The sequence below is a fragment of the Nilaparvata lugens genome, chromosome 6 (genome assembly GCF_014356525.2).
Source record: "Nilaparvata lugens isolate BPH chromosome 6, ASM1435652v1, whole genome shotgun sequence".
In the NCBI taxonomy this organism is placed as follows: Eukaryota; Metazoa; Arthropoda; class Insecta; order Hemiptera; family Delphacidae; genus Nilaparvata; species Nilaparvata lugens.
Window position 1 is genome coordinate 62382041 of NC_052509.1, and position 72089 is coordinate 62454129.

At 34.7% G+C, this 72089-nt stretch overlaps 4 protein-coding genes and 1 non-coding gene across 9 annotated transcripts in view; 1 reads left to right on the forward strand and 4 right to left on the reverse strand.

The window, feature by feature from the left end:
• Positions 1-7407: 7407 nt before the first annotated feature.
• Positions 7408-19145, forward strand: LOC120352076. Of its 3 annotated transcripts, none has more exons than XM_039431651.1 (2): positions 7408-8921; positions 18453-19145. In XM_039431651.1, exon 2 carries the CDS (start codon positions 18497-18499, stop codon positions 19028-19030), a length of 534 nt encoding a protein of 177 aa, XP_039287585.1. In that variant the 5' UTR covers positions 7408-8921; positions 18453-18496; the 3' UTR covers positions 19031-19145. The 3 variants fall into 3 exon arrangements, with proteins under 3 accessions (XP_039287585.1, XP_039287584.1, XP_039287583.1); XM_039431650.1 differs by lacking the exon at positions 7408-8921 and adding an exon at positions 9725-9772; XM_039431649.1 differs by lacking the exon at positions 7408-8921 and adding an exon at positions 10344-10896.
• Positions 11943-15517, reverse strand: LOC111058586. Of its 2 annotated transcripts, XM_039431648.1 has the most exons (3): positions 15305-15517; positions 14658-15106; positions 11943-12437 (listed from the first exon to the last, which is right to left on the reverse strand). In XM_039431648.1, exons 2-3 carry the CDS (start codon positions 15090-15092, stop codon positions 12174-12176), a joined length of 699 nt encoding a protein of 232 aa, XP_039287582.1. In that variant the 5' UTR covers positions 15093-15106; positions 15305-15517; the 3' UTR covers positions 11943-12173. The 2 variants fall into 2 exon arrangements, with proteins under 2 accessions (XP_039287582.1, XP_022201818.2); XM_022346126.2 differs by having other exon boundaries at positions 14658-15517.
• A 13830-nt stretch (positions 19146-32975) lies between the features above and the next one.
• Positions 32976-33047, reverse strand: Trnad-guc. Its single transcript has one exon. It is a non-coding gene; the product is annotated as a tRNA-Asp (tRNA).
• A 20760-nt stretch (positions 33048-53807) lies between these two features.
• LOC111058584 (centrosomal protein of 78 kDa-like) lies at positions 53808-56814 on the reverse strand. Its single transcript, XM_039431637.1, has 2 exons — positions 56598-56814; positions 53808-55794 (listed from the first exon to the last, which is right to left on the reverse strand). Exon 2 carries the CDS (start codon positions 55774-55776, stop codon positions 54184-54186), a length of 1593 nt encoding a protein of 530 aa, XP_039287571.1. The 5' UTR covers positions 55777-55794; positions 56598-56814; the 3' UTR covers positions 53808-54183.
• Positions 56815-59898: 3084 nt separating this feature from the next.
• The window catches only part of LOC111059168 (beta-parvin), a 23292-nt gene continuing 11101 nt past the window's right edge, over positions 59899-72089 (reverse strand). For both annotated transcript variants that reach the window (XM_039431642.1, XM_039431643.1), the window contains exons 6-8: positions 71484-71651; positions 65241-65484; positions 59899-61447 (exon numbers count right to left, since the gene is read on the reverse strand). In XM_039431642.1, coding sequence (XP_039287576.1) covers positions 61371-61447; positions 65241-65484; positions 71484-71651 — 489 coding nt within the window. In that variant the 3' untranslated portion in view covers positions 59899-61370. The remainder of the gene's footprint in view (positions 61448-65240; positions 65485-71483; positions 71652-72089) is intronic.

The following is a 72089-nucleotide window of genomic DNA, read 5'->3' on the forward strand; positions in this document are numbered from 1 at the left end:
TTCTTGCACATCAGTCCATCTTCCTTTGTTACCTCCTTTCTCACACGTCTTATTCTTTTCGATGATCTCTTCTCCTTCTCCTCTCTATTGTTTGGTAGAGATTTAGTGGGGAGGATATTTTTAATATTCTTTCCGAAGAATGGACATTGATATGTCCAAAGCTCCGCCAATTTATGTAGATGCATAACAATATGATTATTATCTATAGTTATTATATTACAAATTGCTTTTTCATATCATATACAGTTCAATAATTATTTTCTTTGTCTATATTATGTAAATTCATCTATAATTTTGCTGTATTGTAAGCTATTCTATATAAGTGTATAAGCTAGTATATATTGTAATCTACATAAATAAAGTACTCAATCAATCAATCAATCCATCTTTCTTTATCTTCCTCTCTCCTCTTCCTCCATCAACAATTTCTTATTTCAAATTTATTGCTCTCCTCATTACTCACCTACATCTTCTCTTTCACACCTGTGTAATCTCTCTATTCTCGTCCCACTCTCCCACTGTACTACTTCTTCATCTTATTCTTATTTATCTTTCTATTTTCTCCATCTCCCTTATTTCTCTCCTTCTCCTATATTTCTCTCCAGTCAAGTATTGTTCCTGATTTATGGAAGCAATCAGTGGTCAAGCCTATACCTAAGAAAAAGAATGCATGTATTCCTGCTGATTTTAGACCTATCAATATCCTATGCTCCATCTCTAAAGCCTTTGAGCGTACTGTTCATAGGCAAGTTGTCAGGCATTTGGCTGGCTTTGAATTTTTTGCAAAACATCAATCTGGTTTTCGTCCGAATTACAGTACCTGTACTGCTCTTCTGAAGATGACAGATGATATCAGAGCTGCAATGGATGGAAGGCAGGCTACATTGCTTGTTCAATTCGACTTCTCTAAAGCATTTGATAGTGTCAATCACACCCTTTTGCTCCATAAATTGAAAAACCAGTGTCAATTTTCTGACTCTGCGGTAAGGTGGTTTTCTTCATATCTTTCTGATCGTCACCAAGCTGTTAGTGGAAATTCAAACAACTTTTCATCATGGTTACCAGTCAATGAGGGAGTTCCCCAGGGATCAGTTTTGGGACCCCTCCTCTCTCAGTATACATCAACAATGTCTCTATGATATTTTCTCATGCCAACTACCATCTCTTTGCTGATGATTTGATAATATATTCCCATTTTCCTGTGCAACACTTTCATCAATCCATAGATCACATGAATTCGGATATTGCTAGACTGGTAGAGTGGTCTGATGCACACGGGTTGAGATTGAATCCAGTGAAAACCAAATGTATGATTGTTGGTCATCCCAGATTGACGAATAACTTGGATCTGGCCAACTCTCCGGCTGTGGTCATCAGTGGTATAGAAATACCATATTCTCAGTGCCTTAAGGTTCTGGCATCTTGATTGATAGTTCTCTGAGTTGGCATGAGCAAACCACGCATGTGTGCAATAGAGTCTTTAGTGGAATGCATCAGCTTAAAAGGATCAGAAACTATTTACCGAAATCTGTTAGAGTTACATTGGTGAACGCTTTGATCCTTCCATTTCTCTTTTACTGTTCAATTGTCTACGGTGATCTATCAGATGAACTGAATGATCGATTGCAGAGATCCATGAATTTCGCTGTGAGGTTCATATATGATGCAAGAAGGGATGCACATATTACTCCTTTCTTCAACGATCTTAACTGGCTTAAATTGAAGGAACGAAGAAAATTCTTCATTCTATGTCTGACATATAAACTATTGGTTCTAAATGACGGTCCAGAGTATCTTCGTGAGGCTTTCACCTTCATGACTGATGTAAATCCACAACGTCGAACAAGAGCTCATCGCTATAAGTTACAGATACCTCTGCATCGTACAGTATTTTTTAATAAATCTTTTGTTGTTAAAGCCTCAAGAGAGTGGAATGATTTGCCTGATCATATAGTTCTTTGTGGTTCGTTTAAACTTTTCAAAAAGAAGTTGTACCAGCATCTTGGTAATTATACAGTTTGAGGGGGGATGACTTGAAACAGGGTGTGAGCTTGTCAATAATTTGATTGTGAATTGGAACATACATAGACCGTTAACATAAACTTCAGTGTGAGAATATGTTTTTGTTATTCTCAGTTATTATTAAGTTTTCTTTCATTAGTATTATTTTTTAATCTTTTATATTTCATCTATATCTGTCTGCTTGGGAAATCAAAAATTCTATATAATGTATTCATGAATTTTCATTAATTCAATAACATTTATAATCATATTTATTGAATTGGCTCAGAAGCAGCGTAAACAAGAATTGAATTGATTCATATTCATATCATTTCTTCAATTCTCTTCTTCTTCTACTTTCTCATCTCTCTTACTTTTCTCCTTATTTCATTCTCTACTCTCTCTTTTTCATAACATGATCTTTATTATCTACTTATAATTATCTTAATCTATATTATCTAATTTAATTCTATTTTAACTTCCAACAGTTGACTGTTTTTATTTGTAATACTTATATTCTTGTTCATTTGAATACTGTTGTATCTTGTTTACTTGTTTTGTATTGTACTGTTGTTTAGTGCAACGGGTCTATCGAGACCTAGCACGTCATAATAAAAATCAATCAATCAATCAATCTCCATCATCAAACATGGTTTTTCACCATAAAATTACCAATTTCCCTTCCCTTCTCTCATCCATGTTAAATTTCTCTTTCCATCTACTTTCTCCACTCTTTTCTTTTGTAACATTTTCTACTTAATTATTGTCAGCCTCTTCTTGTTTAACTCTCTTTATTACACTACATCTGTGCTCTTTCTCACTTTCCCCTTTTTCATCTTGTTTTTTTCTATATTCTCTTTCTTATCCTTCTCTATCAACATATTTTCTTTATCTGCCTTTTCATTTCTTCTCTCCTCTCTTCTACAGCTCCTTTCCATCCTTTTCATTGGTATTTTTCCTTATTTTTCTTATCCATTTTCCTATTCATTCTCACCCTTTTTAAGTCTCATTGTTTCTCCTTCTCTTTTTTTGGTAGAGAGTTAGTGGGGAGGATATTTTTAATACTCTTTCCGAAGAATGGACATTGATATGTCCAAAGCTCCGCCAATTTATGTAGATGCAAAACAAATAAATTATATCTATAGTTATTATATTACAAATTGCTTTTTCATATCATATACAGTTCAATAATTATTTTCTTAGTCTATATCATGTAAATTCATCTATAATTTTGCTGTATTGTAAGCTATTGTATATAAGTGTATAAGACAGTATATATTGTAATCTACATGAATAAAGTACTCAATCAATCAATCAATCAATCAATCAATCTCTTTCACCCTCCTCTCTCTTCTCAAGCAGTCTTCCACCACTTGTTTTCACCCTTGTTTTCATCTCTCCTTCTTCCTCTTGTCCACCTTCAAACCTCTTCCGATTCTCCTCTACCTTCTCAACTAGCATAGATTGCTCAACCTGATCGTTCCAACTTATTATTACTATAATATTCCATCCTTGTCCGCCGCGTTGCTCTGATGTAGCCGCCACTTTTATGGTTTCAGAGAAAAAACAACAATCAACTGCCAACTACGTTGCAGTGTTGCCATTTCATTCTCTTTTTGTAATCATTCTCCACCGATGATTATTGTGAAGAAGGGTTCTCAACTCTTGCCACATTGTGGTTCACTTTAAACAGTCAGCAAACCTCACTAAGAACACCAATGTTTCCCATTTAATAAATGCTGAAAGTTTGAAGAAAATCTCACCTTCGTAATAAAGAATCTTCCTATAGTAAAATTACTTTTGAACAGTCAGCATTTCTTTATGAATAACATAAAGATTTCCTATTCAACTAAAGCAGACAGTTTTAAGTGAATCTTCCGTCAGTGAGCAGAGATCATAGCTTTGGAACAACTTCTAATCTGTCAGCAATCTATATTAGACTAATATTAAAGTATAACATATAACCGATTCTGACAGAATCAAGGGAATCTCACAATAGTCTTTTTGTGTGGCGGTTTCTCATTCAAATAATAGTTACGGTGTGGTCAGTCATAGGCTCATGGGTGTTCTGTATAATGTGAGTGAGTGAGCAAGTGAGAGAGAGAGAGTGAGAGAAAGAGTGAGTGAGTAAGTAAGGGAGTGAGAGAGTGAGTGAGAGAGTGAATGAGATAGTGAGTAAGTGACAGAGACAGATAGAGAGAGAATGAGAGAGTGAGTGAGTGTGTGATTGAGAGAGTGGGAGAGTGAGATGAGTGAGTGAGTGAGTGAGTGAGTGAGTGAGTGAGTGAGTGAGTGATGTGAGTGAGTGAGTGAGTGAGTGAGTGTGTGAGAGAGTGGGAGAGTGAGTGAGTGAGTAACAGAGTGAGTGAATGAGTGAGTGAGAGAGTGGGTGAGTGAGTAACAGAGTGAGTGAGAGACTGGGTGAGTGAGTAACAGAGTGAGTGAGAGAGTGATTGATTGAGTACTTTATTTATGTAGATTACAATATATACTGGTTTTTACACTTATATACAATAGCTTACAATACAGCAAAATTATAGATGAATTTACATAATATGGACTAAGAAAATGAGTTTTGAACTGCATATGTTAAGAAAAAAGCAATAGATAATTATATTGTTATGCATCTACATAAATTGGCGGAGCTTTGGACATATCAATGTCCATTCTTTGGAAAGAATATTCAAAATTATCCTTCCCACTAACTCTCTATCAAAAAGTTGATTTCATTAATTCAACTAAGGATTTATTTATAAATGAAAATATGGTGAAAGTTTGAGAGTAAGAGTGAGAGAGAGAGAGAGAGAGAGAGAGAGTGAGTGAGTAAGTGAGAGAGAGAGATAGAGTGAGGGAGAGTGAGAGAGTGATTAAGTAAGTGAGAAAGTGAGTGAGTGAGTGTGTGTGAGAGTGAGTTAGTGAGTGAATGAGAGAGTGAGTGAGTGAGTGAGTAAGTAAGTGAGAGAGAGAGAGTGTGAGTGAGAAAGTGAGTGAGTGAGTGTGTGTGAGAGTGAGTTAGTGAGTGAGTGAGAGAGTGAGTGAGTAAGTGAGAGAGAGAGAGAGAGAGAGAGAGTGTGAGTAAGTGAGAGAGTGAACGATTTAGTGAGTGAGTGAGTGAGTGATCTCTGACTTGTTTAGAAGTCAGTGCCCCACCTTCTCTAATTATTATTCCTTGTGATATTACCTACCCGCCACTCCCCAATCCCCTTCTATGGGTACCAACTAATGTGGCCTGCTATTATTATAGTGAAATTCACTACAAACTGTCACCTCCTCTCATCTATTACATCAATGGTTCCCATTCAAACAATGCTGTCAGACTTATGTGAATATCCCTATAACATTGATGTTTTGCCGTGTATAATTTTCATTGCGAATTGGCGGCGCACTGTGTGCTGATATCTTCCTACACATGAAACTGGTTTACCACAACAAACCTGTCAATAAAAATATTTATTGATGCGATCTAGTCGTGGAATGAAAGATACTGTAGATTCATGGGTTGAAGCACAGAGGAAAGAAGCACTATGGTATGCTTATTCCGTGGTTGAAGCTATCTATCTATAGTGAGGTCCACATTATAATGGCAGTGTACGATTGACAATACTGTTGCTGCCCTTTTCTATCATACAACAAAACAGATAGCACTATCTCTCTCTCTCGCTTTGCAATGTTGTCTATTTGTCAGAATATTTTATTTTTACTTTTGACAGTGAGTGTACTAAAGTGAACAAACAATTCTCAGCCGCCGTTTTTTTCTTCATTCTATCAAAATACTTGAGTACACAAGTCATATAATTGATTTAAAATGTATTTTTGAAACAATGAAATAATTTTTAAACATTACCTTATGAGAAACACAAATTAAAATACCGGAAATGACAAGCATTTTAAAAGTTGATAACTAACCATCCTAGACTTCATCCATGCTTCAGTTAGCCTATACGTATAGGTTGGACCTACTCGTACCGGTATAAATAATATTTAAAAGTTATTTCAGAACTAATCTATTGAAATAACTTATTTTTAAAACGGATTTTTATTTTTGTATTATTTAAAAAAAATTGGAATAGAATAACTTAATTTCTGTTGTTTTGAAATTCAGATTGCTGTATGACAGCTTTTTAAATTAGCCGCCATTTCAGGTTTGTATAGAATAGTCATTGATAATCTCTATCAACTGCCATAAGTCCTATATCTGTAAAAATTTCAGGAGCTCCGCCCCATCTATACAAAGTTCGATTTTAGATTCCCAATTATCAGGCTTCAGATACAATTTAAACAAAAAATTCCAAGTGGAAAAGATTGAGCATGAAAATCTCTACAGTTAATGTCCAGTAACATTTTCACCTAAATTTGAAAATAAGCAAGAAATTCGAAAAAATGTGATTATCCATTTGCAAACTGTTGGCAACTGTTGATTCTATTAAATCATCCACTATGAAGAGATAGCAGACCTCGTGTGTCTCCAGCGTTATTGTCCTGTCACCAGCTGGCTCAGATCTTTGTTTATAAGTAGACTTGAGATACGCGTGCACACTAGCGTCAGTTGATCAAATTTAACGGCAAGGAAAGTTGTGTGAGTGCGCCACACCAGATTTTTGAGATTTGTACCTATGACAAGATCGTTTTTCCCTGACAACTGGGAAACTCTATTTGTTTGACCAGAATATAAATATGTTCTTGTATAAGTGAAATTGACTACAAATTAGTGATCCGTGGTCTAGTGGATAGAGTGCTTGCGTAGCAGCATAGAGATCCCGGGTTCAAGCCCTCTCAATACCAAAAGTTTTTTAACCAGATCACTCCCGTGTTATCGGATGGACATGTTAAATTGTCAGTCCCGGCTGAAGTATGACAGTCGTAAGGCCCATTGACGGCTTAAATTATATATTCAGGCGGTGGGACCTTCCCGCAAGGGACTCCCCACCAACAAAAAGCCATACGAATTTACTTTTTACTAAAAATTAACAGCATTTCTTATAAGACGAACTTAACGCTTCTCATCCAAGCAATGGTGACAGTTTACAATAAATGAGATCAGGAATAGTTAGCGTACGACGAGAAGGCTACTGGCTGCCACTTGAAACAATAGAAACCGGGGACCATCTCGTCGTGTGCTGCCTAGAGTAGGACTTTGCTTGCGTTGTGACAGTTTACAATAAATGAGATCAGGAATAGTTAGCGTACGACGAGAAGGCTACTCGCTGCCATTTGAAACAATAGAAACCGGGGACCATCTCGTCGTGCGTCGCTTGCGTTGTGACGCAAAGTGGAACGTGACACGTCAGAGCTGGATGGGAGGAGACGTTTCTACGCAGCACTACATGGCTTGGCTCAATAATGACGCAAACGTTTGCGTTCAGATTGCAGCACCTCACACAGCGACTTCAACGTTATTTCTCCAGGTTTGCGTTGTTCAAAGTTCAGTTGACGCAAATCTGCTGGGTGCTGCGTTTTGCGTGTTTCGGCCATCTTGGATATTTATTTGTCGGCATTTTTTTGTCAAAGTAAAACCTGGTTGTCTTGTATTTATTGTATTCTAGTCCACACCGAGAGTACTGTGGTGGTATTAATACTGTAGTGTAGTCTATATAGTAGTAAATATACAACAAGTATTATAGCAGATACAAAACTAAATCTTTCGGGTATTCTCTTCTCTATGATTATAATAGATACCATACTGTGGTGTAGTAAGTTCAGTGGTAAATGTGCGAGTACTATAAAATATTATACTATGGTGTTCTGAGTACAGTGGATGAGAACAGAATTAAAACATTATTCTATTCTATTCAATACAGAGGAAAATAGGATTCCTATTGAGTTTTGATACACAATAATTTCTAGTATTCATCGAGAGAACTGTGGTGTCCCAAGTATAAGTGAACTTCAATACAGAGGAAGATAAAACACTTGTTGAGTTTTGATGCTCAAGAATTTTCTAAATTGGACTCAAAATGGACTAAATTTTAGAAAAGTGAAACCATAACCCTATTTTGGACTTTTAAAATGTTATATAAATTTGGGAGAGAAATAGTACAAGGAGTTTTGATGCTCAAGAATTTTCAGTATTCATCGTAAAAACTGTGGTGTCCTGGGAAGAATACAGTGAAATTCAATACAGATAAATATAGAACACTTTTGTTGAGTCTTGATATACAAGAACTTTATGTAGTAGGCCTTATCACAAAGTAGAAGAAATTCTTCTTTCTCTTTCTTCTTCTCTGTGGCCCTATCCACCGGAAGAACTGTAGTGATATTAATATTGTTCAGTAGTATATTCTGGCCTGTGGCAAATAATTGTATAATACTGATTTAATTGTATATAACTTCAATACTGAAGAAGATTAAAAACTACATTTAGTTTGTGTATAATTTTAGTCTTCAACGAAATAAGTATTTTGAAGAAATTAATTTTGTACTGTAGTCTTCAATGTGGTGAATAATTATTGTAAAAATAATGGTGAACTCATCAATTCCTGAATCATAATATAGGAAAATTTTGATCTTTACAGGGTGTTATGGAATGTTTCACATCAATGGCCACTCTAAGATTATACAGTCTCCATATTTATCACTAATTGTGATCCATGAGATAAATGAGATAGGAACAGTACCAGACTGTAAATAATATCTGGAGAAGATGGGAAGCTTCTTGTGAATGAACAAGATCTGCAGCCTTTACCAAAGTGTTACTGTGTTGATATTATTGGAGTGTTGTTGAAGTTGATGTTATTATTCTGTAGGTTCTTGCAAATAATTGTATGAAATATGGTGAACTTCAATACTGAAGAAGATAAGAAACTGATAGAGCTTGTGCGTGCGCAGAAGATTCTGTGGAATATAAAACATCCAGACAGAAAGAACCAGTTTTGTGAGAGAACAGGTGTGGAGGGCTATTGGTAAATCGCTCAATAGAGAAGGTAAGTGTGAGCCTAGATAGCATACTATCATAGAGAAAGAGAGCATAATTTCTCTTTAATGCTATATTTTCCCTATGATACTAAATAGTGAGGTTTAATTCAGAATTCAAACTGTAAAAATTTGTTGAATGGGAAGAACTAAAATGCGAGATAAATTACTTTTAACATGGCTCTTTCTCGAAGACGGAGAGGTCCGATGCTCTATCCTCCACTAATCACTCCCACTACCTAGCAGCATTCTCCTTCTTTTGTGTCTGAGTGAGAGAGCTTTGTAAAGGGACGCGGCAACACTTCCCTCCATCTATTGCTGGCAATGTTCCAAGTAGTGTACTGGTCAGCAGGTATATTGGTTTGTGTATGTTACAGAGATGTTTTCATCACAAGAACATGAAGCAAAATGACATGGCGCATCCAATTGTGCGCAGGATGTCCGTCTGTGTCCACGCTACAAACTGTGGAGGGAGAAATGGGTTTCTCCTCTTCATGTTAAAAGTAGTTTATCTCGCACTTTAATATTGTTCATAGAAAATGCTGATGTTTGAAGTAAATCTCACTTTGTAGTTCTAACTACAGTTAACCTACTGTACTTACAAATTTACTTTAGACTTGGAGGAATATGCAGCGCAGAGAAGTGGAGGGAGATCAGCCAATTACAGTGGAGTCATCGGTGGAAGCGCAGTTGCCAATTTGTCAGTCGTCTGACCGCTCTCGGACAGGAAACTTTGCATGTGTAGCATGAGCACATGAACAGTCACTAGAAGTTGGTTAACGCTGGCCGCTTCAAAACGGCAACATCGCGCCTCTGTATCCCTCCCGCTGTATGCTTTCTCTGCTGCGCATGTCCATCCCAAGTAAGAAGTAATTTTGTACAGAGTATAATAAGATAGTACAGTGCGATAGTAAAGATGATCTTGATGGGTAGGGTATGTCAGTAGCGTAGCCAGATTTTTGAAATTGCGGGTTGAAAAAACACCCAGTGGTTTGTTGAGGGGGGGGTGTAATCTTGGTTTTTGGGCCTCTTTTTCGGGGATCATGGGAGGGGGAGTTTTAACCTGAAAACCCTCTCATTTGCTAGGCCATTGGAGTGTATTTTTTCATTTCTGAATAATGCATTGTTACCTTCTTTCTATATTACTCCAAAATATACAGTAACTGTAGTTTCATCAAAAAGATGATTAATAAATAATATTGTACAAATGTTCACAAGCCAACACAAACTCATAGGCCCCCGGCTGCACAACAGCCGGTTAAATTTTAACCGTGATTAATTTCACGAGAACCAATCAGAGAAGGCGTTTTTGAAAAGACGGCTTCTCTGATTGGTTCTCGTGGAATTAATCACGGTTAAAATTTAACCGGCTGTTGTGCAACCGGTACTTAATATAATAATCATGAATGTATTGGACTTGCAATCCAAGTATCAAGGATAATGATTGTGGAATTTGAAGAGGTTATGTCTTAGAAACCTCAAAACACTGCACAACTCCATACGACAATGCAATAAACAAAATTTCCCTTCCAAAATTTTATGAAATCAACAAGCTGCGAGCTTAGTTGTGAAGATTTGTGTTGTACAATAATTGTTGTACTCACGAGACGTGGAAAAGGAAAGAAAAAGGCTCTCAGGAAAGTAGAACGGTTGAAAAGAAAGATTATTGATAGGAAGAGATACACTTATGACAAATATTACTCAATGAATTAAGAATAATTGAACAAATGATTTGCACAGCTTTGAATAAATGAACAGGGAATTATTCCATGAGCTCCTCACTTTTGTTGCTCCTGAAACTAGTAGAAGGGAAACTATCATGTTTTGCGATGTTAATGATGTAAATCAACGATTGTCCTTATCTCACAAGCAGGAACAGTTTTGAAGATCTGACTTTTTTAGCTGCTGTGCCACCTCAGTCTATAAGTCTCATTTTCATGGAATCATGCATCACTCTGGTCAACTGCCTCAAGGAATATAATGCAGGTAAATACTTCCTAATTTTACAATCCTACATTTAACATTAAATATATTGTCATACATTTCTTGGGAGAAGTATAAGCGTTGTACAGAACCACAGATAGTTCTGTACTAGATATCACTGTTCTAGATATGTTCTAGATATCTCTGTTCTAGATATCACAAGTCGTTCTTGTCTGTGACAAAACGTATCTAAACTTGAATGAATTAGGAAATTAAAGTAGTTCTTACCTGTGAAAAAATGTATCTACAAGAATTTGGAAAGTACTATACTCATTACTAGAAATATGAACCTTTGTCAGCTGAGGAGGTTCCAGTATCAATAGTATAGTCATGAACTCACTGATGGAATGAAGAGTCAAATTCGAATTCGAGTTGCTATAGTGAGGTCCACGTTATAATAACAGTATTTGATCAACTTTGGTTTTGCTATCCTTGTCTATCATTCGACAAAGTCGGTGGTACTATCCTTTTCTAGGTCCACAACGATGTCAATTATGTTTTTGACAATGTAGAAATATAATTAATTAATGCAGAGAATCGGCATCGCTATTCTTCTATCTTTATCCACTGCCATTATAACGTGGACCTCACTATAGGAGAGTTCAAGCTTACTGGAATCCAAGCTAACAAGATTACTGGATTAGTGATTACTGGATTACAAGCTTACTGGATTATTAAGTCCACCGTAGGAGAGTCCACGTAGGATTATTAAGTCCACCGTAGGAGAGTCCACGTAGGATTATTAAGTCCACCGTAGGAGAGTCTACGTAGGATTATTAAGTCCACCGTAGGAGAGACCACGTAGGATTATTAAGTCCACCGTAGGAGAGTCCACATAGGATTATTAAGTCCACCGTAGGAGAGTCCACGTAGGATTATTAAGTCTACCGTAGGAGAGTCCACATAGGATTATTAAGTCCACCATAGGAGAGTCCACGTAGAATTATTAAGTCCACCGTAGGAGAGTCCACGTAGGATTATTAAGTCCACCGTAGGAGAGTCCACGTAGGATTATTAAGTCCACCGTAGGAGAGTCCACGTAGATTATTAAGTCCACCGTAGGAGAGTCCACGTAGGATTATTAAGTCCACCGTAGGAGAGTCCACGTAGGATTATTAAGTCCACCGTAGGAGAGTCCACGTAGGATTATTAAGTCCACCGTAAGAGAGTCCACGTAGGATTATTAAGTCCACCGTAGGAGAGTCCACGTAGGATTATTAAGTCCACCGTAGGAGAGTCCACTTAACGGTTAGGTTGACTGAAGGGAGGGACTGATCACTTCACACACGTGACACATTGATTTCTACAGAATTACGATGTAATGTCCCCATTTGTCCCTCGAATATAATGTCATTGATGGCCTTTTTTGCAAACAACTGCTGTTGTGGGTCCATTTTTCGAAGCTCGGCCGCCCATGCTGCTGCAATTTTGTCGATGTCATCTTGCGGTTCATGAAGATATCTTTGGGGAGTCAATTTCACCAACTCCTCAGTGGGATCTGTAGCTTTACGTTTCCTGTTGTTCCGACATGGTGGATCATCCACCTGTGAAACAGAAAAAACGAAATTAAACCATGTAGCATGACCATATGATATATAGAATTTCGAAGAAATCTTTGCCTTTCAAATTCTTTGGAATCGAAAAAGGGTATTTTCATCTAAAGCTCTCTAGAAACTGTGAATTTTCAGTTGCTTTATCAACTTTCCAAATAACTATTTTTGCAATTCGAATTGTTAGGAATCTAAAAAAGATTATTTCCATTGAAAGTTCCCTAAATCTGTCAGTTTTTGGTTGCTCTGCCGAATTTGTTTTCTTTGTTGCAGATGCCATCAACCTCAAAAGATGAATGGAAACAAATTTGAGAAGACTTCTATGATCAGAGGAGTTTCCACAGTTATCTGGGTGCACGCTGTAGCAAACAAAAGACAATTAAGAATCCTCACAATATTCTGGAGTACTCTCCTACAACTAAATCAGTATTGTGATGATGAATATGGCAGAATAAATGTAAATTTATGGAGTTCATAATGTTTGATGTAGGAATAAAGCTGGATTACCATTGGAAGTAACCGGCACAGTGGAATAGTTATTTGTGCAACTAGTGCACAAAGTGACAGTTTGCTGCACCGAAAGAAACGTTTACGCCCGAGCCGTAGGCGAGGGCGGAATGGTTTGTTGAGTGCAGCAGAGGAACTTGGCGCACGTATTTCACATTAAGTTTTTCCTACAGTTACCATTGAATATGAAAAGTGGGTAATTATGGGTAAAATTGCCTGAAATGCATCAAATGTTTTTCTGTGTAATTTTATCATTGATAAAAACCTTAATCCTAAAATCCTAAAGTCCTCGTTGTCCTTGGTTATAATATATAATGAATAATAATTAGCGCGTTGTGCTTGGTTGCACCTCTGCTCACTATAGCAGCCCAGTCACTGTTACCAACTTCATTTTGATTTTGCTGCACTGTTGCTCCATATAACCTACTAAGTATTTTGCGTTGCCATGTTGCAAATCTGGAGTGCAGAAAATTTTTCCCGCACTAGAGCGGAAAAGTGATTCTTTGCGTTCTGTAATCAGTGCAGCAATGGCCACTTTTCAACGTAACTGTAGGAAAATATAATTTACATGAGTTCTGATTGGACAATTCAGCATAGATGATCGATTATGAATAGGAAAAATATTCTCACTGTACAAGTTACTTCCACTGAAACTGATGGGAATCAGATAGCACTTAAATGGACGAATATCAAACGGAAATATTTCGAACCAAAAAAAATGCAAAATACTTAGAAAATATTGATTTCTTTTTTGGGAGATGGTCCCGTAGGAATATCATAAAATGTTATGAAACATGAAACCTTACCACCAAGCTGCACTAGATGTGAGGAACGGATTTTCAAATTTTATCAACTGAGACGTGCTGGACACATTGTCAAAAACACCTTTGTGATATTTGGTGTACTCACTCTCTTCTAAAAAGGCTCCCTGGCAACATGGCTTATTATTTACTAACAGCTTTCATAAACGCCAATCACAAGCTTATGTCACTACGAATCTCGTGGATAGCGAGTGAGGGACTTGCAGAGTGTGTTACCACGGTTGGATATAACGAGGAGGGATGTTCCAAATCAATACCACCAAAAATGCAACCAATTGTGGAATTCCAATTTTTTCAACTTCCAGGCCAGGGTTCATGTTAATGAGAATTTTTCGGCTCCACTAATTCTCCAATATTGACTCGACTCCACAATTAGCTACACCAATAATTAGATTGAAAAATTTGGGAGAGCATCATTGATGATTGAAAACACTAAAGTGCGAGATAAATTTCTTTTAACACGGCTCTTTTCTCAAAGACGGAGAGGTCCGATGCTCTATCCTCCACTAATCTCTCCCACTACCTAGCAGCATTCTCCTTCTTTTGTGTCTGTGTGAGAGAGCTTTGTAACGCTTCGCTCCCCTCCACTGGCAATGTTCCAAAGTGATATGTTTGTGTATGTTACGGAGATGTGTTCATCACAAGAACCTGGAGCAAAATGACACGGCGCATCCAATTGTGCGCAGGATGTCTGTCTGTGACTATGCTACAAACTGTGGAGGGAGAAATGGGTTTCTCCTCTTCATGTTAAAAGTAATTTATCTCGCACATTATACTAATAACTATGATAATAATTAGTTACTATTTACAGCTATTTACTATTTACAATTTGTATGATTGAATTACATAAAAAAGTAAAAATAAAAGTTTGTAAAAATATACTCACTGGTATCGTGTTGACTCTGTTTTCATAATCATCTTCACCATCCTCAGATATCTCTTTAACATCCCATGATATATCCACCGTGCTGTTTGAAATGGTAGGTGTTTTCTGAGGTAGACCTAACAGAAACTTCATTTCTTCAAAATACCACATTAAAGATTCATCTTCTTTTGTTTCCACCCCACTTTTCTCTGCATCGCGAACTCGTTTCACTTGTTTCCGGAAATTAGTTCGCAATGAATTTATTTTTTTAACCACTTCTTTTCTGTCTGCATTCGGGTGCCTTTCGCGGTACTTTTCTATCAGCACTTCGTATTGCTCCGCCTTTTTGTCACGATTAGAGTAATCTTTGCACTTCACGTTCCACAGAGCTGGAAGACCACGATACATGTCGATAAATTCAAGGATGAACTGTTTTTCGGACTTCGTTTCACACATGCTTGCTTTGAGATATAAAACACAAAATATAATACACTATAAAACCACAGATACAAGTCTGAACGCCTAGTTAAAGAGAAAACTTATACTACAATATAAGAAAAGTAGTATATACTGTAGTATCAGAACGCCTAGTTAAAGAGAAAACTTATACTACAATATAAGAGAAGAATGTTTTTCGGACTTCGTTTCACACATGCTTGCATTGAGATATAAAACACATGAAATATAATACACTATAATACCACAGATACAAGTCTGAACGCCTAGTTAAAGAGAAAACTTATACTACAATATAAGAGAAGTAGTATATACTGTAGTATCAGAGATGTCGTAAGATTATTTTATTCTAAGCTAGTATTCTTGTCTATTCTGAAACGTTGACTTTGAGATGACTTGCTCAGTCTGACCTGTTCAGACGAACGCCTGATACCAACTGCGAGACTGAAAGGATTTTGCGCAATATTGCCAACGTTCCGAACCTAATGCCGAGTCTACACGACAACGATATTTGCTCAAACTTGGCGCAACGCCAGGTGGAGCTCTGCCAACTTTAACACAAACCTCAAGAGAGTCACACCACTGAAGAAGTGAGATTCTATTCAGTTCGGTATCGATTGTGTTGTGCAGTGCAGTTTGTGTTCTTCATCACCCGCAATGGACGAGATACTCTTGTGGTTCATCTATGTTATTTGTCTTTGAAAAAGGGGGAAACCCTAGATGTAAGTGGAGTCGGAATAGGTTGAAAAAGAAGGGCTTATCCCATATACAATTATTGAAAGAATTGCGACATGAACCCTATGACTGGAGGAATTACTTGAGGATGATTGAAGATTTAACACCGCATTATTGAAAAAACAAACAAATTATAACTTAGAATATGCAGGAATTACAATACTGTCAAATCTGCATAGTATCATGGATCGATGATCAATATGAATCAATAAATTCTAATAACTCCATTCAATCGTTTTTTAAAAAACAACCTACTCTGCAAACCTGACTGAGATTGATTGATAAAAGCACAAACCTCCAAACCTGAGAGATTTGCAACGATTTCCCGTCTTCACGAAGCAAACTTAGCGCAAACCTGGTTTGCGCAAGCCAGGTTTGCGCAAATATCGTTGACATGTCGACCGGGCATTAATAAATAAGTAAATAAATGAATAAATAAATAAATAACAATTACCGTTTGTACAATATATTGCGCCACTTTTCAGTACTTCCCCTCGAAAAACAATTTAGTATTGCTCAATAATATTGCCTATATAAAGTCTATAAACAGTTGAAATACGAAATAGATGCTCAATATTATTGTACAATATGAAACAACAGGGCACACAACTGTAGTGAATAACTGCAGCCACCTCAGTCACTATAACGTGTTTAATACAGTAGTGTGGCCCAATGTTTTGAATAGGTAATTATTGATTAGTATAAAGAGAAGAGAGAAAAAAAGAGCAGCAAAGAGAGAGAGAGGGTGGGGGATAGAGAGAGAGAGTGAGGAGAGATAGATGAGGGAGTGATTAGTATAAAGAGAAGAGAGAGAAAGAGAGCAACAAAGAGAGAGAGAGAGTGAGAGGAGAGAGAGAGTGATGAGGGAGTTACTAGTATAAAGAGAAGAGAGAGAAAGAGAGCAACAAAGAGAGAGAGAGAGAGAGTGAGAGAGAGAGAGGTGAGACAGATGAGAGAGTGTTTAGTATAAAGAGAAGAGAGAGAAAGAGAGCAGCAAAGAGAGAGAGAGAGAGAGTGGAGAGACAGATGAGGGAGTGATTAGTATAAAGAGAAGAGAGAGAAAGAGAGCAGCAGAGAGAGAGAGAGACTGATGAGGGAGTGATAGGTATAAAGAGGTGAGAGAGAAAGAGAGCAACAAAGAGAGAGTGAGAGGAGAGACAGATGAGGGAGTGATTAGTATAAAGAGAAGAGAGAGAAAGAGAGCAGCAAAGAGAGAGAGAGACAGATGAGGGAGTGATTAGTATAGAGAGAAGATAAAGAGAAGAGAGGAAGAGAGCAGCAGAGAGAGAGAGAGAGAGAGAGAGAGTGAGAGAGAGGAGAGACAGATGTGGGAGTGATTAGTATAAAGAGAAGAGAGAGAAAGAGAGCAGCAAAGAGAGAGAGAGAGACACAGATGAGGGAGTGATTAGTATAGAGAGAAGATAAAGAGAAGAGAGGAAGAGAGCAGCAGAGAGAGAGAGAGAGAGAGAGAGAGAGAGAGAGAGAGAGAGAGAAAGAGAGAGAGAGAGAGAGAGAGAGAGAGGAGACAAATGATGGAGTGATTAGTATAAAGAGAAGAGAAAGAAAGAGAGCAGCAGCAAAGAGAGAGAGAAAGAAAGTGAGTGAGAGAGAGTGAGGAGTGACAGATGAGGGAGTGATTAGTATAAAGAGAAGAGAGAGAAGAAATCTTTCAAATTTAGATTATGAGTTGGAAATAAAGGTTGTCACTTTTTACTTTCCAATCCACATCACAATTTTTCGTCCAAAAAATATATTAAATAAAAATACTAGAAAATGGTCAAAAACCACAGATTTATTGATAAACAGTTCATCAGAGATGACAATGGTGTAACAACCGAAACCGGTCTTTCTAAGTATCAATAAATCTGTGGTTTTTGACAATTAGTTAGTATTTTCATTTAATATGAATAATTCCCACAATATCAATTACACAGAAAGTCAAAAAATCTATCTTTATGTGAGAATTTTATATTTTATTACAATATTTCATAAAATGAAATTTAACTTCCCAGACTGTAATTTAGACTACTGTTGAAGCTCCATCAAGATTTAAATTTTCCTCTCAAATTTCCTAGAAAAAGATCGTACTAAATTATTTGTGACAAAAATCTCCTCTTATAACTGTGTGATAGCTGTTTCTTTCCTTTCTTGTGTTGTGTTCTCCTTGCAAAATTCCACCAAATCTGGTGATAAAAGAGCAAAATAGTGGCCACAAAGTTATATTATGTGTAATTCAAATAAAATTAATACTTCTAATAGTTATTCAATTGTCATTTCAACGATATTATCTGATACATACTTTTTCATTGTCTCATTGAATGTTAGACTACAAGGTTATGTTAATTTGAAATAGGGATGTTTGTCGATTCCATTCTGTTTTAATGTGTCAATGAAAACATTCTTGATTTTGGAATATGAAGATATGATTCATAAATAGAATTATAGTACCCTTTTAAATTAATAAAATTATAGAATAAGAATACAAAAAATTATGATAAATCATTATTTAATTATTAATTTCAAAGGGTACTATAATTTTATTTTATAAATACAAGAAAGTAGCCCTGAATTCATACATTTTTAAAATATGTGATTATTTCTTTAATAAAGGGTTATTATTTGCAGGATCTGAGGTGAAAAGCCGCTGGAGAACAATACGAGACAACTATATGAGGAATAACAATAGAAATCCAAAGAAGAGGAAACGAGCCATATACTGGGGCATGTGCAAGTTTCTAGATGCCGGAAAAGCTAGAGAGAAAAACTCTTTCGACGAGGCAACTATGCCAGTTTCCGTAGAAATGAAATATGAAGAGAACGATTCTAATGGCATTGGGAGTGAAAACGAAATAGGACATGATCTCGATATGATTGACAAAGAATTCCAGGATAGTGTTTACCAGCATCCAGTAGGTCTAGCATTGAATTTGGAGTCTCCGTCCGAGAAAGAAATAAGAGACAATGATACAACATCTACTTTGGCCCAGTATTTGGCTCACAATGATGAGGACAAACTCCAATTTAGGAAATTCCTGCAGGATCTCATGAAAGCAACACCCCAAGAAGACGAAATTGATGTGTTTTTCAAATCGATGGCGATGACTGTGAAGAAGTTTCGACCAGATCTCATCACAAAAGCGAAAGTCAATGTCTTCAACTCCGTTATGGAGTTGGAGGTTATGAACCAAAAGACTCAATTTTGATCCTATTTAAATTTGAGGGAAGATAAATTTGAGGCCATACATTAATGCAATTGTTTACAGTCTTTTCCAGATCATTTCTCAATGATTAACTAATAAATTATTATAGTTTATTTTATCTTCTGTTTTATTTTTAACCCATATTGTTGAAGGAAACACTAAGATTTTGTCAAAAATATCACTTATTTATTGTAAAATAACAAACATGTTGAGGTTTATAAAAAAACATTATTTTTATAATAAAAAACAATTATAGATCATCAGCTGTTCTTAGTGAGAATTTGTGTGTATTTTTGGCTTCAAAATTCATAAAATAACTCAATTAATACAATGTGCAGTGATAATTGAGTGTAATATTTAACTATAATTTGGTGTTTTAATTTTTCTAAATTTAAAATTTGCATCTCATATTTATTTTTGGACGAAAGTTGAGCTTGAACTTCTTACAGAAGAAACATAACCTATTTTTTGGACATGTAATCAAAATTTGGGAATGGAATAGTTTTGGGCCAAGCCTGTTGTTCCTTCCCAATCATATTTATATGTTTTGTTATTGTATCCACGTATAAATAAATAAATAAATGTTTTGACACCAATGGTGTCATCTACAGTGTGAAAATTGAAAAAGAGTTATTATTATTATTAAACGAAAATCCAAATTAAATGCTGTAATTCACCCCGAAGACTTCTGCTACTGCAAATTTCCATCTGAAAAAGGTTATATTTTTGACAAAATCCAAGTGTTTTCAATATCTCAACAACTCACCAGGAACAGTATCTACCTATATTGTTGACATGTTTGTTACAAAGATTTTATTCATGGGATTTCATTACTGTTATGTATGATCATCTATAATATAATAGAGGAAAGAATTGGCTTATATACGTACGGGAAAAGAAATTCACGAATGACGCATCATCACGTCTGAACTACTGGACTTTAACTTGAAACTTTGCATATTATGGATTCTTGAAAACACTTAAAAATATTTCAACGATCAGTTTCGACCATGACTTAGGTCATTTTCAAGTTGAAACCTTCATTTTCATTTCAACTTGAAAATGACCTAAGTTTGATCGAAACTAGTCGTTGAAATATTCTAAAGTTTTTTATAATAAAGGGTACTACAAGTTTTTATATTGTTTTTATTAATTTATAGATTCTTGATCTACCGAGCATGGTTATGGTTATAGGTCTATTTTCAGTTCTTCAAGATTTCTGTTCATTCCAAAGTACTGATGGCCGTATCTATAATCACAGATGAAATATTACTGAGCATTCTTTCCTCTATGGTCTATACTACTAGTAGTTCTGTGAACAGTAGACCTCACGCAGTGTTCTCATTCACAAGTACCTGATGTCACTTGTTTTAAATGTTAACAAACTCAGTTCACGTTTGAATTTGTATTCCATATGATATAATTCATCCAGTTCCGTGATAATCTTTCTATCTGATGGAAATTAATTTTTTACAATCAAAAATGTTATAATTTCTCCAGTTCATTTGTTTATTTTTAATCACCTATTAAATTTGGTTTTTGGAAGGTGAGAATATTGATACTAATGGGCACGCATAATAATACCATGACTGCAAAACAAAATATTGGAACCAAAGACCTTAAAGCTGCGATTAGACCAAAGCTATTAACAAAATGTTTATAACTCAATCCTTATAGATTATATTAGATTGAACATAACTTATCATACACATGATGAACATATGTGTTTGTCAACTTCCGTTCAATCTAATAGAATCTAAGGATTAAGTTATTAACATTATGTTAATAGCTTTGGTGTAAACCCAGCTTAAAGATGCATACCCTTTTAAGGTCTTTGATTGAAACTATAGACCTTATACAAATACAGTAATAGACTGGCTCCTCCACACATCTGTGTAATCACTTGTCAGCTGATTTATGATGAATAATTCTATAGTCTGATTTTTACTTTCCTTGCCCTATTACCATAGGTAAGGAAAGTATTGCTTTCCGAAAAAAATTAAGATACCCCAATTTCTAAATTTCTATACGTTTCAAGGTCCCCTGAGTCCGAAAAAGTGGTTTTTGGGTATTGGTCTGTATGTGTGTGTGTGTGTGTGTGTGTGTGTGTGTTGTGTGTGTGTGTTTGTGTGTGTGTGTTGTGTGTGTGTGTGTGTGTGTGTGTGTGTGTGTGTGTGTGTGTGTGTGTGTGTGTGTGTGTGTGTGTGTGTGTGTGTGTGTGTGTGTGTGTGTGTGTGTGTGTGTGTGTGTGTGTGTGTGTGTGTGTGGGTGTGTTGTGTGTGTGTGTGTGTGTGTGTGTGTGTGTGTGTGTGTGTGTTGTGTGTGTGTGTGTGTGTGGTGTGTGTGTGTGTGTGTGTGTGTGGTGTGTGTGTGTGTGTGTGTGTGTGTGTGTGTGTGTGTGTGGTGTGTGTGGTGTGTGTGTGTGTGTGTGTGTTGTGTGTGTGTGTGTGTGTGTGTGTGTGTGTGTGTGTGTGTGTGTGTGTGTGTGTGTGTGTGTGTGTGGTGTGTGTGTGTGTGTGTGTGTTGTGTGTGGTGTGTGTGTGTGGTTGTGTGTGTGTGTGTGTGTGTGTGTGTGGTTGTGTGTGTGTGTGTGTGGGTGTGTGTGTGTGTGTGTGTGTGTGTGTGTGGTGTGTGTGTGTGTGTGTGTGTGTGTGTGTGTGTGTGTGTGTGTGTGTGTGTGTGTGTGTGTGTGTGTGTGTGTGTGTGTGTGTGTGTGTGTGTGTGTGTGTGTGTGTGTGTGTGTGTGTGTGTGTGTTGTGTGTGGTGTGTGTGTGTGTGGTGTGTGTGTGTGTGTGTGTGTGTGTGTGTGTGTGTGTGTGTGTGTGTGCGCGTCTGTGTACACGATATCTCATCTCCCAGTTAACGGAATGACTTGAAATTTGGAACGTAAGGTCCTTACACTATAAGGATCCGACACGAACAATTTCGATCAAATGCAATCCAAGAATGCGGCTGAAATGGCGAAAATGTTGTCAAAAACAGGGTTTTTCGCGATTTTCTCAAAAACGGCTGCAACGATTTTGATTAAAGTTATACCTGAAATAGTCATCGATAAGCTCCATCAACTGCCACAAGTCCCATATCTGTAAAAATTCAGGAGTTCCGCCCCATCCATGCAAAATTTTATTTTAGATTCTTAATTATCAAGCTTCAGATACAATTTAAACAAGACATTTCGAGTGGAATGGATTGAGCATGAGAATCTCTACAATTGATGTTCAGTAACATTTTCACCTAAAATTGAAAATATGCTTGAAATTCGAAAAAATGTGATTATTAAATTGCTTACTGTTGGCAAGTGTTGGTTCTATTAAATCATTCACTACGAAGAGATAGCAGACCTCGTATGTCTCCAGCGTTATTGTCCTGTCACCAGCTGGCTCAGATCTTTGTTTATAAGTAGACTTGAGAACACTAGCGTCAGGTGATCAATTTTCCGTTGCCGTTATGGCAAGGAAAGTTGTGTGAGTGCGCAACACCAGATTTTTACTCCAATATTGGCGTATGAAGGAGGCTCCTTTTTCCTTTTATATTATCCTTGAAATGCAAAATTTTCAAAAACCTTGTATATACGTCGACGCACAATTTAAAAAGGAACATACCTATCAAATTTCATGAAAATCTATTACCGCATTTCGCCGTAAATGCGCAACATATAAACATTTAAACATTAAGAGAAATTCCAAACCGTCGACTTGAATCTTAGACCTCACTTCGTTTGGTCAATTATACAGTATAGAAATCTCTATACATAAACCAAGAGTATTTAGTGAACATAGTACATTATCTAGTACTAGTGAACACATATCAGGGTTTCTCAATACAATTTGTAGCCTAATCATACCACCAATAGTAAATAATCTAAATAAAAAGTGAAAATAATTTATTTCAGAAATAAATCCATGCTTCAACCACCTAGTAGTGAGGTCCCTGTCAAACCTTCAAACCGTCGACTTGAATCTTAGACCTCACTTCGTTCGGTCAATTATACAGTATAGAAAACTCTATACATAAACCAAGAGTATTTAGTGAACATAGTACACTATCTAGTACAGGTGAACATATCAGGGTTTCTCAATACAATTTGTAGCCTAATCATACCATCAATAGGAAGTAATCTAAATGAAAAGTGAAAATGAAAATATTTTTTTTCATAAATAAATCCATGCTCAAGCCACCTATAGTGACTAGTGAGGTCCCTGTTAAACCTTCAGCATTATATGGATGAAAAGTTTTCATGTCATTTAAAAAGTATGCTGAAAGTTTGAGGTAAATCTCACTATATATCACAGGGTGTAGGAAAACAGTGGATTTCCAGAATAAAATTTGTAATCACGCTACCTTACTCATGGGTGTGACAAATTAGAGTAACGAGAAAAACATTCAGCTATGCGGTTAGTCACGTCAAATCCAGAGAATTGGTTACGGCGAAAGTAAGAGTGATGACGTCACACCCCAGTGACGTAATGCTATAAGAACGCGTAGGATTGCAGCTGTACTTCACGTCACTTTAAGTGTCACCATTGATTGTATAGGAGAATTGATGGTCTTCTACAAGGAATATTGCCAGTATGAAGTGAATCTTATAAAATCTGGTGTGGCGCACTCACACAACTTTCCTTGCCGTTATGAAAATTGATCACCTGACGCTAGTGTTCCCGCACATCTCAAGTCTACTATTCAAGATTTGAGCCAGCTGGTGACAGGGTAATAACGCTGGAGACACACATGAGGTCTGCTATCTCTTCATAGTGAATGATTTAATAGAATCAACAATAATTTGCAATTGAATAATCACATTTTCTCGAATTTAAGCTTATTTTCAATTTTAGGTGAAAATGTCACTGAACATTAAATTTTCATGCTCAATCTACTCCACTTGATTTTTTTTTATTTCAATTGTATCTGAAGCCTGATAATTGGGATCTATCTGCATTGATGGGGCGGAGCTCCTGAAATTTTTACAGATATGGGACTTATAGCAGTTGATAGAGCTTATCAATGACTATTTTTGGTATAAATTTGATCAAAATCGTTTGAGCCGTTTTCGAGAAAATCACGAAAAACCCTGTTTTTGACAACATTTTCGCCATTTCAGCCTCCATCTTGAATTACATTTGATCGAAATTGTTCGTGTCGGATCCTTATAGTGAAAGGACCTTAAGTTCCAAATTTCAAGTCATTCCGTTAATTGGGAGATAAGATATCGTGTACACAGACGCACATACACTCATACACACACACACACACACACACACACACCACACACACACACACACACACACACACACACACACACACCACACACACACACACACCACACACACACACACACACACACACACACCACACACACACACACACACACACACACACACACACACACACACACACATACAGACCAATACCCAAAAACCAGTTTTTTGGACTCAGGGGACCTTGAAACGTATAGAAATTTAGAAATTGGGGTATCTTAATCTTTTTCGGAAAGCAATACTTTCCTTACCTATGGTATTAGGACAAGGAAAGTAAAAAGACACCATGAACTGGATTACAAATACTGTCGAACTAAAACTTCTTCAAACTGCCAGTATTGATTGAATGGAGAGTATTGATGATTTTTTATTAGAAACACTGACAGTTCAAAGTGGGTTTCATTAGAGGCATCATGAAGTAGATGATAATGGAAATCTTGGAGCTTGGAGGTGACCAAACATTACATGATCCCAGCATCTTCAGAGTTGGGACTGATAGTTCCAGAAGTTGTAGAACTATAGAGTGATTGATTGATTGATTGAGTACTTTATTTATGTAGATTACAATATAAACTGGCTTATACACTTATATACAATAGCTTACAATACAGCAAAATTATAGATGAATTTACATAATATAGACTACGAAAATAATTATTGAAAGTATATGATATGAAATAGTTATTTGTGCAACTAGTGCGCAAAGTGACAGTTTGCTGCACCGAAAGAAACGTTTACGCCCGAGCCGTAGGCGAGGGCAGAATGGTTTCTTGAGTGCAGCAGAGGAACTTTGCGCACGTATTTCACATTAAGTTTTTCCTACAGTTACCATTGAATATGAAAAGTGGGTAATTATGGGTAAAATTGCCTGAAATCCATCAAATAACTTAGTAGTGTTTGAATGGCGAGGCGGCTGTGTGGTGTGTGCTGTGGTGGCACTGTGCTGTTGCTGTCCTCGTTATAATATATAATAGTAATAATTAGCGCGTTGTGCTTGGTTGCACCTCTGCTCACTATAGCAGCCACAGCAGTCACTGTTACCAACTTTATTTTGATTTTGCTGCACTGTTGCTCCATATAGCCTACTAAGTATTTTGCGTTGCCATGTTGCAAATCTGGAGTGCAGAAAAATTTTTCCCGCACTAGAGCGGAAAAGTGATTCTTTGCGTTCTGTAATCAGTGCAGCAATGGCCACTTTTCAACGTAACTGTAGGGAAAAAGTAATTTGTAATATAATAACTATGGATAATTATATTGTTATGCATCTACATAAATTGGCGGAGCTTTGGACATATCAATGTCCATTCTTCGGAAAGAATATTAAAAATATCCTCCCCACTAACTCTCTACCAAGAGTAGTGTAGAGAGTATTCATTATATTCTATACTTCAGTCCAGTCTATACTCTATTCTGTATACTCAATACTCTATATTCATTACACTTTATACTCCAGTCTTATACTCTCTGGATAGTACCACAGATATAGTGAGGTCCACGTTATAATGACAGTATTTGATCTACTTTGGTTTTGTTATCATTGTCTATCATTCGACAAAGCCGGTGGTACTATCCTTTTCTAGGTCCTGAACGATGCCAATTATGTTTTTTGACATTGTAGAAATATAATTAATTAATGCAGAGAATCGGCATCGCTATTCTTCTATCTTTATCCACTACCATTATAACGTGGACCTCACAATTGTACCACATATAGTGAAGTCCACGTTATAATGGCAGTGTTTGATCAGCAATGGCATTGCTATCCTTGTCTATCATCAACAAAGCAGATAGCAATATCTCTTTCTCGCATTGTTCTGTTGCCAGATCGTCTTTCAATAATGAAGAATTAATAATTAATTAACAAAATGATTCATCATAATTGTGAAATTATTGAAAAATATAATTTCTTGCTCAATAAATATAATTTATTATTTTAAACGAGAATTAACAGTATCGATAATTAATATTACATCAATAAACCTGTATCAGCTACCGTCTATAGGAGGCATTGACAAGATAGAGGTTCGGCAACGTTGTTCTCCTATCCTTCTCCACTGCCATTATAACGTGGTCCTCAGTATAATCATGTTTATGATGAGATCAATCAATTATCTATGATAAATATGACCAATCATATATGATATGATATACGATATATGATATATGATATATGATATATGATATATGATATATAATATATGATATATGATATATGATATATGATATATGATATATGCTATATGATATATGATATATGATATATGATAAAACAAAATAAAACTTGTAGCACCCTTTATTTATTAAAAAACTTAAAATAGTTGAACAGAATATTCAATTTTTATTTAAATTTAATAACTTTTACCATAAATAATTAGTCATATGAATTTAAACATATGTCAGTTTTATATCAATTAGTAAACAGTTATTGAATTTTATCTATTTATTTTAGAACCTGAAGATGGTTTTAGAACCGAAACTAGTTGTTCAACTATTTTAAGTTTTTTAATAAATAAAGGGTGCTACAGGTTTTATTTTGTTTTATTAATTTAAAAGCAGCCCATTTCAATAAGTGTTTTATGATATATGATATATGATATATGATAAATGATATATGATATCTATGATCAATCAATTGTCTATGATAGTACATAAGAAAGAGTCTTCACTGATATACTGTCCTAGAAACTCAATTTTATTACCAACTAAATAAATAATAGCGAATGTTAGGAACTTAAGTGCTCTAAATTATCAAAAGTTAGTATCAAATTAGTATTAACTAACGTTAAGAGTGGTTTGTTGAACAAGTAAAAGTAGCAGGTGCTTAGAGATATCGGTAGATTCATGAATAAAATTTGGTTATACATTGATATTAGTGAAACGGAGAGAGACGTCATTCACAACAAAGCTGTTGTTGACCAAAGTGAGATAGATGATTCACTGTCAACATTAGTTAAATGGGGAGCATTGTTGTTGTTCATGAGTAATTCTGACAGTTTGAATTGAACCTTAAGATAGAGAGAGAGAGTGTGAGAGTGTGAGAGAAAGAGTGAGTGAGAAAGAGGCTCGCGAAATTGGCGGGAAACCACATGCGTTAACGATTAAACAACAAAATAAAACAAAAAATTAAGGCGGCAAAAACTAACTTGGGCCATGTTGTAAAACTTGAAAATATGTCGGAAGCGAGAAGTAGATAAGAGGAAGAGGGAGTGCTGGAGGATTGTTGCACCGGATGAACAAAGAAGATTGGCCTTGAAAGAAGCTCTCTGATTGGTCGAAAATTGCGCGCCAAAATTGTGGACCTTGTGGCGTAGTAGAAGTTAGCGTCGTTCACAGGCGTTTCGCTAGAATTCTTGCGATCTTCTCTTCAATCGAGATTTTTTGTATTTTTTTCGTTTCGTAGAAATGGAACCAGTTGTCTTCTGCTTTTAACTATCTGCCTCTCTGTCTGTGCTAAACCGATTTCTCACCGAACTCCAGTTCTCTTTCTCAAATTACAACTTACAACGCTCACATTTTTAAATATTTGTTGTTTTTTCCCTGAATTCTCAACCTTTTATGATTAATTTTTGGAATTAATTATTCATTAGGAATGCGAGCAAGTCATATGCTTGGAAATCGGAGATACATCGCTCTTCCTAGAATGACTTCTGCATAATCGTAAAAACTTTTTTTTTCATTTCATTTTCATATTTTCATTTTATTATTTGCTGTGTTTATTTTTTCTGCTATCTAAAATTGTGTTTATATTTTCTGCAATGTATATATTTCAGAAAGACTTTTCGTAAAAACTTTCCATTTCTTTCAATATTTGTATTAAATATTGCATTTTCAATTGTTTTACTTGAAAATTTATTAATTAATAAATGTAATTGATTGTGTTAAGAGAACAATTATGGGATTTTGTGCTCTCCTATGTATCTCGAATAAATAAATGAATACATGGTTACAGAGTATTTCGTCTGCTCGTGTATAGTAAAACATTAAAAAGAAAAACTTGATGATGATATTTGAAAACTGCAGAATGAATTAAATCAAATAAATTCAAAATGCATCTTTCACACGAGAACAGAAATAAACAAAACTGAATCAGAGATAACTCATACGATTGCTTTATTCTAGGCCTGAGCTCATTCTGTTAATACTGACCTGAAAGTACCATATATCAATTAGAAAAGTTTATTTTCAAGCAAACAGTAATGAGCAATATATACTTTAAATTCGTTATTCTTCTTCTAGAGTAATAAAGATGAAAAATTCATACAATATTTGAAAATACTCCACTGATTTGATCAACATTGACTACTCTATAGCGTTCTGGGTTTTGTGAACTCGAATTCCAAGGCCTAAATGAGTTCATTTTATTAGGCAGAAGGATCTCCAGCTCAATTCAAACTGATTATGTTTTCTCATATTGTTTCCAATATCTCTCCTAGCAGGCTATCTAGCCTATATAATGCCAATCTATATGTAATACTATATTATTATACTGTATATTTTGTTCTACTTGAGTGGTCTAGTGTTAGTTATCTAATTTATTTTCTCAAATTTTATTATTCTAGTTCCTAGATAAGTTTATCTTCCTTCCTTTACATCCTCTTCTTACTCCCAAACTTCCCTTTGCATGCAAACAATTTTTTCCCTCCCTCTTATCAAATTTGTTAACTTTATTTTTTGTAATGAACGATTCAATGATTTATTATGTATACTTATATAGGCACCTACTGAAGAACCTTCGGGTTTAGTGGGACCTCCAATGTGAATATTTTTTTCAATAAAACTTGATTGAATGCTTATGAGGGGCACAGGAAGATCTCCTGATGGCTACACCGATATCAATAGCCTATTTGAATTCTCTGGAAGCATGTGATTCTCACCAAGCCTCTGATTTCCAGAACAAAGTGACTGTTGAATTGACTAAGATGTTTTCCTTTCTATTTATGAATTTATTATTAACATTATGTTCAAGAATTTTGTGATATTACATGTGTTGTGTATTTGCCATAGGCTAAATAAATGTAAATCTTATCTACATCCTACAAATCAAATCCAAACTGATGGAATATGATCTAAATCAATAAATTCAATCTATCTCAGACTCAATACCGCACAATAATTATGCACTTGTAACAACCGACACTGTACCGACTGTGTTCAGTCTGGAATGCACAATTTGACACATGATTGTTGAACCGAATATTGGTTTGTATATCAACTAACTGTTGTCTCGCCATTTGCATGTATCCAACCTCATAAATCAGGCTCACCTGACTTGGCCCATGCTAATTTGAATTCCTCTGCAGTGGTGACACCCCTCTCATAATGAGTGGGTGATGTTAAACCCCCTCCCCCACCAGACGCATACTATCAAGGATTGACATTCAACTCAGCTTACCTGAAAATCCGAAATCCCCTAGGAAATTAACGTTCCAAAAGATATAGCTTATTGGGGTGTAGGCCCAATTACAGAGTGATCGGAGGATCACGCAACCAAAACTTTCGAGATTTGGGTGGCTCAATTTTTCGGTCACTCTGTGATATCAATATTCTGTAACACTGAGAAGCCCTAAACCCTACCAACCCCTGAAAGCCTACCAAATCTTGAAACCCTGAGAATTTTCTAGTTTGGGATTGTGGATTGATTCATATAATAGTTTGTGAGAGGCAATACTTGGAATTGATTTTGATTCAAACATTTTTTCTGTGAAAAAGATTTTCTTAGAGTATATCGGAGTGCAGTGAATGATTAGTCTCAATCAGGGAGTCTATCACCCGGTTGCACAAAAACCTATTAAATTATAATCCCGATTCCCGATTAATTACCACGAGAACCAATCGGAGAATACTTATTTTAAAAAAACCCTCTCTTATTGGTTCTCGTGGAATTAGTCCATGACTAAAATTTAACAGGCTCTTGTGCAACCAGGCATTCATATTTGGATGGAGATTTATTTGAAAGTTTGAACGATTATCAAACGATCGAAGGATTGTGTTAATCTAAGAAATTATTTTGTGAAATGATTAAGGACTGAGAATTTTGTGAAGTGAACAACTACAAGGCTTAACCTATTTCGGACTATGTGTAACCTTATCTAAATTTGGAAGAGGAATAGCACAAGGTTACCTTACTTTTTCTATTCCTATCATTTCGATGATGTACTTATTGCATGAATCAATAAACAATAAAGAATAGTTGAAAGAATAAGACTTTGATATTGTCAATATCACTTTTATTTATTCGAAAATTAATTTATAATTCAGAACCAGGTTTCATGGTAAAACCTACCACATCTTCAGCTGAGCTAATATCAAAGTCTTATTCTTTCAATTATGGAAAAATATCAGAACATCTCATACCATACAATCAAATCAATAAAGAATAGATGAAAACTCTTATATATCTAATTGAATCCAAATTTCTAGTATCTCTATAGGTCTGTATTAAACTTCCAATTTGGATATCTACTGTTTCACAAGATAAAAATAGATGAAACCAAGATGTAAAAAAGATGAAAGCTTTACTATTAAGGATGAAACCTACCTTAGTCTACCTTTACTACAGTCCAAATTACAAAGACAAGGAAAACGGCTTGAATGGCAATAATATTGTAGAAAATAATGAATTACAATCGTTACATGGATTAGACAAAATATTTTCAATTGAAATACCAATTCTTTTCGATGGCTGCGATATAACAATTCTATCTCAGAGAGTATAGAATATATTAGACTACTTCTCTGAGAAGGATGAGAATTGGTATTTGAATAAAAATTATTTTGTCTAATCTATCTGACGATTTTAATTCATTATGTTATACAATAATTATTGCCTATAATTGTATTACATTTTATACTCTCTGTGCTATCTGTGGCTAACTTTCTATGCTGATTTTGCAAATATTTTGTCTAATCAATCTGACGATTTTAATTCATTATGTTATACAATAATTATTGCCTATAATTGTATCACATTCTATACACTTTGTGTTATCTGTGGTTCACTTTCTATGCTGATTTTGCACAATTCTAGCTGGAAACCATTTTGCTGGCATGCATTATTTAGGGGGCATCGTATCGTCACCAGACTAATTTCCAAGAATTGGCACAATTGTACCAGTTGACAATGCCGTAAATTGACTGCATTGTTCGTATTTCTGAGCAGAGTCATGTAAAATAATTGGTGAACCTAGTCACGTGGTCTCTTTAGCCACAATTTCCGCCCCCATTCGGCACCACCCCCTCTTCAAGGGGCAAGAAGGTCCATCTTCACCCACCCACACTCAATTCACCACAGTTCCCTTTGACAACTTGTTTAGTGAAATTCACTTTCGAATTGTCAGTATTCCAAAAGAAATAACACCAACCTTCCCAATCAACCTAATGCTGTCAGATAAAAGTGAATATCACTAAAGAGGGGTCATTGCTTTTAATTGTTGGTGCAATTAAGCACAATTGGAGCTATTGTAATTCCAGTAAAAAGACTAGCACGACAATTTGGAATATTTCTCAGTTTTGAGAAGGTCGTGAAATTGCTGATGTCATCAAATATTTTTGTTAGAATTGATACTTGTATTTTTTTCAAATATATTATTATAGAAGGTAGTAATAAACTAGTTTCGAAATTGATAAAAACTTTTTTTTACGAAAATAACCAGACTAAGGAATTGCTTATTCATATGATGTAACAAGTAATAAATATGTTGTTGGTTATCCATCTTGTTTCCACTATTATTATTACTATTAAATTTTATAAAACTTTAAAGTGAAAAAGCACTCACATTCTTTGATGTGGCGACGTCTGTTTCGTGCTGGTATCGCACATTTTCAAGCCAAAACAGTTCCTGTTTGGCTTGAAAATGTGCGATACCAGCACGAAACAGACGTCGCCACATCAAAGAATGTGAGTGCTTTTTCACTTTAAAGTTTTATAAAATTTAATAGTAATAAGTAATAAATATGTTTGGTTTAATAATATAATTATTACCTTCTTTTTTATTACAAAAATATCAATAATAGGAGAATATTATTAAATGAGAGCAGTCTTTCACTTCCAACCATAAGAGAAAAGCTATTGAAAAATATAATATCAATCATCATACAGTATAATATTATGTATCATTTATTGAAAATATTTCACAAATTAGAAAAATATGAAATATTTTTGGAGGCAAGTACATAGATAAAATCTTTTATCTGCAGTATCACAATTTCATTACATAATTTCATAAAAAAATGTTATGATCAATTGTTTTTCTCAATATGAATGTTACTTCTATGAATTTTATTTCAAAAAGAATATTGGAAAATACCTCATAAATGATAAGAAAATTCCAGTGTGCTGTTTTTTTTACAGTTCGTTACAATCAGGGGTATTATTTTAATATTAATTTATTATACTGATATAGGACTTATAATATATTTTTGTGTATCTTCTTAGTTAAACTGATTTCCCAAGTTAATATTTAGTATTCAAGAGAACAGTAATAATTGGTAGTATAAATAGTTCAGTTACTTAGTATTATAGTAATAGTGTTAAAACCGCAATGGCAATATTATTAGAATACACACAGCTGAAAAATAATTTTGTTGAGAAATAATTGTTGATGAGTGATGAGAATTCAACTAAAACTTTATTGAAAGACAATAATATGTCGAAACAAGATTATAAATCATGTTCGGCATGAGCAAAAAATATCCTCCCCGGCGGGGAATCGAACCCCGGTCTCCCGCGTGACAGGCGGGGATACTGACCACTATACTACCGAGGACACATACTGGAGGAGCGAAAATTGCGTCAATTCAACTTCACGATGGAAGCTGCTCGATTTGTTCAATAAAATAATGTTGTAATGACGCGGCAATACCAAAGCAATGGATTCTCAATTCAAATTTAATTCAATTCAGTTCTAATGCTGATCAATATTCCTAATATTTGCAATTTAATTCTGTTGAATCGTAATTTGTATTTCCACTTTTGTAGAGATTTCAACGAGAAACATCACATTGATGTAAGCCTATTTCCCTGATATTTTAATATTATTTCTCTTCCAATAAGACTACCAAGAGTACCAAATAATAATAATGTTGTATATTATATTTGATCATTGCCTTTATTAAGGTGCGTACAGATATACGCGCCGCGAACATGAGCAATTCACTTTTAATCAGCTGACTATATCTGTATTTTTACAGAAACGGTAAGATACAGATATAGAAAGCTTGGCATCAGCTGATTGAAAGTGGATTGATCATGTTCGCGGTGCGTAAATCTGTACGCACCTTTATAGATAATATCGGGACACCGAGCTTCGCTCATTATTTTTATTTTTATTGATAAACAGAACACAATTTTCATAAAATGATCGTGTTTATATTTACAGCTGGCTATACGTCAGCTTATGAATTTCGGGGATGAAATATTTTGATTTTCACACAGACGCACTTTTTATTATCCACAGACGACGAAAGTCTCAGCTGTTTTTCCAAGGATGAATTATCCTTTCAATGTCGTTCACTGAGTTTTGCCAGGGATGAGACCTAGTGCAATCGAATCTTTATATCACAAACCTACTATGTTCCAGATTTCGTGAAAATCGTTAGAGCCGTTTTCGAGATCCGGTGAAATACAAACTAGATGCTGTTAGAGTAGAATAGTACATAGTATATTAACAAATATTGTAGCAAACATAGTATTTCATTCTAAATCGAATTCATAATATATCTATTTGTAATTGATGATGTGTTGGTTTTTTGAAGTGTGAATAAATTGTTATTTTGATGAGTGATAGTAGCTTAAACTAGATTCTGATTTGGACTGTAGTATAAATTTTGGGCATATGCCTGTTGTGCCTCCTCATATAACTGTAAAAATAATTGTACGACTGAGAAAATGAATAAATAAATAAAAAATTATGAATTCAATCTTTCGTTAAAAATGTTCTATGCTTATACATTCCAGAGCAAAGCTCCGTCCCCCGATATTGAATATAAATAACCAAATATAAAAATACAGAAATCGCTTGCTTAATATAATAGGATTAGTAATCCATTTAAATAAAAAAGGATACATTATTTCCAAGGTTTATTATGTATCATCTTATTTCTCGATTATTGGATGAAGTTCACTCAATAATACGGAAGACAAGGAATACTGCCAACTTGTATATCTGAATAATATAAAATTAGATAAATAAATAGATGTTGATAATAATAAAATATGTGTACATACGAGCTCCAACAACCAATTGCAGTCCCAGAAGTGAGTGTTATATTCTCATCTCAAAGTTCATTCTAATCATAATGGAATAACAGTTTCAATTTAACATAACTTAGTATCTGGAGATTCAATCAATGTGATATTATCACCATATTAAGTCTTAAGTGAACATACAAAGCTAACTTTGTGAAGCAGTATAAGTATTTAGGTTTAGTTTCTACATCAACTCTGTCATTAACGGCTCATTCCAGGCAAAAATTATAAGTACAGCATAGTTTGTGGAATAAACTGATAGCAAACGACGATGTGACTGTTTCAACAAAATGACAAGTTTGTAGATCAATGCAGTTAGTAGATCAATGGTTACTTATGCAGCATAGGTGTGGGGTTATCAGGAGAGAAACGATCTAGAAATATTCCATAAATTTTTTATCAAGCGTCTTTACTGGTTACCTAGAAATACTCCTAATTATATATTGTATTTGGAGACTGATGTAGAAGAAATGTATTTATTTAACAATGACAAAACAACTTAATCAGTAAAATACTGAAATGTATCTCCAAACTAAGAATGAACAGAGATTATGTTACAAAGCGAACTTCCCACCTATCAGTATCAGTATCAGTGTCCGGTTCAGTGGAATTACTGTTCCCATGAGTTATAATGAGACTATTCTCACCCAAAACGGCCGAGCGAGCATGAATACTCCAATTATAACTCCTGGGAAGAGTATTTTTACTGCCGGACAGGCACACTGATACATTATAAGGTGGGAAACTAGCTTATACTTCTTTGGGATGGGATTTCATCCTGCATTAAACACCTTCATAATAATTAACGATTCCCTTTTGTATTCAAAGTTCGGTAGGCCTAATTATGTAATAACGGGGACCGAGCTTCGCACTGGAGTACAAAAGCGTGAAAAATTTATTACGAAAGAAGAAAATTATTATAACATTCATAGTTCATACAGAGATTACGAAAGAAGAAATTATAATAACATTCATACAGAGATATTCTATCTAATCACAGTAAATTGAGATAAATTCCCAGAGGATGCAAATATTTCCCTCACAAAGGCCAGATTGCACAAAAGCCGGTTAAATTTTAATCCTGATTAATTTCACGTGAACCAAATCAGGGAGACTATTTCAAAAAGATGGATCTACTGGAATTAATCAGGATTGAAAATAACCCGGCTTTTTTGCAACCGGCACTAAGTACCTGATTGAATGATTACAAAAGTTCAACAGTTGAGTCATGATTTTGACACAGTCCCACTCAAAGACCTTAAAGATGCATAGACTCACATGCAGCGCTAGTGTCGTACTTGGAATTGAAATCGGCCATTGAGGGGGCAACCTATAAGATTATTACATACCTTTGTGCCTTTGTGATCAATAGTATTACAGATATAATATCTCGTGCTAAAATACCTCAATGGCGGCCTTCAATTTTAAGTAAGAGGTATCATTGGGAAGGCATAGGCATTGTGGGTCTATATCTCTTTAAGGTCTTTGGTCCCACACACATGAACTCGCTCACTCACTTCCATAACCAACAGACGACGAAATAATTATTATCAGCTGTTTTTCCAAGGATGAATAATAGTTACCCTTTTAATGTCCTTCAGCGAGTTTTCCCAGGGATGAGACCTAAAGTGCGAGATAAATTACTTTTAACATGGCTCTTTCTTGAAGACGGAGAGGTCCGATGTTCTATCCTCCACTAATCACTCCCACTACCTATCAGCATTCTCCTTCTTTTGTGTCTGAGTGAGAGAGCTTTGTAACGCGACGCGGCAACACTCCCTTCCAGCTATTGCTGGCAATGCTCCAAATATGTACTGGTCAGCAGGTATATTGGTTTGTGTATGTTAGTGCAGGACACACGATCCGGCGAAATCGCCGTCCGGCGTTTTCGCCGGACCCGGCGGCAATTAGCATTCAGAACACACGACAGCCGGCGAAGCTGCTGTCCGGCGTTTTTGCCGGATCATTTAGATACATTTCAGTATAATAAATGGAGTACAACATTTCAAAATTAACTTACACATATTATGTTGTCGCGTAATTAAAATTATTCCTACCAAATCTCATGAAAATCTATCAAATCATTTGTCTGAAAATGTTGTAATAGCTTGGAACTGTGGTTTAGGCGTATTCAACCTTCTAATTTACGTTTTGCTACAATAAAAAATTGATAAGATACGAAAAAACAATCTTTTACTATTGTGATTGAATTTCCAGCTTGAATTTCACTTAAATACTGAAATGAAGTGTATCTTACTGGTAATTCTAATAGAACATAATCTCAAGAACTTATGTCGTTGTGCAGAATATCAATGTGAGGACAATGTAGTTGGTGATGATGCTTGAAGCTGAAAATTAGGTCTTTTTCATAATACAAGGAGAATTGTTGTCAGGTGTACCTAGAATATGAGATAGATTGCTATACCTGAACATCGATGTATCGATACCCATCCCTACTTACAACCCTACCCTTGTAACCTACCCTTGTAACCCTACCCTACCCATTTGTAACGTTACAAATGTTAATAAAGAAGTGGCATGGGTGGGGACAGCGCCGTCCGGCGTTTTCGCCGGATCGTGTGTCCCTGCACATATAGTACAATGCCCTGCTACTGCTTTCCGGCGGCAAAACCGGACGGCGAAGTAGAGAATACCCGGCGATATCGCCGGATCTATTTCTCGCCGGACCGGGGTTTTCGCCGTCGCCGGCGTCGCCGGAGTCGTGTGTTCTGCCCCATGCCTTCCTGTGTACTTCTTGCAACCGGACGGCGAAGCTTCGTCCGGCGAAAACGCCGGACGGCGATTTCGCCGGATCGTGTGTCCCTGCACTTACAGAGATGTTTTCATCACAAGAACATGAAGCAAAATGATACGGCGCATCCAATTGTGCGCAGGATGTCCATCTGTGTCCACGCTACAAACTGTGGAGGAGAAATGGGTTTCTCCTCTTCATGTTAAAAGTAATTTATCTCGCACTTTAGTGCAATCCAATTTTTATATTATAACCTACTATGTTCTGAATTTCGTGAGAATCGTTAGAGCAGTTTTGGAGATCTGGTGAAATACAACATATAGACAGAAATTGCCCGTCTAATAGTATAGGATAAGACACCAAAAAATGATTTACTTGATGCAGAAGTATTTCTGACTTTCAATGAAACATAAAAAAGGGAGAAATCTGAATTTGGAAAGGGGTGACTGTTTAATAGTATAGGATAAGACACCAAAAAATGATTTACTTGATGCAGAAGTATTGATTTCTGACTTTCAATGAAACACAAAAAAGGGAGAAATCTGAATTTGGAAAGGGGTGACTGTGCAACTGAACAACACCAGACCCCAAAAAATATTCGTCCATATTCGACTCTTTTGTGAAAGAGTCACAGAGTACAAGACACTCTAGGAGCCTGCTCTGCACTCCACTCAATCTACAGTCTTCATCACGCTTTCCTCAACTTGGTAAAGAAAAAACCTGACATTCATCCCCCAAGTTAGCTGAAGGTGCTCAATGCTACCCCTTTTTCGCCACCCTCTGTTCATTAACTTTGTGCATAGCGTCAAGAATACTCACTCTTTCATACATCTCCACCAGAGTTTCTTTCAAATTTCAATAGCACTCGACGCTACATTGTCGATGAAACACGTACTAGTATAATTTCAAAAATCTCTTCGTCCACAGTCAGATTTTTTGAAAATGTCAGCATTGGATGAATGGAAAGCATTGAGTTTTAAAGGGAATTTTAATGAGGGAACTTAATGTTTCTAATAGGGCATGCTGACTGTGATACGTGAATGTCACTATAGCGCCTTCATCCTTTCACTCTCTCTCTCTCTCTCTCACTCTCTCTCTCTCTCTCTCTCCATTGGAGGGTTGAGTGTAAGAGAGGGCCGGCTGCGCCCTAACTCGGTCCTCCTAGGTAAAAATAAAGGCAGCTATTCTATTCTATTCTCTCACACAGACGACACTCAACACTGAAAATCCCAAGTCATTACTCGAACTGAGATAGGGTTCAATTTCATGAAAGGATGCAAGTTTGAAAAGGTGATATTGAGAATTAATTCCACTAAAAACTGCTTCCTGATTGTCTGTTTTGATTATTTTTCGTATTATGGATACAAAAAACGTACCGTGGTTTATTGTTGCAATCTCAAGTCGTTTTTTAATTTTGCAAATTACGAAGTGAATACATGATAGAATGAAATAGAAATGACTAAGTACCTTTTTGAAATGTTTTATTCATGTCAAAATTTTATTAAAATCAAAACATGATTATTTATTTGATTACATTTCCGACTATTTATAGTCATTTTCAAGTGATAATGATGATAAATAGTGACCACATTATAATATAGCTATTGTTAGAATATATTTTATTATTTAAAGTTCAAATAGACCACTCTTACTAAATTACTGCGTGAGCCTGTAGTTGACCTGCGTGAATATACAGTTTTAGCTGTGTTCTAAAACAATCATGGAGGTAATTTTGTGTTCAAATAGAAACAGTATAGAATTTACAGATGGCAATTAGGAGGTACTGGGTTCAATTCCCGGGATGGCAAATAATTTTTCCTTTACCTACTGTCTAAAGTACTTACTTTACTCCCTGAAACCTAATACTAAAGTGTCACTTTTTCGCTCTCGGTAGTAAAAAACAGAAAAACTCCCTAGGGAGTAAAAGTGACTCCATTTAAATAACATGGGGAGCATCTCTATTTTGAAACTTACATTGTAATAGGTTAGAAGGACTAAGCTCAGATGAGAAAGCATAATAGAGGTGTCTGTCATTGAGTCAACTGAATTCAATACCACAACCAGAAATTTGATTAACTCATGAAATATATGTTTGTATGATAATTATTATATTCTTAATATTAGTAGACGATAAAAATTTATACAATTTTAAAAATATTTTATTCCATTCAAAATACCAGCCAACAAATATTTTTGATCTCCAATTCAAATCTGAACCGCGTGATCTGGAGTCAGCCATTTTTGGTAGCTGCTCAGCTGATATAATTGTTACAACTTTTGCCGATAGATAGCGCAATCGGCAGTGCCGATTTATATCAGGAAGGCCTTCTCTGTTTGGTTGCCTTCTCTATTTATTGCCGAATGATATCAGACGACTCGTTTTTAGGTTTTAGATTTAGGTTATGTTTTTAGGAATCATTGTCACCAATACATAAGTTATTAGAATGATTTTATTTGCAGTTTCTATAAAAAAATGTAGATGGAGGAAAAATGTTGTGTACATCATGAGCAAAAAATACTTTTTCTCCCTCAGGAAAATTGCTGCCCTCGGCTTCGCCTCGGGCTTCAAACTTTTTCCCACAGGGAGAAAAAGTCGTACTTTTCACTCTAGATATACAAATAACTTTTGTATAGTAGCACAAATCGAATTTCCATCTAACTGTTTACCCTGTTGTCAATATTTGCTGTAGCAGAAGTCTTCCAGGTGATTTACAGCATTTAATTGGGATTTTTGTTTAATAATAGTATAGAAATAGTCAAAAACACTTTTCCACAATCTAGTTGGTTGTTACATCATCAACAATCTCTAGAGAAATAAAAGATTTAACTTTGAGAAGCCTAATAAATAGTGTGGATGAAGCGATATGATTGGCCATTAGTTGAGCTGTCAAGGTTGAACTCTGTGATTGGCCGAGAACAATTCGAAAGCTCCGCCTATTGTGCATGGGCATGTCTTCTTCTCGACCAATGACAGAGCAGAACCTTGACTGGCCAACTGAGAGCCAGTAATATGGCTTCATTCACACTAACATAAAGTGTAATCAGAATTCAAATATTTATAGTGTATAATTATTATTGAACGAAATTCCGAATAAATGCTGTAAATCACCCCGAAGACTTCTGCTGCTGCAAATATTGATAACAGGATAAACAGCTAGATGGTAAACAAACTAGACTTCCAATTTATTTCCATCTATTTATAGTGTATTATGCTAATCAATGTTTAAGTTTATACAAATATTGATGAGGTGTGACGAATAGTTTTTATTCAATACGGGACACAAAATGCTATCCCGATATTTCAATGCTACTGTTCCATCCAAATCAATCAATGATAACAGTATTGGAAGTGAATTTTACAAACTTTTTCGTAAGTCCTATCCCTATACCAATATTACAGTACTTTTACAAATTATTGTAATGAAGTATGCATCGGACTTTTTCAAATTATCCTTCTGGAAAATCCATTGTCTGAAATAATTCATGTAAAGATTTTGATTTATTAATACATTTATTCATTTTTTAGTTAAGATTCGTCAACATCCAAGTGTTATCCACTTTTATCTGACAGGAATCCATATGAATAGCATGCATAATTATTACTAGTAGTTCTGTGAACAGTAGACCTCACGCAGTATTCTCATCCACAAGTACCTGATTGAGACTAATATACCTTATGGAAATACAGCAATAGACTGGCTTCTCCACACATCTGTGTAATCACTTGTCAGCTGATTTATGATGAATAATTCTATACTTTTTGTGTAGTTGAGAAGTTGATATTGTGGTAATTATTCATATTGAATGAAAAAGACTAAGAAATTGTCAAAAAACCACTGATTTAAATCACTGATTTAAATCAGTGGTTTTTTGACAATTTCTCTTTTTCATTCAATAACTCTATAGTCTGATTTTTACTCTAATATTGGCGTGTGAAGGAGGCTCCTTTTTCCTTTTATATTATCATTGAAATGCAAAATTTCCAAAAACCTTGTATATACATCGACGCGCAATTAAAAAAGGAACATTCCTGTAAAATTTCATGAAAATCTATTACCGCGTTTCGCCGTAAATGCGCAACATATAAACATTTAAACATTAAGAGAAATGCCAAACCGTCGACTTGAATCTTAGACCTCACTTCGTTCGGTCAATTAAACGTAAATCCCAATTAAATGCTGTAAATCACCCCGAAGACTTCTGCTACTGCAAATATTGACAACAGGGTAAACAGCTAGATGGAAATTCGATGATTTCTAATATACAAATATTATTTGTCTGCACGGGAAATGCAACCTCCAATATTTATTTCCATCAATAGCATGCATGCTTCCCGTTTAATCATTACTGACATGTTGAAGAGATCACACCAGAGTATGAGGTGGCAAATTCTTGAGAGCTTCAACGAGCTTCTCCTCTTTTCTCTCTTTTCTCACTAAATGCGGTCTTTGAGCTGCAGGAAAGACTGGAGAAGATCTATGGCGGTCGGCCAAGTTGACAAAGGAAACCGAATTCACTTCAACTGCTGGAAAAGTGGCTGGAATTCCAGGCATTCGGCTGCTGATCACTGGATTCACTTAAATCTGTCAGCATCACATTAGAAATAACACCAACGCTTCCTATTTGACCAATGCTGGCAGTGCAAAGTGAATCTGCTCTCAACTCAAGTGGGTCAATTCTTACAGAATTTTCCGGCAGTCATCCGTACTCTATATATATAGTGATGTCCACGTTATAATGGCAGTGGAGAAAAATAGGAGAACAACGTTGCCGATCCTCTGTATTGTCAATGCCTTCTATGGACGGCAGCTGATACAGGTTTATTGATGTAATATTAACGGTTCATTCTCGTTTTAAATAATCAATTATATTTTATTGAGCAAGAAATTATATAAAAATAGAAAGAAAAGAAAAATCTCAGTGATATCAGTGTTGAAAATGGCATCAATGTTGAAACATGTTGTGATTAAATAATTCAAAAAAGGTACTGAGATTTTTATTTTTCTTTCTATTTTTATTACAAGTAGCCCTATAAAGAAAAAGATAAAGAAATTATATTTATCAATAAATTCATAATTAAGATAGAATATTTTGTTGATTAATTGATTATTCTACATTGTTAAAAGACGATCAGAGCAAAGCGAGAAAGAGATTGTGCTATCCGCTTTGTTGAATGATAGACAAGGATAGCAATACCATTGCTAATCAAACACTGCTAGTGGACCCAACTACTATAGTAAGATTCATCTTAAACTGTCAGCATAAGTTGGATTGAAAGCATTAATATAAGGAATGCTGACTCGCTGACTGGTGTGCAAGTGAATCTCATTAAACTAGATCTTTACCTTTTTTCCTAGTTTTTGACCATTCATCTAAATACTGTTTTGCTTTGCCTTCTCAATCTTTTTCCTCTCTTATCTACTATAGTGAGGTCCACGTTATAATGGCAGTATTTGATTAACTTTGGTGTTGTTATCTTTGTCTATTATTGCACAAAACACATAGCACTGTCGTTTACTAGCTCAACGACGTTGCCAAATTAGTATTTAGCAATGGAGAAGTATAATTAATCAAGGCAGACAAACGGCAACACTGTTCTCCTATTTTTTCTACTGTCATGATGAGATGGACCTCACTATAGGTCCATTTTCTTCCACTTTTCTCCTCCTTGTTCTCCTTTCAGGGCCTCTTTTTTCATCTGATTTTCTCCGATCAGTTTCCATCATTATCCTCTCATAAGTTTCTCCTCCGTTTCTATCTCCTCAACTTTCTTTCTCTATACTCAAACACTCTCTGCAACCTTTACTTTCTTATCCACCTCTTTCTCCTTTTCCTTCTCCTCCTTCGCGTCTTTCTACTACATCTCCTCCTACTATCCTTTCACTTCTCCCTTTTTTCCCTCATACTTATATATTTATTGTTGGCTCCAATAGTCACTTGTTAATTTTATGTTTGTATTTTTAAGACTGACTCATGAATCATAGTGATGTAAAAAGAATGTAATTTTGACGAAGTTGATGTATTTTTGAAGGATCAATAAAATTCTATTCTATTCTATAAATAATATTATTTCATTTATTAGGTTAGCAAAAACAATACAACGATCGGGAAAGAGAAAACAGGCTATTGCCCAAAACTTCTTCAATTTCCTAATTTAGTTTCAAATTGTCCAAATATTATAATTCAATTTCTACACCAAATCAAAATCGGAAAATATGAATTAGAATAAAACAAACAATTTTAAATTTTTAATTATAATGAATATTAGAAAATTACATTAAAACATATAGGCTTCTTTCATTAGGCTTGACATTATTATATTCATTAGGCTTTACCCATAGACATCTTGGGCTATGTAATATAAGATATATATATATATATATATATATATATATATATATATATATATATAAATATAATATAATAATATAAGAGAATACACTCAACTCCTTCCCAACAATAGCGTAGTTGAATGAAGAAAAATATACTTTTTTTATTCACGAGAACTAAGAAAGAAATACTGCATGTGTCATTGAACTTTGAATGTCTTTGATGTTCTTGAACAACAAAGTTTTTGAACTTTGTTTTGTGTTCAACTTTGAATGTCTGAGAAATTCATGAAAACCTCGGAAATCATGATTTTTACTTCTTGAATCGTTCAAGATCATGAGAGGAGAGCAGAGTTCACTATAATTTATCAATGTTACTTATATGACTAGAAAATCGTACGTAATAATAATTTATGTAGGTTATTACGTCGATTACGATTAGTATTGTTAAACAAACGATTTAATCTGGTCGTTACGAGCTATTTTCAAATATTTTGAAAAAAATTGAAACTAGGCTAACAAGATAAGGATATTTTGTGACGCTTATCTTTATCTTACAGCATATTATGAATATACATTTGTACTTTTTACAAATAAATTTAAAATATACTTCAGGAGAGTACATTTTTCTAGAAAAAAAAACCATGATTCTGATTTGTGTGAGCTGGTGGATTCAAATATTTCTACAGGTCTAGATTATTTACAGTATTATATTCTGCACATTTACAACCTTCTGAAGACAACAGTATACATGAAAATAATAATGTACGGTATAATCAATAATCGAACCTATATTAATTTTACTTGAGAAAGAGAGCAGTATTAAATAAATAAATAATAGATAAAAAAATGATTATTTCCCCATAAAACTAAAACTACTACATCAATTAAAGAAAATATTAGATAAATTACAATTACATACAATAGTTAGCTACTATAAAAATTTCTAATAATGTGTCCTCTAGATGTTCAGTGTTTTTTGTGTGGAAATTGACCTACTCCACTATGGCGTACTAATAGTTTCATTGATTACTGTACTGTATTAAAAAAACCCAAGTACGTATTACCTTATTTTAGAAGAATAACTTTTACATAATATTTGATTCAAGAGTTTTATTGATAAACTTTCATGTTATTCAACTTGATTGAAATAGTTCTATACTCAACTCACTGTGTATGCATATTTTGTGTGTACTGAGTATGTAATAATAATTGTACTGTATTTTGAACTGATCAGTCAAGCCTGCAAGTCTCGAACTCGTAAATTCCACTCCAAAATTTGACAATTGATTTTACTAATTAAATTAAAACTATAATTATTCATTTTATAATAATATGAATCATGCTTGATAATTGATATCACTATACTGTATTCATTCACATAACTTCATCACGGCACCAAAATCATAGACTCTGCATTTGATGATTCACTATAATGCAATCATTTTAATATAGATAGACCTAAAAATATTCAAAATAGTGTATTGATAAATTAAATAATTCCTATAGTATGGTAGCAGTTCATGGAAAGTGTGTTCCAAATATTTCACAATGCATATAAAATTCAAACTGTTAAAAATTCATCAAGCATCAGCATTTCAATTAGGTTTGCTCCACAATACTCTTTATTCTTCAATTCGATTAGTAAATACAGTTTACTGATGTAATATTGCTGCAATGTAATATTGTAATGTATCGTGAACAATGGCAGAGCAAAGCAAGAGAGGCAAAATTGGATCCGGGCATTGGAGGTCGTTGACCTCACAGCAAGCCACGTGTATTCGCTCAAATAATATCGTTCATTCCTTTCTCTCTTGCTTCTTACTTCTCTCGCTTCTCTCACTCTTTCACTTGCTCTCTTAGCAAACTCATCTATCTATCTGTTTCACTCACTAAACTAATATTCATCCAACAAAAGTTGTCATCCATTTGTTTTCTGTACGGTAATTATTCCCGAAGAGCATGCTGCAGATCTGATAATTAGGCTAATTATTCATAAGCAGTGAGGTTATTCAAATAAATTGAAGTCTCCTCTATGTACTCCATGAATTAAATAATTTGGATTTTCGTTTAATAATAATTATTATAATACTTCTGATGATGACATTTCTATGAAAAATTGAATATTTATGTGACTCCAGAGCTCCGTAAGTTCCATCTTACATGCTGGATTGTATTTTTCTTAATATAAGTAAAATACAAAATACATATATAGAACCGTTGAGAAAAATTATTTCGGGGCAGTCTCCTGAAAAATGACCATTTCACTGGACTGATAAGTAACATTAAATTTGGTTTGTGATTCGTTACTATGCAGTTCTGTATATTATAAAATTGAATTCCATCAACTGAGCCTATAGTTAATGAATAAATGGTTTAGGCTAGGCGCACAACAGTATGTTGGTCAAGACAAGACATGATCAGACACGTTTAGTCACAATACTTCACATTGTAGCTTATGACGCAACTCACACTGATTAGTCATTGCAATTAGACATGTCTTCATAAGCAACTATGTGAAGTATTGTGACTAAACTTGTCTGATCACAATACTTCACATTGTTGCTTATGATGCAACCTACACTGATTAATCATTTGCAATTAGACATGTCTTCATAAACAACTATGTGAAGTATTGTGACTAAACGTGTCTGATCATATCTTGTCTTGTCTTGACTAACCGGTGTACGCCCAGCCTCATGAAAGAATGGGGTATGAATCAATTTTGGGTAGCGATAAATTAAACTCAACAGATGCTATAATATTAACCACTTCTTTGATAGAAATCCTCCTAAGATTGATTATTGAGTACTTCCCTCTAGCTAAAAAAAATCCACCAGCTTTAATTCAATCTACTGAAATCAAGAATCAAGCTCTTGGATTCAGTGTTTCTTATATGATTGTATTTATTTTCCGTATGTAATTTTGTATTTTCTTATCCTTTTTTCAATAAATTTTGCACCTTATTTTTTAGATTATTGAGTACTTCCCTCTAGCTAAAAAATCTCCACCAGCTCTAATTCAATCTACTGAAATCAAGAATCAAGCTCTTGGATTCAGTGTTTCTTATATGATTGTATTTATTTTCCGTATGTAATTTTGTATTTTCTTATCCTTTTTTTCAATAAATTTTGCACCTTATTTTTTAGATTATTGAGTACTTCCCTCTAGCTAAAAAAAATCCACCAGCTTTAATTCAATCTACTGAAATCAAGAATCAAGCTCTTGGATTCAATGTTTCTTATATGATTGTATTTATTTTCCTTATGTAATATTGTATTTTCTTTTCCTTTTTTTCAATAAATTTTGCACCTTATTTTTTGGATCAAATGTATTTTATTCTCCTTATGTAATATTTTATTTTATTTTCGTTTTTCAATAAATTTTGCACTTTTTTTTGGACCCAATTAATCATTTCGAAGACTTCAACTTCCAGCTATAGTGAGATCAATTTATCACTTTGTCAGCATTGGTAGAATGGTGACCATTGATGTTATTCATAAGGAATGCTGACTTTCCAAAGTGAATCTCACTATAACGCTATTATCCCACTGAGCAATTCCAGGAACCAGGAATAAAGTTTTGCGCTCCCTTCCGCTTTGAAACGCATGGATCTGGAATTATTTTCCCTGTCTCTGAACTTTGACGACAACAAGGAAATGACATTGGACCGAATTTAAAGCAGGTCATTTATTTGTTTGGTCGACTTTTTCCTTGAGGAAAAGAAAAATCAGACAAAAAAGCCGGTGGAAGACAAAAATATGAATGATTAATTTTTCTGAGCTCATCCACCTTACCATTTGTTTTCGATCTCCATTCCGGAGGGTTATTTGCCTTTGTAAATCTATACTATAATAAAGGAAAGAACTGGCTTGTACGGGATAGGAAAATTATGAGCTTGAATTTTAAAAAACTTTTGAAGTGAAAATGCACTTACTTTTGTATAGAGACGATCGTTTCGACCTGTTGTATACAAAAGTAAGTGCATTTTCACTTCGAAAGTTTTTTAAAATTCAAGTTCAATTTTAACAGTGAAAAAGTATGGATATACAACAAAGGAAAATTATGTTTGACGCATCATCACGTCTGAACTAATGAAGTGATTAACTTGAAATTTTGCATATAAAATCTTAATTGGCCAAGGATTTGTTATAGGCCTATTTTCAATCCTTCAAGATGTCATTACAAGTTTTCAATTAGTCAAGTCTCAAAATGGACCCTTGCAAGCACGGTTTACCTGCTAGTAAAAATATACTTGTATTCTCATAGTATAGATCTACATAGACAGTAATATATTAAATTCAATTTTTTTTTATTTTTACACACACATACAAGTTTGATACAGAGATTAACAAGAAGAATACATGCAAACAACAATACACATTTTATAACAAAATAAAAATAAAGTGGTGCAAAAAAAAAGGGTTGAAGATTGAAGGGTTTTTTCCAACATATCCATGTACTAGGAAAACCTTCAATCCTTGAGAAGGTGAAAAAGGTATCAGGAAATGTAAATAGACGAGTAAATATCCTCACAGATAGTTCCAGTTTCTATTCATACATATAGTTCTGATTTCTAAAAATTATAAATTTATAATTTATAAAATTATAAATTTTTAGCATGAAACATCAGACATCTTCCAATAATGAGTTGTACTCTCATAGAACTTGTAGCATTTATTTATTTATTTTTTATTATCTATTTATTAAATTTATTAAAAACACACAAAACAAGACAAAACAAAATTACAAAGATTTACGAGACAAATAAAACACAATAAAATGTTACAAATATAAAGAAAAACATTGAATTAATGTCCTGTTTTTTATGAATTGCTGCTGCGTTAGGCTGAAAAAGAATTCGATTGGTTCTTGCGGCAGTGTTCACACACATTCATGTTTCACATTCACATTACACATTTCACATTCACATTAATGTTAATACTAACATTAACAATGTGTGAACACTCCCATAAGAATTTAATTAAATCTTTCCCTGCCTAGCAAGGCAGAATTCCATTGGAAAACAGGATTCTAGTTCTAGGAATAAGGAACAATCATTGAACGATTTAGCTAACTTTATTATATCGTCTGTAGGAACACAGGATGATGATGGAAGTCTGTTGGTCTTTTCAGTGGTTTATCCCCCTGTGGCCCAGTGGGGGGGGTGTACATGGCGAGCGGAGCGAGCCTGCAGGCAAGTAAGTAACTTACACAAATAATAACAGATTCAATCCAGAGTAAATCTGAGAAGGGGTGGTTGGTGGTTGGTATCGGTTTGCGATCTGCTGATTATTACGAGTGTTCCAGTAAAATGGATTGGCGCGATATTTTACGCTAGTTGCCATGGCAACGGTGTAGTGCGGCGACTATTTTAGGTCGCTATTGATCGTCGAGCTTCCAAGTTTGGCCGCCAGGCGGCGTCCGCAGTCGGACACGCTCGGTCGTTGACCCGCGTCCTAGTTTGGATGCACGAGGCCTCGCTAGAGGCCCAGCTACGGGTATGGGGTTTGTAGTGAGGCCTTGTTCGAATGTTGTACGGGCCGCGCCCCCCTGACAAGCAGAGGAAGCCCCCGGTTTGCTGAAAACCGCGTGCAAAATTGACAGAAAACCGCCCCCAGATTTGGGAACTACTGCTCCAGGTTCTAATCGTGATTTCTGGGAATTATAAACTGTGCTAATTAATTTGAGCTTTTCAGAATCCTTATTTCCTTATTATGGGATAATGGGTTACAATATTTTTAACTTGAAGTGTAACGCGGAGTGATGATGATCACTAACTTACAGTGCAGGTGATATACTTGCAAAAATCATTGAGTCTCCAAACATACAATACATTATTTATTGAACACTAGCAGGTAACCCGTGCTTCACAAGGGTCTTTCTTAAAACTTGAAGTAATGAAATCTAGAAGAATTCAAAATAGGCCTATGTACAGTGAGTCAGGCATTCTATCAGGGCTCGAATAATTTTGAAATTTTAATTAAATAAAAATGGAAGAGTATAATATTTCTTTATGTAAATAACAACACCTTCATTGAAAGACATATTAACTGCATGCGTTTTCATATTGCCGATATTCATATTGATAAAACTGTAGACGTTTATTTAGCATTTGTCTCAAAAATTGTTCTAGCTGAAAAATTAATAATCCATGCCACGTGTCGTGTAGGCCTGAACATTGCATCAGGAAAACGAAGTTTCAAAACTATGTTTTTCAGGTAGAAAGCAATATAGAAACGGATCTTCCTTTTTTAATTTCGACCATATGATTTGGTGATTTTTTAATGAAATCGAATGTACCATTAATGAAATTTAAACATTAATTCTGAAAAATCTAGAAGGAAAATTAAAATTTGGGCTTCCAGGTGCACGAGATTGATATTTTTAGAATCTATGTGCAAAATTTGGAGATCTAAATCATTCCCGTTTTTCCGGTATGCAATCCACAAGTTGACATGTTTTGATGCGAACAAACGAACACACGAACAAACACAACCCTACTTTCTCTTATTATATAGCTGATAATAACGGTTGTAAATGACAAGAATGAGGTTGGTTCCTCTTATAGCACTTTGACAGACTTATTAAAAGTTAATGTTACTCTTGATAGACAATTCACACAAGGTATTTGAATTCCAATACAAAAGATAATAGAAAATGAAAGAGTAGCAATACGTATTAGAAAAATCATCATCGTTCTATGAATTTTCTATATATGATGGAAACTCCATAATTATCAAACCCTTTCAAGTGAGTAGCCAATATTTAGAGAGAAAAACTATCCAACTATCTTCAGTTATTTAACCGTTTGCAGATTTACATGATCGTACCTGAATGGAATTAATTATTGTATGTGTAATAGAATTATTTGTCACTTCAAAATAAAGACAAGAATGAAATAATCAATTCAATATTGAATTCAAATTCAAACCAGATGGACTCAAAAGAATGAAACATGGAAGCATCTGTAAATATTAAATGGGAGAGGTCGAGCTGCAAATTACAGGATAGAGAATAATTTTTGAGAATGATAGAGAGGAGAAAAATAATAGAATGCAAAATAGGGGAGATGAAGCTGCGAAATGAACATGAGAACTGGCAGAAAAGTAGAATAGAAATAATAGAAAACAAGAGAGATAGTTGCGAAATAGAGTAGATAAGATAGGATTATTTGATGGAAGTAGAAGAGAAGAATGATGCGGAAGAAAATAATAGAGAAAGAGATGAAGAAAAATTATTAGAATGCGGATGAATGATGAAGACGAGGGTGTGGCAAGCTGAGAAGGAGAAGAAGGAAAATTATTTTGTGTGGAAGTTTGGAGTACAGGAAGATGGGAAGACTGATACGGTGGAAATGGAAGAGAGGAAGAGGAAGAGAGAACGAAAGAGAGAGGTTGAGAGAGTAAGAAAGGAGAGACGAGAGAGAGAGAGAGAGAGTAAATTGCACACGCAGCAAGTGGCCAGGCGGGTTCAATGACCGTTGTACGGAGTTTCACATAAAACTGTCAGCATAGGTAGGATGGGAAGCATTGATAATTGTTTATGAGGAAAGCTGACAGTTCAAAGTGCATCTCACGATGGGAAGCACAGGCCTGTTTTATTACGGCTCACTGCAGGCAAAAATTAATAATACTCAATTCTGCCAGGAATAATTACAAGAAATAAAATTTTCATTGAACTAATTCAAATGTATAATTACTAATGCAGGAATGATTTCAAGAAATAAAATTTTCATAGAACTAATTCAAATGTAGTTACTTATTTTCTTTATTGCTCTGATGTAGCCTAATCATTTTAAGAAAATAGATGAAAAAAGTTGATATTAAATAATAGTCTATTTATTGTCATGATTGCTTTTGATGGAAAATTGTGGAATTCAGGTACACTCAATGTACCTAGAATTCTAGGTACGTACACTGAATAATTCAAATTCAAATGATCTTTATTAAAAAATATATATATATATATATATAGCAGAGTAGGCACGGAACTGTTTGTGTTACAATGTATACTCATTATAAATAAATAACTTGGTAATTAACTTGACTTAGTTTCTTTCATTTCATAAAAGATTTAACATGAAGATTTAATTGGAAAGAGCAAAATAAATGTCTTGTAGATTTTAGACAGAAATTGGTCTAAATAAATACAAAAATTGTCATAATAATAAATTCTGGAAATAAGTAAAACCATAGAGAAAAGATAGCATAAGAAGCTATCCCAAACTATGAAATATCTTCTTATGATATCTTTTCTCTATGATAAAACCCACCGTACTTGAAGAGAATAAGTTAAATTTATCATCAGAACTTATTCACATGATTGCTGGGGTGAAAAGAAGTACGGTAGTACTGGTAGGTCTACATTTTATTACACCATGTACATGATGATTAGATTGGGAAGAGAAATTTTAAGTGCAATTTGACAAAAACTTGAGAATAAATTACAAAAATAATGAACACTTTTTAAGGGATTTCAGGAGTTTCCTGATCAGTAATCAATAATGACATGACTTGATTGAAAGTGGATAGTTTCGTCTTTCTTAATTTTTTTTTTTAAATCAAAATAATTTGTTATTCACAATTCAAACAATTGAAGGTCCTACCCCTCCTACTAAACCCGAAGGTTTTTCGGCGGGTGCCCAGTTACAAAAGTATATTTTGTTGAAAAATAAAGTTGTTGAATATCTTACAGCGTACTGGAGTAGGGAGTACTAATGGTTTTCATGATTATTAGGGATTAAAATATTACTATGAATGTCTGTGACTTTTCTTTAGGTTGATCGCAATTAATTCAATGATTATATTTTATCAAATAGAATAAACTCTCTTCCAAGAATTTAGCTATCCTGAATTTCATCTCGGACTTCATCACAAGTTCATAACCAAGTATCTAATAAATAACATACAATATAAGTAAAAAAATTAATAAAATTAATGTATCATGAATAAATGTCCGCTGGATACCACTGTAGCGGTCTTGAGTTGTAGTGATGGATACATATCCTATCAATTTTTGCTAGTAAGACAAAATAATTATCATTATGATTCCTTGATGCATTCCAGAACATAATTTATTATACAATTTATTTTGTACATCAATAGAACCAAAGTTATTGGTCATCGATCATCTAATAATAATACTAATACTGAGGGTGATGCCCACATAAGCTGCTGGGCTTGTGCGTGGGTAATGAGTGAGAGGAATGATGATGAGAGATGACTACTTTGTTCTAATTTAATCAATGATACTGATAGCATAGATAACTGAAGAATATGTACAAAAGTGTTTTATAATATCCAGTAAAATAATTCTGCATTTTGAACACAGGAATGATTTTATTCAAGATTTTAAGAAAGCCTCTGCTATCTAGCAGTAAAACAGAGAACTACCTTCTCAGATTCGAGAATCACATCGATATTTTTCGATCGATGTCTGTCGACAGTCGACATGGAGCGTGTCGACTGGTTGGATACTTCGATACGATCTATAGAAAATGTCATTCCATTCATAATAGGAAGTTGTATTGACAATTTTGTAACTGCAAGATAAGAAAATAAAAAGAGAGATGATTCTAAGCAGAAAATTGAAATAAGAAGATTCGGATCTCCAAAGATGCGCCACAATACTCAGGTTTAAGGTGATGAGTAAAAATGTTGAGCCAAGTTATTTTCCATACTTATTAATTTTTTAGGAAAGTTTTATAAAGTTTTCTGATTGATGATTTTCGATGTATTTTGATCAGATAAATTGTTTATTATCGTGGTTAAACAGCTTTTGATATCCTTAAAAACATAAAAAACCCTAAAAAATCATTCACACGAATTTTTCCTTGATGTTGGAAAACTGCCATAATTCAACTACACATTCAGTGATACTGAATGGATTTACTAGATTTCCTCCATACAGTATCATTTTCTTACTGCCTATGAGCTGGAATTGGGTTTGATAGGAGAGAATAGTTATCCGATTTTTATACAATTTTCATTATCTAGGTACCCAAATATATCATCATACTTAATATGTATGATGATATATTATCATTATGTTATCATATATATTATGAATAACTGTAATGGGGTGCTTAAACATGTATATTTATATTAATATTGATTTTTAAATAATCAAGGGATTAATAAAAAATTAGAGACTTTTCTACTCTTTAATTTATTCAACTGTACCTACATGTAATAATTCCCACTGGAACAATCTGTAAAACAATGATTACTGTAACTAGCCTATTTTCAGTTCATTCTTCCACTCAATTTTTCTGTTATTACAATACAAAAAAGCATTCTAAAACATTTAAATCATCACAATAATTCATGAAAGTAATCATCACAGTACTGTAATTCATGAAAGTAATTTATCTGATTATCAAACTTGCCACTCTTCCATGTGACATATTAGCTTTTCCATTTGATTTAGTTATATCCATTTTCAACTGAATAAGTTGAACCTAATGAGTTCTCTCTATTGATTTAGCTTCAAGCCAATCAATGAGCCTGATGAACAATTTTCAGTTGACATTTCTGTAAATAATCTTCTTTTTCCAATAGAAATTTAAATTATCAGCACACGGATGTTTTTCTTTTGATCACAACTGGTTTCAAAGGCATTGTCCGACAACGATGTACCGGTATTTCTAAATTTCGGTTCCTATTTTTATCCTTTATTCCCCTCTCACTCTCAACGCATTTCTTTTGAAACTCATCACCATGCAGTGACTTGGAACGCTGCTTCAGTCCAATTCCAATTCTACTATCTGCTGTTTTGGGTTTCAGAAGGCACTTTTTCGAAGAGTTAAATCCAATTTTACAATATTCATATTTATTATGAGATCTCTTTTGTTGATCTATTTTGTCGTTCACTTTTGTTTCATTATCTAATATGTTTTTACTAGATTTTTGTTGATTCTGCTTTGAATAGAACCTGTTCTGACAATTATACTCGTTTTGTAGTTTATTATTTTTTGTATTTTTGTCATTTGTATGCCTATTTATTGGTGGTTGTTTAATTATATGTACACTCTTGGATTTCAACCTATTTACTGTATCAATCAATTTATTTACACGTTGAAGGTCGTCTTCAGATTTGAATTGTACACAAGCTTTATTCATACTGGTTAAACTTTCTTTGTTAATTACTTTTTTATCATTTTCAACAACAGTTTTACTTTTTTTGGTTGACAGAGAACTAGTAGTTGAATTTCTCCTATATAATGTGGTAGTTGAAGTGTTCATTGAAAAGTAATCTTCATCCCTCTCATTATCACTGTTTCCCTTTAGAATAAATCTTATTTGTTCCAGAACATCAGAGGGAATATCATTGTCTCTCAAATCTAAAACTTGGATGATACTGTTGATCCGTAATACTTCAGAAATGCATTGGAGGGATTCAGGAGTTATCCCACAGTCCCTCAAATCAATAGCTTTCAACCATAGGTCATCCAGTATTTCATTAGCGATCATCTGAAATCCATCATCACCTATCATTGGGTTTTTGTTTAGGGTGATTCTACGAAGTCCTGGAAATATTTCAGGATCCGGATGTCTGTATCTCAAACTCTGTTTCCAGAGTTCACCCATTCTAACAAGTCGCAGAGATTTGATCATTTTTGAAATACATTCCACACCCTTCTCGTCAATTCCACAGCCTGTTAAATCTAAACACAGTAAACCAGTATGTGAAGCGACCAGTCGACAAACGATTTCCAAGCCTTTATAACTGTCTTCGAATTGGCAGTTTGTGAAACCCAAATTTTGTAGGATTCTACATTTTGCTAAACCTGAACACAGAATGTTCAAGGAGTCGATAGAAATTGGGAACCCGTCTATAATCAACGAAGTTAATATTTCTGAATTAAATAGAAGTTGTCTGATAGTCACAAAGAAGCATCCCAATAACGGTTGTTTCATTATTGCTATTTCAGCAAAATTTTCCCCATTTGCACTGTTTAATCGCCCATATTTATTACGTGTTGTAATTTTGAAATAATGCAGAGTGGTAGTTTTACTAAGGGCATACAGTGCTGGCTTCCATTCTGATTCGTCTAGTGTATTTGCATTTATGACTAAATCATTGTACTTGCCAACTTTGACCTTTGGTTTGATTTCCTTTTCTTTGCAAATTGTGGCATACAAATCGTTGAAATCATTAATCATGTTATTGCTGTTTTTATCCTAAAACAGATATTTTTTTAATTAATTTAAAATGTTCTTACATTACATAAAATGATAGTGTTTCAAATTAGAGTAATCATTATATATACTGGTAATACCAATGTGATGAATTTGTTATTGACTGTTTTGTGTGTTTTGTTATTTTATTATGTATGACGTTATTCAATGTATCTGTACATTTGTTGAATAAAAAAAAAAAAAAAAAAAAAACACCTTATATTTATCATAATAGGCTATGCATTTTGAAATCAATAATCACATTATAAGGTGTAGGCCTACTGATAAGCATGATTTGGAAAGAACTCTTTTATGCTCTTTTGAAAGTGTAATTTTAAATTTATTGAATAAATTAGAATATCAGCCCCACTAGTTCTAACAGTGTTATGACTGTTATGTTATAATAACCTAATTTTATAGAATAAAGGCATGTTACATAGTAATTTAAATAGTTTCATAGTAAGTAGAGTAACAAATCTCATATCAGAATTGTTAAGATTTCAACAAATTTTGGCATTTGTTGCCAATTTCTAAAAACATTGTTCTCTACAGAAAAAATTGACAACTGTTTTAAAGAAAACTTTTTGTTGGCAACTCCAGTGTAAACGTGGCTCAACAAAACTATTAGAGCTAATTTACTGAAATACTGATAATATGCTATGTAACTCAAAAATCCACCAAAGCAATTTTATCCTGTAAGCTACAATGAAACACATAATAGCCTGAAATATTTTGGTTTGCACCAGAAACAAATATTCAACACAACACATTGATTCTAGAATTCCAATAAATAATATAGTACTCACAATTAATTTGATAGAGCACCAATGATTAATTTCTATGAAAAAAATAAAAGACTTGAATATTTGAAAATTGGGCTTAAATGTTTCAAAACTGCAAGATCAATTATTCGGAGATTTTACAAAATATTATTCAATCTGCCACTTGCTTATAACTCACTATGAAGGGTTGTGAATATAATGCCATATGTTCTAGAATCTTTTTTCAAATAAGACCTAATTAGGCTAAGACACTAACGTTTCAAATAAGTTTTTAACATATGGCCATATCTGTATTTGAAACTATTATCGTTTTTATTTATACATTTTTAAGCTCATTTTCTCTAATTTCTTCTAACAAAGTTTAGATATCTTTCAAGTTTTGCTAAGTATGGTAGATAAAATAACAATAAAGGCCGGGACACATATAACCGCACCGAGCTTGCGCCGACGTACGGCCGAGCTAAGCCATTACCTTACTTCAAGTAATAGTAGGTATTGGCATAGAGAAACAATAGCGTAAGTAGATATCCCATGGTATAGGGAATTTATGTCGCAACTTTTACTGTTATCTCAAGCCGATCACTGTCAATTTTTACTGTTTTGTTGGGGTGATAGTGTATGAATGGCACAATTTGAGAGACTACCAGCGTCATAGGAAAGAACTATGTGAACTATCGGCTTGGGATAACAATAAAACTTGCGACATAAACGCCCTATACCATGGGATATCTACTTACGCTATTGTTTCTCTATGGTATTGGCTAAGCCCGCGACATGGTGATGGTGGTAGAACACAGCGACAGCCGAATCTCAGTTCTGTAGTGCTATTGTGTTCCGATTTCTGAATGTGTAAAACTATTGTTAATAATATAACACTATAAAAAGCTCGTTACATCCGATTTAAAATTAACTTTTTCAATTTTAAACTAATTACCTGTACACACGCAGAAGATGAGAATTTTACTGTTGTTATATCTTTCGAGCATAACAATACCATCATCAGTCATGTATCAAAAATATACATCAGTAATAAAATTGTTATCTTTTGCATTTTGCATTTACACGTAATTAGTTTTAAATTTAAAATTTAAGACACAGTCACGGGTTCCTTCTTTTATAATTTTTGTTTTTTATTTTATTATTTATTATGTAAACGGAGGGGGTTGTTTCTATTCTTCTATAATATTTACCAAAATTATGCTAAAGTCTACTGCTATCAATCCATCTACCGGTATTTGAATCCTTGATTGGTTGGGAGCTTTTAGTGGATTAGTTCAAAAACGCAGGGTTCAACATACAGTTAGAATCAAAGTTCATTTCAGTTCAAAAACCTGAAAAACAATATAAGATACACAAAAACAACTACAATAATACCCACTCAATATTCAAACTATTACATTTATATTATGTTTATTATACCTACGCCTTAACTTATTAACTTAACTCATTTTGTTCTACTTTTACTTTTGTTTTAACTTATTTTTCCGTTCAACCATATTTCTCATCACTTTGATCGTACAAAACTGGAAAATTTCGTATCTCTTCAATAAGTTTTTCACTCCCTATGTCATACGAGGCCGCACCGTCACCGTCAAAAAGTAAACTGAACTAGTCAGTGACGGAGCGGGCACGGCTCATGCAACAAACACGGTGAATGGAATTCCAATTGAGTCTTTAAATGTATTTCAAATCAATAGATTGATACGTTCCTAGGTAATGTTCTGAATACAACATAGTCATTGTTATTCATATGCCCAGTTTCACCATACAAGCTCGGTCAAGACATTTGAATAATTTTCTACTCTTTAATAAATGTATGCGCTGGAATTATCAAAAGTGACTATCGCCATAGAAATAATAAGTTCCAGTGCTCTCATTGTAAACCGTACCTGATTTGACCATATTCAAATGAATTGACCCAGCTTGGTGAAACTGATCACTTATACTAATGAGTTTTTTAGCTGTTAATGGAGACTATACAGGATTCTCATATGACGACTCCTTCAGCCTCAGGACTGCTGGGAAGATTGATTGATTGAGTACTTTATTTATGTAGATTACAATATATACTGGCTTATACACTTATATACAATAGCTTACAATACAGCAAAATTATAGATGAATTAACATAATATAGACTAAGAAAATAATTATTGAACTGTATATGATATGAAAAAGCAATTTGTAATATAATAACTATAGATAATAATTATATTGTTATGCATCTACATAAATTGGCGGAGCTTTGGACATATCAACGTCCATTCTTCGGAAAGAATATTAAAAATATCCTCCCCACTAACTCTCTACCAAAAAAAAGACGGATATAGTAAAACGTAAGTACAGTAAATTCAGGATATTCTGATTGGATAATGATGCAGTCTGGGCCATGAACAAAACAGTAAAGAGTAAAAAGAGTTTTCAAATGAAATAGATTTTCTTGCTGAAGGTGATGACCACATGAGCCTTACCCTTGTGCGTGGGTAATGAATGAGGCGGATGAAAATGAGAGATGAGTGGACCTACAATTTTAGATGGGTTTCGATTCGAACCACCGGGAAGCGATTTTTCAGCGCATGAATCATATTCAAAGAAGTTGGCTCAAGCGGTCGCCCTTCCAACGGGAGTACCAAGAGCTTGATTCTAACCTAAGCATACCATCGTGAACACTGAGTCAAACCGCTTCCCAAATTGATTAATAAAATTAAATTAATTTATATCACCATTTCAACTAGAAACAGTAAATTCATTAAGGGATTTGAAATACTTTTTGTGTAGTTGAGGGTGATGCCCACATGAGCCTCAGATAGTTTATCAGAGATAAACTTTATAGTTTATCAGAGATTGACAATGGTGTAATAACCGAAACCGGTCTTTCCAATTATCAATAAATCAGTGTTTTTTTGACTATTTCTTAGTCTTTTTCATTCAATAGGATTTGAAATACTACATTAGGTCACAGCAGACAATAAATAACACCATATTTTTGATTAACACGCAACAATATATTTCAATTTACATTATTAACAGATGATAGTCTCCTAAGTTAATAATAACTTACAATAAATTAATGTCATGCTAGTTGTACGGAATAAAAAATACATTATAAAAAATTAGGAAATAAGCACATTTTCATAAGATTGAAATTTTATCCACAGTTGGCAGTGTGAGTATCAATGATTACTAAAAAGGATAAATAAAATGAGTACCTAGTATATTATAATAAAATGAGTAAATATAAATATGTAAGGTAAAATACACAACTTTTTGTAAGTACTGAACTGTACAATATATTGTTCAGTATTGATGGGTTAAAAATAGTGGAACGATTTCATACAAAGCATAAAAGAGAATATTTTTGAAATTTCATTGACTAAAATAATTTATTCATAAATCTGATAATTATTTATACATGGAAGGCAATACTTATGAAGGCACTAGTAAGCAATACTGTTACAATATCATTCAATATAAAGTTCAATATCATTCATCGCATAATTACAATTATTGTAATTGGTTCTCAATATTGTACTTTTTTCTGTGAGAAACTATAATTCCATTAAATTATTCATCTATAAATTTCAGAAAGAATGGATCGGTGTTTCAGTTACAATAATAAGTCCAATTATAAAAAAATAATAAATTATTGTTAAGAGATTTCCCAACTTTTTGAAAAACATTTATAGTTTATTAGTAATAAAAAAGCAGATAAGACACTGATTTTCTTAAAATAATTCATTCCGTTGAACTTATTTATTTAAGCGCCAATAATTCTATACAGCACCTCCCACATATTATTAGCACTTTTTCAGTCCAAAGAAATTGACATAGTTTTGAAGCTTGTGCGTCTACAATATCAATCAGAAAAAATCAAACTTAGCAGTGGGTTAACCCCCAACAAATGAAGATGTTAGCATCTTAGCTACGACTGAAAATATATTTTTTTTGCCGAAGATGATGCCCACATGAGCTCCAGGCTTGTGCGTGTGTGATGAAACTGATTATAATGAATTTGTATCCTCAAGACATTCAAAATAAGATTTGTTTCAAAATGGATGTATCTAGAATAATATCTTATTAGTATAGGAAGGCATGGAACTATTGGAATTATTGTACTATTTGATTGTTATTGAGGTGATAAACCTTCAACCTAATTGTGATGTGGAGTGAAGAATTTTCAAATGTTCGCTTAGCGTTCAAAATTGTTGAATATAGTTCCAATTTTCTTTTAAATAACTCAATATTATTCGTTACAAGTGGTAATTGAGTGGAATATTTCTAATCAATTTATTAATTCAAGCCATCTAAATTCAAAATTTATAGTTTTCATGTATTTTGGACTAAAATTTTATAAAAATTGTATACGTAAAATTCTAACCTTATCTTGGAATTTGTCACCTAAAAATTTGGAAGAAAAATAGCACAATGACTACCTTATTATTTTATCTACCAGTGATATTAAATTAGTGTCATTTGCATTGTAAATAAATAAATTGAGATTGGTGTTTTTCTCATACACAGATATATCAAGCTTTCATTTTTAAATTAGTTATCAGACAATAAATATACCTATCGTTACTAATAATTGTTTAAAATCGATAAAATATGACTCTCACTAGGAGTGATTGGCACATCCAGTTCTACTTTAGAATAATCATCATTCACTAAAAATACATTTTAAAAATAGCATCTCTTCTGGCATTAGATCAACAGGTATAATCTAATATTAATTTCTAATTTGATTAAAAGTAATTAGTTTAAAGCACACTTTAACAGTTTTCACATTGATTTTGTAAACTAGCTTAGATTCTTGTACTTGGTGAACAGGTTGTAGAGAACACGCAGTGTTGACTTCAGATCTAGGTTGACGATATCTGTAAAAGAAGGTGTGAAATTAGATGGATGCAATTTGTAACAGCAAACTCATCATTAAATTATTCATCATTGTTCTTGGAGCTTTATACACTGTCACCTGGTCATATGGGACATATATATGAATCATATATTTATCTCATATTGATCAGGATTTTAGAGTTTTCAATTGGAAAAGTTTAATGAACAGTGTTTTTGTCTTTGAACAATCTTTGTCATCGACAGAAAGATTGTTTATTTCATTTGTTGTCAAAATTAATGTAGCTTCTCTTTTGTTTTTAATAACAAACGTGCCGCTTGTGCGACAGATAAAAAACTTGAAATGGCTTTCATGTTTGGCATTGATTGAGTTATATTTAATACCCAAAATTTTACTTGTGTCAGTGTGTGAGCTCGTTCGATAGGACTGTGAGTAAAGTCCGGCTGTTCTGGTGAAGGGGATAGATTTTGCTCTTGTTTTATAATACAGCTTTCCTGTCGCAGTTCGGGCAGTTTAAAGAGAATTGTATTATTGAATAGGACGGGATCTGAACCCATTTCATTGGATCAGTTATTTTGGTTTTTTAATTAATAATTAACGCCGCGAAAAAACCGTGGATGCCAAAGTGGGAAGCTATTTCAAAAAGGTAGGTGACTACTGAATCATTGTTCTTAAATTTTTCATAACCACAAACATTGAATCCTCATTAGCAGCAAGCGAGTGTTTCCCCATTAATTCATATAAAATGTTGTTTTATAATCGATAAATCTTGTTTTGTTCAAATGTAAATATGTTAAAGACTCATTAAAGTTCTAGTTATTCTGTTCATTTCTTGTATTCATAGTTCTTTTCCACTTAAATATTGGGTGTAGGCATATCTTGCTTACAACACGCATAAATAATGCATTCATCATCCTATTATGAATTTGGAAGAATCAAACAGAATTATGTTTAGTTTTAAATGCATATTAAATAAATCAACAAATTGAGATGTAGTTGAGATTATGAACTGACTTGTTTAATGGTTGAGTGATTTATACAGAGTGATAATATGTATGGGAACCCTTCAATAAGTTGGAGACTGTTGTAGACATAAATGTAAACATCCATTGTATGGTAGATCATTTTAAAGGCCTTTTTGAAACATGACATCAGTAAAAAAGTTTTATGATGCTTTTACCCAAAATGGCGGCTGATTGGAGTTTTAGATTTTACTTGAAACTTCAATCAGCCGCCATTTTGGATACAAGTATCATAGAACATTGTTATTGATGTTATCGTTCTTGTTTTAGGAAGGTCTTTAAAACGATGTACCACACAATGGGTGTTAACATTTAAAATATTTGAGTTACAACCCCTCATTTCCTTAAAAACTAAAACTTCAATCGGCCGCCATTTCGGATACAAGTATCATAGAACATTTTTGATTGATGTCTTCTTTCTCGTCTTGAAAAGGACTTTTAAAATGATCTACCACACAATGGGTGTTTACTTCTGGAATATTCGAGTTACAACCCCTACGTCATCCCCTTATGGAGGGTTGAAATTTAGTTGTACGCTAAAAGGTGGAGTATTCGACCAATAACTTATCCTGAAAGTTACAGTAACTTATTATATCTACAACAGTATTTCAACTTATTGAAGGGTTCTCATACATATGGCTAACTCTGTATATCTCACTGAATCATCCTTGTAGATTTCTCATCATCAAGTAGCTCCTAACAATAAAACCAGAAATTCTTTGAATTTTCAGTCCAACAATGTCTGAAAGCTCTCATAACAGCTAATGTTTTTGTAATTTTGCCCAGCAGAACAGAAATTTATTGGATGGACAGAAACACTACCTTTTTGCTTCAAATGTGAGTGTTACCACATTGGTAGGCTGAAATGTGAAAACACTCTCACATGATTGTTAATGATTGTCTATCATTGGATAGACAGAAATACTACATTTTTGTTTCAAATGTGAGTGTTACCACATTGGTAGACTGAAATGTGTGAACACTCTCATAAGATCCAATGATTGCTAGTTGCTCTAATATTTTTTACCCAGCGACCTGAAATACATTCGAAAGCAGTGGTTTTCAATGATATATTAATTGTATTGAGATTGCTGACACATTGACAGTGTATCAATGTGTGAACACACCCGTATAGTGTGTTCGATGAACCATAGGACACTCATAAATGATATGACTTATACAGTATATAACATTTATTATGGTTACATATAGTGTGACTCATAATGAAGGTAACTTATACAATAATGGTTTTCTGTAAAACATACCATTAGGTCATTGAAAGTCAGGACACAACACTAGCCTTCAGTCTCGTTACTCCAACTACAGTCTGTTCATCGAAAGGAAACACAACCACGAAACAATTGCAATTTACCTAAGTATGAGGATTATTTCTTTTCAACCTCCGATAAGATATTATAAGACACAGGCAAGCCGCAGGAGGTGATTTTTACAGAGCTGGACAGCTTGTCATCTCCACCAAACGCCTTGTGATCGGTGCGGCCAGATCGTCAATTGTTGCCAAGTTATAGACCCCGGAACTTGGCCGACTCACTTGAGTCTCCCGCCCAGTGCTAGTTGTGTATCATTATTAGTTTTTTCAATCAATAGGCAATAGTTCAGCATAGATCCAACAGAAAATTATTCAAGTTTATGCAGGAAACGTTATGAGTGAAAATTATTCAAGTTTATGCAGGAAACGTTATGAGTGATGATATTGTGCGTGAATGGTGTCGGAAAATAAAAGAAGTCGATTGAAATGATTTCTGGAATCGTTGTGATCCATGACAACTCGACCTCACAGTGTTGGAGTAACCAAACTGCTTCTCCAGCACATCAAATGGGATAATTTCGATTGCCCAGCTTACAAACCTTACTTGGCTACTAGTAACTTGGTCACAGAGGAAAATGTTCTCATAAGAAACAAATTTTATTATCATATTTAGTTAGGTACATAACAATCTTTCTTTACTTCTCTACATAACCGCTATTCACTTGTAAGCATTTTTCGTACCGCTGCACCAGCTTCTTTAACCCCTGTGCATAGAAGCATGCCACCTGAGAGTGGAACCAGTTGACGGCGGCGTTTTTCAGTTTTTGGACAACAATTACAGCTGACGTGTACTGCTAAACGCTCATAAAATTGATACGTGCGATCCAAAAAAAAAAAAAAAAAAAACGCGGCAGGAAACTGTCATCTGACATAATTTTCCTCCGCGATAACGTGCATCCCCACGCTGCTGCCAAAACCATGAAGAAAATTCAAGATTTTCGATGGGAACTTTTTGACCACCCACCATACAGTCCCGGCCTTGGTACCCACCACGGTACAGTCCCGACCTTGCACCTAGCGACTACATCCTCTTCTTGCATTTTTAAAAAGTGGCTCGGTGGACAACGCTTTGAAACCGAAGAGGGACTCAAAACGCCTTTGTCAACTGGTTCCACTCTCAGGTGGCAAGCTTCTACGCACAGGGGTTAAAGAAGCTGATGCAGCGGTACAAAAATGCTTACAAGTGAACGGCAATTATGTCGAGTAGTAGAGAAAGATTGTACCTAACTAAATATGTCAAAAATTTATTTCTTATGAGTAAATTTTTTCTGTGACCGAACGGCCCTTAAATTATAAACGTGCCTCGTGAATTCGCATTTTATTTATGACCAATCGGAGGTTGAAAAAAATGACCCTCATAGAATCGCTTTGCTTTTACTCATCTCTCCTTTCAATGAACAGACTATAGTTATAATAATTAGACGAACAGACTACAGACTATAATAATGATGACAGAAACCAACCTTCAGGCCTGGCCTTGGGCTTAGCTAGCCCGATATCCTGCATGAGTTCAAAGGAGAAGGCGACGTTGTGCACTTTCTGCTCAAAGTCCTTGGGCGTGAGATGGAATGCATGGAGCGGCACAAAGAACCCCTCCAGCAGACCCAACAGCAGCACCAGGAACACACCGTCGTGAAACTGCGAGTCAAGGTCAATCACCTCCAGGTTCACCTTGTTCAGCTGTTTGTTCACGAATGTCACCAGCGACTGCAGACACACAGTGTAATATTATAAGATAAGGCATCCATTTATTCAACTCAGCATATATGTATGTACTGTCTGTACATATATGTATATAAACAGGATACATACGACACGGATAGATTAAAAACACTTAAAAACTTACATTTGAACGAGAATTTTCGGGAGAATTTTGAAGTCACTTCACTTTCTGTTTGACTGCAGGAGCGCTTAGAAGTGTTTATTTTGCTGTGTTCCATTCTCTTCTTTCATACGGTGTTATATTTTGGCTAAGTTAGTAGACAGAAGGTTGGTCACTCATCCATAGTATTTTCGTTGAAATGCAATTGGAGTGGGGGAACTGCAGCCGTGACGTAGGCTGTAGTACAGAGTAGGCAGAATATCGCATTCTTGAAAATCATATGGTGTTGTATAGTCAAATTATATAACACAAACATTTTCTGACATGCAAGCTTTCTGTTTCTGCTTAACAATAATTATTAAAACATTTGAATAATACAAGCATTTTGTCATATAAACCAAAAACCCCACCTCCCAACCTTCCCTTTCAAACCCTTAAGGTTTCTTCATCTTCTAGGTCGTGTTTATATTTTGTAGTTTGGCTATACATCAGCTTGTGAATTTCGGGATGAGATATTTTGATCCTCATAGAACATGTGCTCGATACCAGCATGTGTTCAGTGCATTTACAATGAATGAAATTTATCGGATTTATCGGGATCGGTTTTTCGGTTTATTGCGATGCATTGGTTTATCAAGATTTTTAAAGGGTTAATCTGAAATTATAATAGTATACATTGTCTACTAACGCTTTTCCAGCTTATTAACTTTTTCGTGTCATGTTTTTAGATTCATGAAAAACTTTCAACTTCATTTTATTCATAAAAGTTGAATGAACTTGAAATATTTAACAACATCATTAGAATCGGTGATTCATTCGCTATAAGTATGGAAAATTTTAAAGTTCCAGGTCAATCTTGAGGAGATTAAACGACGATATATTTGAAGATACAGTGAATAACTGTATGCTCAGTGTGGTTACTCTGGAACATTTTTACTACACGTGACGTCACGCTGGCGTTCCCCCCACCACTTTGAATCATACACCTGTGAGTGATCAACCTTTTGTCTACTAACGTTGATATTTTGGGGCAATTCAACTCATGCAATAAATATATTTAGGATTCAAAAGTGGGCAGTTAGAGTGATGGTGATGAGTTAGGTGATGGAATTCAACTCATGCAATACATATATTTAGGATTCAAAAGTGGGCAGTTAGAGTGATGGTGGGTGAATCTATTAGAGCAAGTTGTAGAGATTATTTCAAAGAGTTAAAGATTCTCCCACTACCAGGTGTATATATTTTAGAGGCTCTTTGTTTTATTGATAGGAATAAAGATAGGTTCAATACAGGAGGGTTGTTCCACTCATACAATACCAGATATAGACAAAACCTCAGAGACGACATTCATCGAACTGGTATGTATGAGAGGGGGTAAAGAGTGCAGGAATTCGGCTTTATAATTCATTGCCAACACGCATAAAAGCTCTTACAGGTGAAAAGTTCAGAATTAAGGTGAGGGAGGAGTTGTTGCAGGTTTGTCCTTATTCCAGTGAGGAATTCTTTTTGCATTATAGAATGCAAAGATTGACGACTTAGATTATAATTGACAAATCCTTATACCCCTTTCATAGGTGGTCAGTGGGATGAAAAAAGTGAAATGAAAAAAAAATTGACAAAGGGGGCCCAGCTCCCGAAAATTCTCGTTCAAATGTAAGTTTTTAAGTGTTTTTAATCTATCCGTGTCGTGTGTATCCTGTTTATATTTATATTATAAAACTTTAAAGTGTTTTCTGTTAAGTGCTATGTATATATGCAAGTATGTGTGACATGGATAGGATTTGATAACTTATTTTATTGATTGATTTTTTTGTGTTTTAGATTTAATATTTTTCAGGAGAAAAGACTCTGATATTAAAATAACAATTTCCGTAGTTGGACTATAGTGAGAAAATATAATTTAGTGAGTAAGTAGTATTATTGCAGCGACAATAAGATTCTGCTAACTTATGTCTAAACGAATCTGAGAACCAGCAAATTCAGGGATATTTACTAGTTCTCACGGATGAGGTGGCTCCACGAGGCAAGGCGGATGTTTGGTAGCCTGTAGATATTTTCACAGAGGAATACTGCAGACCTGGCAAGTACCCGCTTGCCGAATCTCGTGAGAACCGACTCTTCCAATAGCAGCAGTTAGGCCTTCTGGCACACTGACGTAGAGAGGGGGAAGTTTTCCGGACGGAAAACCTCCAGACGTTGAACAACCGAGATACCGAGCGGATCAAAAATCATATTGCAAAAAGTTAAGTTAGTTTTCCGGCATCATGAGATACGTGAGTGTCCTGTGTTTTGGGAATACCAGTGGGAGTGATAGCTGTGAGTGAGTGCCAAAATTTCTAGCTCATTATAAAACATTTTCACCCGACCGAGACCCTAATTAGAGATGATCTTGTTGTAGTAAAATTTCTAGTTAGCAGAATCTTATTGGCAGGTAGTTTTTGTAGGAATAATATTTTGATAAAATGTATTGTATAAATATTTCGTTCTTTAAATTTCAAGTAATTGGCTTAATAAATGAGAAATTCTTCTGGTAATACAATGTTGTTGTCTATCCAGTTCCCATGATTCCCTTGAAGTAATAATACGATATCTTCAACCACCATCAAGGGCGGTTACATATGTAACAGTACAATATTGTAAGGTGGGACCTTCCCGGAACGGACTCCCCACTAACAAAAGCCATACGAATTTACCTTTTTAATATCGTTTAAAATACATGAAAAAAAAGAAAAAATATAATAGTATATTTTGCACCTTTGGCGGAAAATGTGTGTTTGCCAGCGCAGTTTTCGAGTTCAGGACAAAGTATAGAACTTGGAGCGTTCGAGAGCAGCCAAACAATTTTTCCCCGAGTTGCGAACGCTATTTTTCATCACAACACAAAAACAAACTGAAAACTTGACTCTGAAAACCCGACGAATTGAAAAGTTGACAAAATTATAACTTGACTTACCAGTACTGAAAATTTGACAAACTGAAAACTTATCGTAACTGAACTTGACAAATTGAAAATTGCTTGATCAGCTGCTATTCAAGGTCGTTTTCTTTTACGCCCTTGGGGGCGAAAGTAAACATTTCCGCCATTAGGGCTGTAACGGAATAATATTCAGGCCTCCAGCTGATCTCGTCGGAAACTGATTTCTTTCGGTCTCCATATGAGGTCCAAAAACAGCTCATCAAGTTCCAGAATGGCGAAAAATTTTATCCCTCAGTATGAGATGACTACATTTTTTTCAGTAACAGTAATGTGGAGAGTAGCTATATCCACACAAAGAAGGTATAGATTGACTAACAATTGTATCTATATATATAAAAGCGAAATGGCACTCACTCACTGACTGACTGACTCACTCACTCGCATAACTAAAAATCTACCGGACCAAAAACGTTCAAATTTGGTAGGTATGTTCAGTTGGCCCTTTAGAGGCGCACTAAAAAATCTTTTGGCAATATTTAACTCTAAGTGTTTTTAAGGGTTTAAGTTCGTCTTTTAGCATGTATATTCTTCTTCTCCCAATCTCTTAATTATAATTGAAATTTCCATATCATATGTTACTATAGAACTATAATCTAGATAGAGTACCTCTTCGAAACAGTTGTTAACTGGCAACTAAATTAATAATTTTGTCAGGTTGGCATTAAGTTGAGTTGACTTTGTTAGGTTGGCACCAAGTTGAAGATTTAAATGCATTTATCGCGGAAAAATTGATTGCTACTTCAATCCTGGGAATATTATATTACTAGCCGTCAGGCTCGCTTCGCTCGCCATATCCGTTTAGCCAGACGTTTAGTCTGGACCCCGACTGGATTGTCCTAACATATGATAAAAATGCAGGCGAGCGAAGCGAGCCTGCTAATCTCATTCTTGGACGATCCGGTCGGGGGCCAGGGGGCGGAGCCCCCTGGCTAGACGGATATGGCGAGCGAAGCGAGCCTGACGGCTAGTAAGATATAAATTTGAGCCGTTTTTATGAACGATTCTTAGCTCCACCTTATGATGATATGGAGATTGTCTATGTTGAAGGATGTCATTTGAAATTTCTTTACTTTTCAGGATCTAGTCATCCGATTGATCCAAAGCGGCTGAATTCAATGCAGGTGTTTAGGACCTCTTTTGTCAAGGATCAGAGCAAAAGTACTAAGGGACAGTTTTCGAGCTCGGGATTTGGCCAAGTTCTAGATTTTGAATAGCTGGAGTCAGAAAATTGGCTTTCCGAAACGGGGCGTAGTTGTAGTCATAGTCACGTTTAAATTAAATTTCAAAAAACTAGAAAATTGAACACAAAATGTTCCGAACACATACTTTCCGAAACGGGGTGTGGTCGCAGTTATTGCCATAGTCACATTTGAATCAAATTTCAAAAAACTAGAAAATTGAACACAAAATAAAATAAAGAGAAAATAGTGTGAAGTTTCAGATATTTTGAATTATTTAGGAATGTTTAATTTCGTCAAGGAAAAACGATTCCAACTATAGAAATGAGAAAATAAAAACTGCGACTATGCCCCGTTTCGGAGTCAATTTTCTGACTCCAGCTGTTTGAGGATAACCATCCACTGGAACCGTATTCAACCGATCCGTTCGGCCGTTGGATCGGACGAATCTGCCGGTCGTTAATTCGGCCGAATTTGGTCGTCCATTGGAACCGTTTACGTCAGTCTAGTTCAGTAGTTAGAACGTCAGTCTAGTTCAGTATTTCTAGTCACAGTAGTTGCCAGAAAGTGAAGTGGCAAGCTAGTTAGTAGGGGAAGTCATTCTTTTGTGTGTGTTTACTCACAAAGATAAATGAAAAAATATTTATAAAACAGAACAAGTGAGGTTGAGTGGTAGAGAGGACTTAAAAGTCCTAACTCCGCCTAATAAAGAATTTTTTCATTTCATTTCAACAAGTTCAAAAAACAAAAACAGACAAGACTGTGATACAATTTTGAGGTTAGGATGATGTTGCCTCAGCTCGACTTCGGACGGATAGAGCCGGAAAATCCCATTCAATTCGGATCGAAACTTGGTGGGCCGTCCACTGGAACCGATTTCGTCCGAACTAGCATCGGCCGAAAACTACCGAGCTCGTCCGAACGATCCCCCAACAAAGAAAGCTATAGATGCTCGTCCATTGTAACAGGTTCATACGTCCTTGCACGGCCGTGTACGTATGAACCTGTTGCAATGGACGAGCATCTATAGCTTTCTTTGTTGGGGGATCGTTCGGACGAGTTCGGTAGTTTTCAGCCGATGCTAGTTCGGACGAAATCGGTTCCAGTGGACGGACGGCCCACCTTAAGTCTAGAACGTAGCTAAATCCCGAGCTCGGAAACCGGCCCTCAATGACTAGATTACTAACTTTTATTGAACTTAATATAGTCTGTTATAGAATAAAATATATTATTTAGAACTCCTCTTTCTTTATGATTCTACTCCATCTCTCCTAGCCCTATCGATATACCTTTCCATTCTGGTTGATAAATGAATACACATCGAGTGACTTGACTGACCTAGGTCAAGTAGCAGAGTTCTCTGGTAGCATCTGATTAATTTCATGGCTTCTGACATGTATGATAAAAGTGAATGAACTCATATACAAAGATCTTACAATCTTAATGACCTCCGAAATCAGATCGCTGCGGTTGCACAAGTTACGCCTGATAAGCTGGTATGAGTGTGGCAAGAAATCGATTATCAGTGGGATGTATGTCGCATTACCAACAGCTGTCACATCGAATCAATATAATACCCACATCTTAAACTTGAAGTGTTTTGTAACAAAATGACACATTTCTCAATTATGTAAGTGATTCAAATAAATATTTATGTGCTTTCAAAGTTGTAAAGTCCTTTTATAATCACTTGGTATTAATAGAAAACGAATTATTTTATTGAAAGTACCTTCTTGACGACCTGCAACTTGTCAGGCGCATGATCGAAAAGTGTGTCGAAGGCATCCCGCTCACAGCGCATGCCCAGATCACCATAAGTGGAGGTCAACTCCTCCTGCACGGTGCGGTGCGTGAGTGCGCCGTCTCGCTTCTGCACCACTACTACGTTCACCACCACCTAATACATGATACATAACTATAAATTAAAAAATACAATACATAAATCTGTGGGTAGATGACACAAGTTGATAAGTCACATTTTTGACCATATTGAGTTATGCATATGGTTGTGTTCAGAAAAATTAGATCTATAAGATGGTATAACTAAATATGTTGTACCTTTTTAATAGCTGAGATATAGACCTTGCTTAAGCCTGATACTGCATTTTCTTCCAAACCCCAAGTTGACAAATATTGATAAGTACATATATCTCAACACTCTTCTACCGGTTTGTATTATATCCAATTATCAAAAGATGACAAAATTTGATAAGTGTATGTACTGGTAGGCTATTATAAAATCTGAAAATCAATAACCATATTGAGAACTACATAACCCATACAACTTTGCAAACAGTTCAAGTTTGGTTAACTTGATCAATACTTGTAAATAATA

Excerpts from the sequence above, each read along its gene's own strand:
- LOC120352076 (XM_039431649.1), top strand. The coding sequence starts at position 10,848 with ATGGAATCATGCATCACTCTGGTCAACTGCCTCAAGGAATATAATGCA. Across the intron at positions 10,897-18,452 it reads CCTCAAGGAATATAATGCAG|GATCTGAGGTGAAAAGCCGC; the intron begins GTAAATACTTCC and ends TATTATTTGCAG.
- LOC111058586 (XM_039431648.1), bottom strand. The coding sequence starts at position 15,092 with ATGTGTGAAACGAAGTCCGAAAAACAGTTCATCCTTGAATTTATCGAC. Across the intron at positions 12,438-14,657 it reads ACAGAGTCAACACGATACCA|GTGGATGATCCACCATGTCG; the intron begins GTGAGTATATTT and ends TCTGTTTCACAG.
- LOC111058584 (XM_039431637.1), bottom strand. The coding sequence starts at position 55,776 with ATGATTAATGATTTCAACGATTTGTATGCCACAATTTGCAAAGAAAAG.